The sequence below is a fragment of the Delphinus delphis genome, chromosome 2, assembly GCF_949987515.2.
Source record: "Delphinus delphis chromosome 2, mDelDel1.2, whole genome shotgun sequence".
Lineage (NCBI taxonomy): Eukaryota > Metazoa > Chordata > Mammalia > Artiodactyla > Delphinidae > Delphinus > Delphinus delphis.
This window is the reverse complement of record NC_082684.1, coordinates 32,135,319-32,207,407: the sequence shown is the minus strand read 5'-3', so window position 1 is coordinate 32,207,407 and position 72,089 is coordinate 32,135,319. Positions and strand designations below refer to the sequence as shown.

At 38.5% G+C, this 72,089-nt stretch overlaps 1 protein-coding gene across 3 annotated transcripts; it reads right to left on the bottom strand.

The window, feature by feature from the left end:
* Positions 1-14,395: 14,395 nt before the first annotated feature.
* Positions 14,396-62,127, bottom strand: SYNJ2BP (synaptojanin 2 binding protein). 3 transcript variants are annotated; one of them, XR_009518322.1, is made up of 5 exons: positions 61,878-62,127; positions 31,018-31,154; positions 22,232-22,327; positions 18,420-19,617; positions 14,396-17,570 (listed from the first exon to the last, which is right to left on the bottom strand). XR_009518322.1 is itself a non-coding variant. In XM_060004318.1 (4 exons), the coding sequence occupies exons 1-4, from the start codon at positions 61,939-61,941 to the stop codon at positions 19,477-19,479; spliced, it is 438 nt and encodes a 145-aa protein (XP_059860301.1). In that variant the 5' UTR covers positions 61,942-62,127; the 3' UTR covers positions 14,396-19,476. The 3 variants fall into 3 exon arrangements, 1 of the variants encoding a protein (XP_059860301.1); XR_009518323.1 differs by having other exon boundaries at positions 18,997-19,617; XM_060004318.1 differs by having other exon boundaries at positions 14,396-19,617.
* Between the last annotated feature and the right edge of the window lie 9,962 nt (positions 62,128-72,089).

The following is a 72,089-nucleotide window of genomic DNA, read 5'->3' as shown; positions in this document are numbered from 1 at the left end:
CAGGGACAACGGTTATCATGCTTTGGCAAATGGACTGCTCAATTCGAAACCAAAGTGCTCTACTTCTGGGAAGACACATTTAGTTTCAACAAGTCCCTTTGGATCAGCAAGAAATAACAGTGTTGGAGATTGGTTCAAGATGGTAGAGAAGGATGTGCACTCATTTCCTCTTGTGAGAGCAATGGAATCACAACTAACTGTTGAACGATCATCGACAGGAAGACACTGAAACTCACCAAAAAAGATACCCCACATCCAAAGACAAAGGAGAAGCCACAATGACACATTAGGAGGGGTGCAATCACAATAAAATCAAATCCCATAACTGCTGGATGGGTGACTCACAAACTGGAGAACACTTACACCACAGAAGTCCACCAACTGGAGTGAAGGTTCTGGGCCCCACGTTAGGCCTCCCAACCTGGGGGTCCGGCAACGGGAGGAGGAATTCCTAGAGAATCAGACGTTGAAGGCTAGTGGGATTTGATTACAGGACTTTGACAGGACTGGGGGAAACAGAGACTCCACTCGTGGAGGGCACACACAAAGTAGTGTGCACATCGGGACCCAGGGGAAGGAGCAGTGACCACATAGGAGACTGAACCAGACCTACCTGCTAGTGTTGGAGGGTCTCCTGCAGCGGTGTGTGGTGGCTGTGGCTCACTATGAGGACAAGGACACTGGCAGCAGAAGTTCTGGGAAGTACTCCTTGGCTTGAGCCCTACAAGAGTCCACCATTAGCCCCACCAAAGAGCCTGGTAGGCTCCAGTGTTGGGTCACCTCAAGCCAAACAACCAACAGGGAGGGAACCCAGCCCAACCCATCAGCAGACAAGCAGATTAAAGTTTTACTGAGCTCTGCCCACCAGAGCAACAGCTAGCTCTGCCCACCACCCGTCCCTCCCATCAGGAAACCTACACAAGCCTCTTAGATAGCCTCATCCACCAGAGGGCAGACAGCAGAAGCAAGAACTAGAATCCTGCAGCCTGCAGAACAAAAACCACATTTCACAGAAAGATAGACAAGATGAAAAGGCACAGGGCTATGTACCAGATGAAGGAACAAGATAAAACCCCAGAAAAAGAACTAAATGAAGTGGAGATAGGCAAAATTCCAGAAAAAGAATTCAGAATAATGATAGTGAAGGTGAGCCAGGTTCTCGGAAAAAGAATGGAGATAAAGATCGAGAAGATGCAAAAAATGTTTAACAAAGACCTAGAAGAATTAAAGAACAAACAAACTGATGAACAATACAATAACTGAAATGAAAAATACACCAGAAGGAATCAATAGCAGAATAACTGAGGTAGAAGAACGGATAAGTGACCTGGAAGACAGAATGCTGGAATTCTCTGCTGTGGAATAGAATAAAGAAAAAAGAATGAAAAGAAATGAAGACAGCCTAAGAGACTTCTGGGACAACAGTAAACACAACAATATTCGCATTATAGGGGTCCCAGAAGGAGAAGAGAGAGAGAAAGGACATGAGAAAATATTTGAAGAGATTATAGTGGAAAATTTCCCTAACATGGGAAAGGAAATAGCCACCCAAGTCCAGGAAGTGCAGAGTCCCAGGTAGGATAAACCCAAGGAGGAACACACTGAGACACATAGTAATCAAAGTGACAAAAATTAAAGACAAAGAAAAATTATTGAGAGCAACAAGGGAAAAAGGACAAATAACATACAAGGCAATTCCCATAAGGTTAACAGATGTTTTCTCAGCAGAAACTCTACAAGCCAGAAGGGAGTGGCATGACATATTTAAAGTGATGAAAGGGAAGAACCTACAACCAAGATTACTCTACCCCGCAAGGATCTCATTCAGATTTGATGGAGAAATCAAAAGCTTTACAGACAAGCAAAAGCTAAGAGAATTCAGCACCACCAAACCAGCTCTACAACAAATGCTAAAGGAACTTCTCTAAGTGGGAAACACAAGAGAAGAAAAGGACCTACAAAAACAAATGCATAACAATTAAGAAAATTGTAATAGAAACATACATATCGATAATCACCTTAAACATGAATAGATTAAATGCTCCAACCAAAAGACACAAGCCCACTGAATGGATACAAAAACAAGACCCATATATATACGCTGTCAACAAGAGACCCACTTCACACCTAGGGCCTCATACAGACCGAAGGTGAGGGGATGGAAAAAGATATTCCATGCAAATGGAAATCAAAAGAAAGCTGGAGTAGCAATACTCATATAAGATAGAGCTTAAAATAAAGAATGTTACAAGAGACAAGGAAGGACACTACATAATGATCAAGGGATCAATGCAAGAAGAAGATATAACAATAACAAATATATATGCACCCAACATAGAAGCACCTCAATATATAAAGCAACTGCTAACAGCTATGAAAGAGGAAATCGACAGTAACGTAATAATACTGGGGGACTTTAACACCTCATTTACAATTATGGACAGGTCATCCAAACAGAAAATTATATAGAAACACAAGCTTTAAATGACACAATACACCAGATAGATTTAATTGATATTTATAGGACAGTCCATCCAAAAACAGCAGATTACACTTTCTTCTCAAGTGCATACGGAACATTCTCCAGGATAGATCACATCTTAGGTCACAAATCAAACCTCAGTAAATTTAAGAAAATTGAAATCATCTCAAGCATCTTTTCTGACAACAATGCTATGAGATTAGAAATCAATTACAGAGAAAAAAAAGTAAAGAAAAAAAAAACACATGGAGCCTAAACAATACATTACTAAATAAGCAAGAGATCACTGAAATCAAAGAGGAAATAAAAAAATACCTAGAGACAAATGACAACGAAAACACAATGATCCAAAACCTATGGGATGCAGCAAAAACAATTCTAAGAGGGAAGTTTATAGCAACACAAGCCTACCTCAAGAAACAAGAAAAATCTCAAATAAAGAATTTAACCTTACACCTACAGGAACTAGAGAAAGAAGAACAAACAAAATCCAAAATTACTAGAAGGAAGGGAATCATAAAGATCAGAGCAGAAATAAATGAAATAGAAACAAAGAAAACAATAGCAAAGATCAATAAAACCAGAAGTTGGTTCTTTGAGAGGATAAAAAAAATTGATAAACCATTAGGCAGACTCATCAAGAAAAAGAGGGAGGTGCAGTGGTTCCCTATTGGTGGGGTGGTTGAGAGTTCGCCTGCTGATGCAGGGGACACGGGTTCGTGCCCCAGTCCGGGAAGATCCCACATGCCGTGGAGCGGCTGGGCCCGTGAGCCACGGTCGCTGAGCCTGCGCGTCCGGAGCCTGTGCTCCGCAACGGGAGAGGCCACAACAGTGAGAGGCCCGTGTACCGCAAAAACAAAAAAAAAAAGAGGGAGAGAGCACAAACTAATAAAATTAGAAATGAAAAAGGAGAAGTTACAACAGACATGGCAGAAATACAAATTATCCTAAGAGACTACTACAAGCAACTCTATGCCAATAAAATGGACAACCTGGAAGAAATGGACAAATTCTTAGAAAGATATAACCTACCAAGACTGAACCAGGAAGAAATAGAAAATATGAACACCCCAATCACAAGTAAGGAAATTGAAACTGTGATTAAAAATCTTCTGACAAACAAAAGTCCACAACCAGATGGCTTCACAGGTGAATTCTTTCAAACATTTAGAGAAGAGCTAACACCCATCCTTCTCAAACTCTTCCAAAAATTGCAGAGGAAGTAACACTCCCAAACTCATTCTACGATGCCAGCATCACCCTGATCCCAAAACCAGAAAAGGATACTAAAAAATAAAGAAAATTACAGACCAATATCAGTGATGAATGTAGATGCAAATATCCTCAACAAAATACTAGCAAACAGAATCCAACAACACATTAAAAGGATCATACACCATGATCAAGTGGGATTTATCCCAGGGATGCAAGGATTCTACAATATACGCAAATCAATCAATGTGATACATCATACTAAGAAACTGAAAAATAAAAACCATATGATTGTCTCAACAGATGCAGAAAAACATTTTGACAAAATTTAACACCTATTTATGCTAAATACTCTCCAGAAAGTGGGCATAGTGAGAACCTACCTCAACACAATAAAGACCATATATGACAAACCCACAGCAAACATCATTCTCAATGGTGAAAAACTGAATGCATTTACTCTAAGATCAGGAATAGGACAAGGATGTCCACTCTCACCACTATAATTCAACATAGTTTTGGAAGTCGTAGCCACAGCAATCAGAGAAGGAAAAGAAATAAAAGGAATTCAAATTGGAAAAGAAGAAGTAAAACTGTCACTATTTGCAGATGACATGATACTATACACAGAGAATCCTAAAGATGCCACCAGAAAACTACTAGACCTAATCAATGAATTTGGTAACGTTGTGGGATACAAAAGTAACGCACAGAAATCTCTTGCATTCCTATACACTAATGATGAAAATTCTGAAAGAGAAATTAAGGAAATACTCCCATTTACCATTGCAACAAAAAGAATAAAATACCTAGGAATAAACCTACCTAGGGAGACAGAAGACCTGTATGCAGAAAACTATAAACACTGATGAAAGAAATTAAAGATGATACCAACAGATGGAGAGATATACCATGTTCTTGGATTGGAAGAATCAATATTGTGAAAGTGACTATACCACCCAAAGCAATCTACAGATTCAGTGCAATCCCTATCAAATTATCAATGACATTTTTTACAGAACTAGAACAAAAAATCTTAAAATTTGTATGGAGACACAAAAGACCCCGAACAGCCAAAGCAGTCTTGAGGGAAAAAAATGGACCTGGAGGAATCAGACTCCCTGACTTCAGACTATACTACAAAGCTACAGTAATCAAGGCAATATGGTACTGGCACAAAGACAGAAATATAGATATAGAACAGGACAGAAAGCCCAAAGATAAATCCACACACCTATGGTCAACTAATCTATGACAAAGGAGGCAAGGATATACAATGAAGAAAAGACAGTCTCGTTAACAAGTGGTGCTGGGAAAACTGGACAGCTACATGTAAAATAATGAAATTAGAATACTCCCTAACACCATACACAAAAATAAACTCAAAATGGATTTGAGACCTAAATGTAAGAGTGGACACTATAAAACTCTTAGAGGAAAACATAGGAAGAACACTTGTTGACATAAATCACAGCAAGATCTTTTTTGATCCACCTCCTAGAGTAATGGAAATAAAAACAAAAATAAACAAATGGAACCTAATGAAACGTCAAAGCTTTTGTAAAGCTAAGGAAACCATAAACAAGATGAAAAGACAACCCTCAGAATGGGAGAAAATATTTGCAAATGAATCAACAAAGGATTAATCTCTAAAATATATAAACAGCTCATGCAGCTCAATGTTAAAAACACAAACAACCCAATCAAAAAATGGGCAGAAGACCTAAATAGACACTTCTCCAAAGAAGATATACAGATGGCCATGAAGCACATGAAAAGCTGCTCAACATCACTAATTATTAGAGAAATGCAAATCAAAACTACAATGAGGTATCACCTCACACCAGTTAGAATGGGCATCATCAGAAAATGTACAAACAACAAATGCTGGAGAAGGTGTGCAGAAAAGGGAATGCTCTTGCACTGTTGGTGGGAATGTAAATTGATACAGCCACTATGGAGAACACTATGGAGGTTCCTTAAAAAACTAAAAATAGAATTACCATATGACCCAGCAATCCCACTACTGGGCATATACTCAGAGAAAACCATAATTCAAAAAGACACATGCACCCCAATGTTCAGCGCAGCACTATTTACAATAGCCAGGACATAGAAGCAAGCTAAATGCCCATGGACAGATGAATGGATAAATAAGATGTGGTACATATATACAATGGAATATTACTCAGCCATAAAAAGGAATGAAATTGGGTCATTTGTAGAGACGTGGATGGATCTAGAGACTGTCATACAGAGTGAAGCAAGGCAGAAAGAGAAAAAGAAACACTGTATGCTAACATATATATATGGAACCTAGGAAGAAAAAAAAAATGTCATGAAGAACCTAGGGGTAAGACGGGAATAAAGACACAGACCTACTAGAGAATGAACTTGAGGATATGGGGAGGGGGAAGTGTAAGCTGTGACAAAGTGAGAGAGGGGCATGGACATATATACACTACCAAACATAAAATAGATAGCTAGTGGGAAGCAGCCACATAGCACAGGGAGATCAGCTAGGTGGTTTGTGACCACCTAGAGGGGTGGGATAGGAAGGGTGGGAGGGAGGAAGACGCAAGAGGGAAGAGATACAGGAACATATGTATATGTATAACTGATTCACTTTTTTATAAAGCAGAAACTAACACACCATTGTAAAGCAATTATACTCCAATGAAGATGTTAAAAAAAAAATCAGATGTTCATATTTGGAAGAAGCCTCCAGTGGTTTGATTTCGTAAGTGAAGTCATCCACCTGCAGCATGCCACGCAGACCCCCATAGCAGGTGTCCAGTGTGCCCATGGACCCAGGAACCCCTTCCAGGTAGCTAAAGTAGTAACAGTCTCGGGGGATAAAAGGGTAGTCCTCCTGCATGGCGCCTTGGTCGTTATCGGTGATTAACAGGAAAATGCCTGGGCAGCAAGCTCTTCTTGACTCTCATGTGAAGCACGTGTCTTTGGCCACTGAAGCGAACCATGTAGGAGAGCTGGCCTTGTGTTGTGGCTCCACGCACTCTGTGGGACACCTTCCTGGGGATCACAATTTCAGAGGAAGTGAAGCGCCAACCTGGGGGGTCATGGGAGCAGCAGGTCGGAAACAGGAGTAGCCAGAGCAGAGGCAGCCAGAGATCACCTGCCAGGTGGGCCTGGGCCCAGGCAGGCCCCATGAGTGAAGAAGCCTGTGACCAAAGAAATCCACTCCAGCGGGAGGCAGGCAAGACTATCCCTGCAACAGCAACTCCTAAAAAGCAGTCTAGTCCTGAGGAGAGCAGAGAGAGGCTGGAGGCTGGGCATCCCCAGAGAGGTGGAGGAGGGAGAGGGAAGCTCTTACATAACGATGGTGTATTCATGAGGGGGAGGGGCTGTGCTAAGTGATCCTGGGGATCCTGGCACAGGGCTCTTAGAGAGGAGGAAACATGGGAGAAATTAGGAAAAACGGAGTGTATAGCTTGGGCTGAGTGGTCCCGTGGCCTCTTGGAGAAGTCACAGGGGAAGAATCAGTGGGTGTCATGCAATTTTAAGACAGTGATTGACATTTTTTCCCTGAAACCAAAATGAGACAAGGCTTCAATTTGTAATTAAGAAATTACAAAATGGAGAGGAGAATGGAAGCTTCTTTGTGTAAGAATTTTGAGGAAAGAATCAGATTCTCTCATACTTTATAAAAATGGAATGTGTTGGGGGTGATTAACGGAATGAATGAATAAATAGTGTCACGAGTAGAAAAGGTAGGGTGGATAATAATAGTTTCTAATAAAGTTAAACTTATACTTGCCCTACATCTCAGTGATTCCAGCCATAGGACGTTCCCCACAGTGGTATGTGGATATTTATAGCAGCATTATTCACAAGTTTATTCCAGAGACTGGAAACAAACAACCAGTACTGAATAGATGAATGGCAAACTGGCATATTCATTTAGTATGATAATCCTCAGTAAATATGAACAAGTTTCCAACATGTGTAAGAACATGGATGTATCTATCTCATAGATATTATGATGATAAAGAAATCAGACCAAAGAAACTTCATACAGGACTTCATGTGTATGAAGTTCTGGAATAGTCCAAAAAATAATATAGGGGAACAGAAATAAAATCACTGTTTTCGTGATGTGAGGGAAGGGAGGGATGGAGGGAAGTTTCTGGAGTGATGGGAAACTTCTGAATCTTGACTGGGGTGTTCTCAAGATGTACGTTTTAAATCCTAACCCCCAAGGTGGTGGTATTAGCAGGTGGGGTCTTTGGAAGGTGATTAGTGCTTTTATAGAAGAGGACTCAGAGAGATCCTTCACCCCTTCTGCCCTGTGTGGTTACAGTGAGAAGGAGTCATCTATGAGCCAGGAAGTGGTTCTCACCAGACACTAAATCTGCTGGTGCCTTGATCTTGGACTTACTAGCCTTCAGAACTGTGAGAAATTAAGTATTCTTGTTTATAAGACACCGAGTCTAAGGTATTTTATTATAGCAGTCCAAACAGACTAAGACAGGATGGTGCTTACAAGTCAAAACTCATCAAGCCGCATCCTTAAATCTGTGCATTTTATTGTATGCTGAGTATACCTCAAAAGAATTGATTTATAAAAAAATTCTGACCTTAGCTTCTTTTTAGCTCTTTCCAGAAGAGTGCATCACTATCATGATCATCACTGTTTCATACTTCCTTTTCCTTGTCTTTTCAAAAATCATTTCTACATAGAACTGCTTGTAAATTGAATCAACTCAAAATAAGGAAGTTACCATGAACAGCTTATCTCACTTGACTAATCCTCTTGTGGATCATATTAACACGCACATTAATATTTAGAAAAGAAGAATGTACCACTGTGTAAATGTGTTGTATGCAATACTGGAGGATTTTTTTAAAAATCAGTGCACCCAGGAATATTCAAAAAGATACAAGTATGATTTAACTCAGCCTGAATTCACCACGAGAAAAAACGTAATTTCTTTTCTTATTTTTAAACTGAAGTATAGTTGATTTACAATATTATATTGTTTTCAGGTGTACAACACAGTGATTCAATATATTTACAGATTATACTCATTTAAGTTTACTACACTTTAAATATATGATGCCAGATGCCACTCTCTTCTGGCCTCTAGCATTTCCACAGAAACTTCAGCTGTTGGCCTTCTGAATTAGTGTTTTCCTTTTCTTCTTATATATACCCAGGTGTGGAATTGCTGGATCATATGGTAGTTTTACTTTTAGCTTTTGATAAATCTCCATACTATTTTCCATAGTGGCTGCACCAATTTACATTCCTACCAACAGTGCATGAGGGTTCCCTTTTCTCCACATCTTCGCTGACACTCATTGTTCCTTGTCTTTTTGATAATAACCATTCTGAAAGTTGTGAGGTCGTATCTCATTGTATCTTTGATTTGCATTTCTCTAATGATTAGTGATGTTGAGCATCTTTTCATGTGCCTGTTGGCCATCTATATGTCTTCTTTGGAAACTCTTCAGGTCCTCTGCCCATGTTTTAATCAGCTTATTGGTTTTTTTTCTTTTTTTTTTTCATGTTTAGTTGTATATTGCGGATATTAACCCCTCATCAGATATATCATTTGCAAATATCTGTTCCCATTCATTAGGCGGCCTTTTCACTTTGTCAATAGTTTCTGCCACTGTGCAAAACCTTTTTAGTTTGATTAGGTTCCATTTGTTTATGTTTTCTTTTGTTTCCTTTGCCAAAGGAGACATATCCAAAAATATATTGCTAAGAAGAATGTCAAAGAATGCACTCTCTCTGTTTCCTTCTAGATGTTTTATGATTTCAGGTCTTACATTTGAGTCTTTAATCCATTATGAGTTTATTTATACATAAGGGGTGAGAAAGTTGTCCTGTTTGATTCTTTTCTATGTTCCTGTCCAGTTTTCCCGACACAATTTACCAAAAAGGTTATCTGTTCCCCATTGTATTTTCTTGCCTCCTTTGTTGTAGGTTAATTTCTGTATAAATGTGGGTTTTCCACTACTGTAGTTTTGTAGTATAGTTTGAATTCAGGAAGTGTGATACTTCCAGCTTTGTTCTCTCTCAAGATTGCTTTGGATATTTAGGGTCTTTTGTATTTCCATGGAAATTTCAGAATTATTTGTTATAGTTCTGTGAAAAATGCTATTGGTATTTTCATAAGGATTGCACTGAATCTGTAGACTGCCCTGGGTAGTAAGTTCATTTTAACAATATTAATTTTTCCAATCCATGAGCATGGTATATCTTTCCATTTGTTTGTATTGTCTTCAATTTTTTTCATTAATTTCTTATAGTTTTCCGAGTACAGTCATTTTACCTCCTTAGTTAGATTTTATCCTAGGTATTTCATTCTTTGCATGTGATTGTAAATGGGATTGTTTTCTTATTTTCTCTGATAGTTTGTTGTTAGTGTATTGAAATGCAACAAATTTTTGTATATTAATTTTGTATTATACAACTTTACTGTATTCATTGATGAGTTCTAGTAGTTTTCCAGTGGTGTCTTTAGGATTTTCTATGTATGGTATCATGTCATCTGCAAACAATGACAGCTTTACTTCTTCAATTTGGATTCCTTTTGTTTCTATTTCTTGTCTCATTGCCGTGGCTAGGACTTCCAATACTATGTTGAATAAAAGTGGTGATAGTGGTCATCCTTGTCTTGTTCCTGATCTTCGAGCCTCTTTCACTTTAAGTCTGGGTGTGATTGGCTGATGGATGAGCTGAGCCCTGGTGCTCTTCTCAGTGCATGGGCCCTTTAAGAAATGTCTCCCAGATTACTACAGTCTTGTGGGTCCCGTTAGTTTTCAAAGATGTTGGGGGTCATCTCTCTGGTGCAGGTCCTAAAAGTTGAGGTTACTGATGTGGAAATAAAACCCTTTGCTCCTCAGGGAGAAGCTTCAGGTTTTGAGTTTTCTCTGGGTTGTGTGCCACTGTGCTGGGGATGGGGTTTATGGCAAGATTGTATCCCAGCCTCCCGCCCAGTTTGATGTGGTTTTCCTCTTGTTTGCCTGATGTGGTCATCACTTAGCCAGTCTTTAGGTTTTTTTAAGAGAAAATTGTTCTGTAGGTAGCTGTAGACTCAGTGTGTGAGAAGAAGTGAGATCAGGGTTTTCCTATGTTGTCATCTTGAACCAGAACCCTCTGTTGTTGTTTTGCTTCCTTCCTTGTTCTTGGCTATTTTCTAGATAGTTCTGATTACCTTTGGCTATCTCAGTCATTTCTGTAGGTTTGGGAGTAAAGGCAGAAATTAGAGGGACAGAGATCCCACTATAGTAGTAGTGGCAGTGTAACCAGTGTTTTTTATCTTCTGTATTTTGATGCTTTGACATCTGGGGCCTTCCTGACCCTGAATGGACTACTCCTCCCAGTGTTAGTCAATTTCTAGAGATAGTAAACAACTCTCCCATGAGCGCAGTTTTCAAATACAAACCAGACAATCCAGAGTCCACATTCCAACTACCTCCTTTCTCAGCTCTCACACTTAGGGCCATTATCCACATGCCCTAATCACCCCCAAGGCCAGGTACCAGATAGCTAGGGACAGCCCCTATGCCACAGAGACCATTGACATTATTCAAACTAGCCAATCCTAAGCCTGCTTACCTGGCCTTGTCTGTTCCTTCTCATGGAAATCACAATAAAGTCTCTTGCCCACAGTTCCTCCCTCTCCCTCTGCTTTGTGACCAGCATCAGTGCTTCCCTGTGTGGCCCCCATGGCACAGTGTGTCCTCTTTTCTTGGAAACTGTGAGTAACAAACTATCTTTTCAATGTCGGTTTTCTCCTGATCTTTTGGCCTTACTATACCTCAAGTATTCTATTAATGCACAATATTTAAAACAGGTAGGAGAAAACTACCAATCCTTTCTTATTCCCTATCTTTTTTCTGCATCTGAAGAGACACTATTTTGTGTGTGTGTGTGTGTGTGTGTGTGTGTGTGTGACTAGTACCAAATAATTTTTCCAGTAAGTTATTTTTCTACACAGATTACTTTCCTCCAAACTCAAAAGGCAAGGACAATGTGGTGGAGTATAAGGAGCCAGAAAATATTCTGGTTCTGGTTTCAAACCTTGACTGTTTAGGTTTTAACATTAATAATGATATTAACTAGAGACAGTTAACTTCACAACTCCAAAGTTCTATCTTTCCATCTTTATCATAGGGTAATAATTTCAATCTAATAACATTATTTAAGCATGGAATGAAATAACTTCCATAAAGTGCCTGGTGAGTTCTTAATATTGTTATAACTTTTATGTAAATCCTTGAATTTTGGATGGTATCCTGGCTATGATGGGTGCTTCATGAAGTCTGACAATGGTCACTCTTCAATTCATTTCCAAAATTACAGCAGGGGAAATTTTCATTGAACTTTCCCTGGCTTCTCTTTCTTGTAGGATAAGAGATTCTTAAAAAGAGCCTTTCCTAGGAAATGTGTCAATGCTCCTCAATTTGGGACTCCAAGGGATCAACATTTGGGAGCTTTCTTCTCGTTTTCACTCTTAGAAGTCTATCTCAACCTGCGATAGTCTTTGGCAGCAGTCCTCAAACTATAGTGTAGCAGGACCTCAGTTTTTGTAAATAAAGTTTTACTGGAAAACAGCCACACCCTTTTGCATATATATATTGTCTATGGTTGCTTTCATACCAAAACTGCAAAGACCCAAGGCCTGCAAGCCTAAAATATTTACTATCTTGTCCTTTGAGAAAAAATTTGCTGAACCCTGGTCTTCGCTGTTTGAAGTTGGGTTTCTTCCTCTGTGGATTAAAAATGACCACAAATTCTTTGCACTGCTTCCATCAAGAGGTGGCGTTTAGGTCCCATCCGATAATGACTCTAGGCTTGGCCATGGCCTGGTCTGGCCAATAAAACATCAGCAAGTGTGACAAGTACAAAGGCTTGACTAGCGCTTTCCACATTGGGACTTGCCTTCTTAGAACAATTCCCTGAGAACCCCCCCCTTCCACTGCTATGAAGAGCCCAATCTAGTCTATTGGAAAATGAGAGGCCATGTGGAGAAAAAGCAAGGCACCCTTGGCTATAGCTAGCACTAAGTACCAGACAGGAGGGAGAGGCCATCTTGGACTACTTACCGTTCTTCTGCCATCAGATGAATGCTGTTCCATGTGACTCTAGGTGGTAGCAGAAGAAACAGTCAATTCATAGAATCTCTTTGAAAAGAATTTTTAAAAATTTAAGCCATTAAGTTTTGCAGTGGTTTGTTATGTAATTGATAACTTACATACCTTCTTTGCCCATCAAGGGAGAAAATGGCCATTCTGTACACATTACAGTTAGACACTAGCACTTTGACTCCAGGTCTGGTGCTTGCTTAAGTCATATGATGCAGCAATAATGACTTTTCATATCAGAGTCAGCTATATACAAGGTAACTTGGGCAAAAGTCAATATTCAGTTCTGACAAGTCCTTTCACATCCTGTGGCACAAACCCCTTTCTGTATTCTATGTATCTTGTAAGGTTTTGGGGGATGGAGGGAAGACAAGTCAGATAGCAAATGTTGGTAATTGTTTTCAAACTTTGTATAATGGTACTACTACTGCTATTGTGGTAGAACATTTAACCTAATGCAGTCAATTCCCTATTATCCATAATGGAAGGCTATGCTAGCATGGTTGAACCAAATTCAGTATAATAAACTTTAATTTCCTGGAATGATGGAAGAGAAATGAGACCCCTCACTGGCTTGAAGGAAATTCCCACGTCTGGCGCTAATTAGCAATGTATCTTGAGCAAGTTATTAACTTCTTTAGGCCTTGAGTTACCCTATCTATAAAAATAGAATTATTGATACTGACTCGCATAGTTGTGAGAATTCACTGACATTTATAAGTTATGGAAAAGGATGGCCCAATGTAGTGCCTGGAACCATGGAGAGTAGAGACAGCATAGTGTAATGGTTATGTACGTAGGTTCTGGAGCTAAACCGCCTGAGTTTAAATCCCAGCTCTGGCACTGAATAGCTGTGTACTTCAGGCAAATTAATCTATGTCTGACGCTTATCTCATCTGTAAAATGGGGATAACAGCAGCAGTTATAGAGTTGTTGTGAGGCTTAAATAAACACATGTAAAGGGCTTAGCACAGTAGCTAAAATAAGATTAAGATAGAAATAAATTGATGAGAGCTTAATAATTGTTAGCCAATTATTATTAGCAGTACATGATAGAGCCCTTATCCTTATCTCCTAATCTTCTATGTCAAAGCTAAGCCTCAAACTGATCATTTAGATTTCTTTCTTTTCTCTTTCCATTGCTCTGTCAGAGTGTTACTCCAGGAAGTTAGTGGTTAAATAAGGAGATATTTATTCAACAATCCCCAAAATAAGGTGGAAAAGATTGTAAAGATTTACTGACAAATGCAACAAGTTTTTGTTGAATGTCAATACTAAGTTAGGCACAGTTAGATACACTATTATTTCATGTACTGTATCTGGTATCAAATAGAAAAGCTTAAGAGAGATTATTATCTGTTTTGATGGCATCATTAACATATTTAATTTATAATGGTATTCCTTAGAAAATACGGTTTTATCTCCATATGTCTTCCAAGTTGCTATAGGGCATCTATTTGATCTGAGAAACTGACTGCTCTTTAGATCCAGGCATGCAATATGACGTTAGGATCAAAGTAGAAAGGAAGCAAAATAAAATAAGGTTCATAAGGAAAATAATCTTAGAAAGACTAACATGTCTTGGGGGTAAAATGCGCATGTATTTCACACAATAAAAACAACGTTCAACGTCAAAAACAGTAATAAGAAACTCATTCAAATCAGCATTGCCGATACAGAATTAAAATGGGATTCAATTTTGTGATTCCATTCGCAAATCTGCAAAGTAGGAAGGATCACCCATTTTCCTGTGACTGGTCAAGCAATTTAATGATTACAGTAAATACAAAGTTCTTTTGTAAATGACTCTGTTAATGATTGACTTGCATTTGAAACCACATTTCAGCTCTCTCCCTTTCCCCCTTTCCCCTGCAAAAAGAAAGAGAATATGAACAGTAAGGAAAACATTTAGAAACAAGACCTAGTGGTTGCTATAATTTGATTCTTTAGACACAACAATGCTTTCTTATCATATAGGTTATTACAGTATCGTCAAGTATATCAGGTAAGCAGATCAAGTGCTTTGGAGTCTCTCTATAAATATCAACATCAGGCAAGAGACTATGGCTGTTAAGGACTTGGTTCTGATCAGAACAGAATTCCTTAAAATACTGTCTTCCTTTTGGTAGCAATTGCCCTTTTGGATGTGAGTGCTTGTCTCAAAAAGATTTGCAGATAAAAACAGAAACAGCAAAAGGGGCTTACCCCAGGATACCAACCAACTGTAAACCTATTATAAATGAGAGGTAAAGAGCTTCACAACTCAATCTACTATTTCTAGGTGATATCAGAAAAATACTTTAACATCAAGATCACCAACAAATACTCCCCCACTTTCAGATAATGAGCTATTTCAGCTTAGAGTGACCATATTTAATTTATATTATCAGCACCTAGCACATAGTAGGCACTCATTTGTTGAATGAGGAAAAAAACTCTCATCTGTCCAAAGATAAATTTCAACTAAAATAGTTATAATAAAATGTTTATTGTCTTCACATGAAATTACATGAACTCTACTCCCCCACATAGTTGAGAACCTTATGTTTCATTTTAAAAAATATTTTAAAAATTGCTTATCTACACAACAAAAACGATGTCCAATGTAAAAAAAATACTTTTCTAGTTTTGAACTATTGGAATTAGTCTCAGAAGAACTCATCTGATTGAATTTGATACAAGGTCTTTCTCAGATTACTCTGTGTAATCTCCCAATTCTGCATGATGCTTGCAATACCCTTCAGCTGTCAGTTCTTCTGATCTTTATTCAAGGCCCAAAGAAAGAAGATGGAAGTGGACTGAGATAAAAAGGATAGCTTTGTCTATGTTCATATAGTGGATACATTCAAGACATATATATGAGACAGAAAGGGCACCTCTGCCACAGACTAAGTCTTTGATCTGGGTTAAGTTAGTTCACATCTCTGAACCTTGATTTTCTCATCTTTAAGACAGATTCATCCTAGAATCTTTTAGCTCCAATGTTCTATGATTTGGTTTCAATTTAATAGAGGCACACACTGACACGCTAATACATTTTGCTGGAGTTTGGTCAGTGCTTAGCAAATCAGAAGCCAAATACTGCTCCACTTCTTATTCCACATCTATACTTGAGGCAGAAGCTAATGAGAGCTGGGCTCCAAAAAGGCCCAAGTGCAATTCTCATTTTTGGCTGGAGCAATGCCCGTATGTAATTCAATAATTTAAATAGTGTCTAGGTTTAAATGCCAGAGCGTTTTTGTTTTTCCTGACACTGCACACTGGAATTACATGAACTCTGTTCTACTGCTGCCCTATTCCCACCCCTAGAGATTCTGCTTAACTGATCTAGGTGCAGCCTGGGCAACAGAATTTTTATCAGCTCTCTGGGTGATTCTAACCTGAGAAAAAGGTGACTATTGGCATAGAGCAGTGATTCTCAAACTTTAATGTGCATCAGTCACCTGGAGGGAGTATTAAAACAGATTGCTGGGTGCCCTACTCCATTTCTGATTCAGTAGGTCTAGGGTAGAGCCCAAGAATTTGCTTTCCTATCAAGTTCCCAGGTAGTGCTGATGTTTTTGTCCAGAGACCTCTCTTTGAGAACCACTGCCAGTAAGGAAATATTGGTGGTGGCACCTGAAGTCCTGAGTTTAAATCCTGATTCTACTATTACCACCTATGTAATCTTAGTAGAACAATTTATTCTCTTTTCTTTAGTGTCTTTTTAACAATACTTAGACTTCAGAGTTGTGAGGCATGAAGAAACAGTGTTACCAATCAGGGTTTAGTTTAGTACCTGGCACAGAATGTAGTAACAGGTATTAATTTCCTTTTTCTATTATACATTCTAGATGGTGTGATTAAGTTAAATCAATAGCATTGGTTAAAACTTGGCAGGAAAAGAGAGACGACTGAAGCAAACAATGTCTTATTAGAATTGTATGTATAATATAGGATGATAAATGTAGCAAAGTGTTTTAAGTAAATGTCTTAAAAAAGATTTTCATTCAATTTTTAAAACTTTGAACATAGTAATTTAGGTGGGAAGAATATTACCTACAATCGATAAAGTGATAGAAATGTTAGTCAATCTATAAATAGGATGCATTTTTTAATGACCTACAATGGACTCCAATACTTCATCTATGATAATAATTTAATTTTCTAGAGAATCAGAAATAAGAATATAATTGAAGTAGCACACTTGCCTAAACCTTTACTATATTGATCTTTAAATGCTATTTAATTCCAGAGAAAACCTGAATTATTAAAGTGCATTGGAATCCCTATTATCAACCAAAGCAAAACCTCTACCAATGATGGGATAGGTGTTTTTATTTACATATACCAACAAACAAAAAACAAAATAGCTTTCCTTCCTGCTTGCCATTTGCTTCCTTTTGTATGTCTCAAGGTCCTCTCAGGAGTTAATGTCCAAACCCCGAAAGGAATCCTGGGAGGAAAGCAGGCCCACTGCAGAAGCTGCTGCACATTCCTCCAGATACAGGGAGGACACCCGAGGTTGTGCCTCCACAGAGGGGCTGGTTGAGGTGAGAACTGGAATACTGAATGCAGTTGTCTAAGTGAGTCTCAGAGGTACTGAACAGTTCAGGTCTGAAGGCAGAAATCCTCTTAGGATTGTTTACAGCAAGTTTCTTCTTATACCAATAGGTGACCCAGAGGCAAGGTCTTAACTGGGGTTTTTATTTTTAAAAGCCTTCCCTTTCCACTCTGGCCTGATGCCATTACGTGACAGCTTTCTTTTTCTGAATTCCTAAAAAAAAAAAAAAGAAAATGTGTCTGCACGTCTTTGTAGCTGCATCATACTCTGAAAAGTACCATTTCTTTTATTATTGTTCTCAACTATTACTTAACCTGATGATATACTTTTAACTTCTCATCTATTTATGAATTCTCTTGACTGTGAGCTCCTCAAGGGTCCTTAACTTGTTCCCTTCCTCCATGCAACTTTCTCAAGTGCCTCTATTCTCAGTAACCGTTCCCTTTGGTTTGCAATATAAATTTGACACTAACTTACATTGCCTTGCCTATGGAGGTAATTGTTTATTATTTTATGTGTAAAGGTGTTCTATTCCCAACTGGAACCAAAAAAAAAAAAAAAACCCTTTAGGAATGGAGGCTAAGTATTTTGCTTCTTTGTAAAAGTCATAACAAAGCTGATGTCCAATCAACATTTATAAAATTCTTACCAGATGGTCCATGCTAAAAATTGGACACAACTGACTGCCTGAGGGAAAGTCTTCATACTCTTGCTGTCAAGATTATATAAAGCCTATAGCCTGGCCAGTATATTTAGAGGATGGAAATGATTTTCTTTAAGCCAGAAAATTAGTCTTGGTTCAGCTCTCCTTAGTGCTTTAAAACCAACCTTCAATACCACACGAACAGGAGGGTTCCCACCTCATTTATCTCCTTGGTATTCCCTAACATCCATTCATCCGTAAGGCTTCTCCTTGAAACATCCACCAAACTTCCCTAGCCGCTAAAACAAACAAAACTCTTTTCTAAGCCTTCCCCGCAAAATGATTTATTCATTAAAAGCCATAACCAGCGTTCAGAACCTTTCAAAAAACAGTAGCAATCCAAATCCTTTCAACTTAACTGAATTGAAGCAGAGCTGATTTCATGCCCATCCTGCTGGCAGCAGTCCCTTTCTCAGATTTTGCCTGTTAGTCGAAACAAGACTGGTAGATAGCCTGAGTTTTTTCACTGGGTTGGTTTGGCCCCATCGTCATAGTTATAGCTCTGACCACAGTCATTCCAGCTGATCCTTTATCAGGTCTGTAAGGTACCAAAACAGTCACTAGGGTAGCCCAGAGATTAGTAAGGTTTATATTTACATCTCCCGAGTTTTTTAAACAGACTGACTTGCACAAAGCTGGATTATGTCATTTTACCTCAACTTCACCGCAGCTATTATGAGAAGAAATATTGTTCTAAGATTTTTAATTAGCTGCATCCTCTCTTAAGGCTCACTCTCTCACTCCTGCTATGTATCGAATTCTTCAATTAAGATTATCCCTTAATTCTTACATCAGAAACCCAGAAACCAGAGTTATTTCTCTTTAATTCTCCATAAGGCATCACTATTATACTATCATATATGAATATGTGTATGTATGTGTGTGTGTGTATTTTTTTTGCTTTCTTAAAAAAGTAGAAATTCTCTCTTCATTCACCTCTGTTTGATACAAAGTAGGTGCCCAAGTAGGTAGTTAGAAATTAAATAAAGGACACAAAAACTTCCCAATGAAGATCATTAAAGAGAAAAATCCTTTCTTCCTCTTATTACAGCTGATCTTTGACACATGCCAGGTAAGAAAAAAGGAATCACGCATGGTGATGGGAAGACTGGACCTCTCCCTCTCTGGGTTGCAGCTGAACTTCTATTGGTGGTCCTAGTAAAATATATAACTCTTCATTTGTTCTAAGCAAGTCCTTCTTTCAGCATTCCTTCAAACAATGCCTTTACTCTCCCACCAGAGTATGAGGATTTAGAGATTTTGAGCAGCAAGGTTCTGGTTGGGTAGCAGTCTCTTTAAATTGTGTGTTGGCTATGTAGAGAGAGGGAAAGTTATGGGAGAATGGCAGGGGAGGAGGGTGAGAGAAAGAGAGAAATGTATCTTCTTCTCCGGGAGCACTGGAAGAAAGCAAGCCTTTCAAAGTCGTTGCCGGTATCTCATGAAGGCCCAGGCTGCTACCATGATGAGGGCAAACACGGGCACCAGCACCACAGTTATGGGAATACCACTTGGCTCCCCTTCACCGTGATGTCCTAGAGGCCCATTCTGCACCTGTAACTGGAAGGGGAAGAAAAATGTTAACTGTAGTGACCAATGTGTGTTTACCACAACTGAAATGTCCAAGTTGACACATTACCTAGGTCTACAGTCTCTATACCACCCAAAGCTGCAAACCCCAAGCACTATCGAACAGGAGTCCTCTCTGTTTGTCCTGAGTTGATACAACAATCTCACCAATTCTTTGGAAACAAAATAAATCTGATGGGGAGGCATTTAACCTTGCTGTGCTACTGACCTAAAGGGACCCCTGAGATAACCTCTTTCTATTTCTGTACTGTCTCCACCAAGCTATATGTGTATCATACCAGGAAAATGAAGATATGAGGTGAAGCCTGTTGATCCTATAGGGAGCCTGGAAATTACTGGCCAGGGGCAGGGTGTGTCCATCTTTCTAGAAAGATTATCAGTCATCAGAGTGCAATAAGAGCAGATCTGAGCAATGTTAACACAGGTGCAATGCCATTATTTAGAAATACTTCCAATTCCCAAAAGGTACCCACTCCTTCCGAAGGTGGGGTCCTGTCCTTCATCCCCTATTCTGTAATACTAGGCAAAGATAAAGGTGAAACCTATATGGAACGGAAGTAAAAGACTCAAAGGTAAATAAGTAAAAATAAATCATATCCTAACAGTTATAATTTTTCATTGCCTAAGCATTCCATTTTGAGGCTGGTGGTCTTTCTTTATTTCAATCAATTTTGTAAAAGGTAGCCTTTCTTAACATTACCTTTTTTTTAAACCATTTTTTAAAACTGAAGTATAGTTAATTTACAATGTTGTGTTAGTTTCAGGTGTACAGCAAGGCGATTCACTTATATACATATTCTTTTTCAGATTCTTTTCCATTATAGTTATTACACGATATTGAATATAGTTCCCTGTGCTATACAGTAGGTTCTTGTTTATCTATTTTATACATAGTACTGTGTATATGTTAATCCCAAACTCCTAATTTATCTCTCCCCCCTCTGCCCCCACTATCCCCTCTGGTAACCATATGTTTGTTTTCTATGTCTATGAGTCTATTTCTGTTTCATAAATAAGTTCATTTGTATCACTTTTTAAGATTCCACATATAAGTGATATCATACAGTATTTGTCTTTGTCTGACTTACTTCACTTAATATGATAATCTCTAAGTCCATCCATGTTCCTGCAAATGGCAATATTTCATTCTTTTTTTACAGCTGAGTAATATTCCATTACACACACACACACACACACACACACACACACACCCATCTTCTTTATCCATTCATCTGGACACTTAGGTTGCTTCCATGTCCTGGCTATTGTAAATAGTGCTATGAACATTGGGGTACATGTATCTTTTCGAATTAGATTAACATTAACTTTTAATAGGTAAGTGGCAGCAACTGTGATGCCATCTTTAATTAGATTTAATCTCCTCATTACAATCCATGAAACTCTGACGCCCTCAATCTGAAAGACAAGACTGAACAAACTACCTTTTCTATCCTCTATCCCACCTCTACATCTTTCATTCATTTCCTGATGAGATGTCCTGAGAGAACACACTCAGTAGAAAGACATGGTTTTTAGGGCTAGGCCAATTCCTTGACCAGAAGAATCTGTTTTGTTTGGAGTTATTTATGGAAGTTTCCTAAAAAATGAACGTTGGAAATCACTTCTCACATGCCTTCAAAAAGAACTCTAATCGTATCTAAAGCGTATGCCTATATTTGCTTGCCTTTACCTATTGCATACATTCTCCCATGCTTTCGAAACAAAGAAGAGCCAAGGCAGAAGCAGCTGAATACCAATGTCTCCTATCAACCTGTTTTCTAATCCAGCACGCTGAGATTCTGCTTGCAACCCCAGCTGTTTTCTCAGATATCTTTCGTGCCTTGCCCTCTCCACTTTTTTTTAACTATCTCCTGTTGAACTTTGAAGCCTCACTCAGGAGTTAATGAAGCAAAGACAGCATCAGTTCAAGAGGGAGTAACTTTAAAGGTACAACTAAACTGTGTTGTAAATGCATTCCAAAGTCCTTCGTGCTATGGGAGGAATTATGTCCACTCAGGCTTCTCTTCTCATTATCCAAATTATAAAACACTAGGAACTAAGGAATGGATGTAGAATAGGTGCTAACTTGACTGAATTCTGAATCCCATTTCCTTTTTCCTGGAGCTCCCCTTTGAGCACTAGAACTTTGGTCAAGAGGATCCCCAAGTTGATAAGAAAAGGGTTCGTTGTGGTGATAGGGAAAAGCACATAGTGGGTATCAAAAAACCCACCATCGTTGCACTTAGAGTTTCATAAATAAGAATGTTCAAGGGCAGACATATATTTCCTTCCCTAGTAAGAAATAAAATTGATTCCGGTTGTATTTTTCCCCATTTATTTTAATTTGGTTGTCAAGCTTTATCTTTAGGGCACATTACCTTGAAGCCAGGACCTGGGTTGCAAACATACTGTTATAAATTTCCTTTAATGATAAGCAGAAGTCTCAGAAGACCCCTGCCTGTGCCAGACAGGTTTTTCAAAAGAATGACAGTGAAAGGAAAAAAGCCAAACACACCACTGAAAATTACACCACATGGTTTATTCACAACGTTACAAAAGCCTGGCGGCAGCAAATGACACCTACCCTGTGCTGCACTCTCAGGGACACAGCATAGCCTGCATTACGAAAGAGGTCTACAGCATCCTGGTGCAGCAGGTTCTTTAGGTCTTGGCCGTTTACCTGCCAAAAACAGCAAGGAAAAGTAGTAAGAGACGTAGAATGTGAACTCTCATAAGTCAAAGATTTACTTTCATGTGACCAAAGATTTAAAAAACAAACTCCTACAGAGCAAATTCCAAGGGCTAGAAGAAGGGGTAAAGTTACTTAGAACTCAGAGTAACTTTTTTCATTTTTGAAGCTATGTTTTCCTAGAACTGAGGTTACATGGGCCATCTGAAGAGTACCTAAGTTTACAACAACAACAACAACAACAAAAGGAATCTCTCCTTTTTCTGAGCTCCTACTGCCTGCCCTGTTTTGACACTTGGGATTCTGTTACTGTATATGTATGTCTTCCACGAGTATCAGCCTGCTTCCCTACAGCTAACATGGTCTCCCAGGTTATCACTCTATCCTTTATACGTCTAATCCCTGGCATGGCCAGCTTCAGCTCTAGAAATACAACTCTGAGAAGCTCTTCCACAGTTTAGTTTGATGTGGTACAAATCTACTAGCTCCTTCTATTGTTCTTGTTTTCTTTTGAACAATTTCCCTTGACTCCATGGATATCCCTATCCTCCTCAAATTTACTAAAAACCGTATTTCTGTGATGATACAAACTTCTAAAATGTCTCGGTGAAGGTGAGTCCTACTACTTAAAGGTGAGAGATGTGAAGGACTCTGGTATTAACACTGCTCAGTGTCAGGAGTGACACTGGCCACAAGTGGTATCTATTCCATGCTGCAATCAGTGACACAGCATAGCGTACTTTATGCAAAATCTACGTATCTTTTATACATGTCCATGTCAGCAACGGCAGCAAGAACATCTAATATATTTGGTAGGTTCTGTGCTATATGTTTTACATACATTATCTCACTGAGTAATCACAATAATCCTATGAGGTAGACACTATTTTTATCTTGTTTTCACAGATGAAAAAACTGAAGCTTAGCAAGGCTACGTAGTTTACCTAAAGTCATAGTAAGTGTAGAAGCTAGGGCTATAGGGGTTTTATATCCTGGAAGGAAGACTAAAGTGCCCTGGCCTTTTACTGCTCCTTCTGCACGATTATTCCTCCACCTTGACTCACCAGCTATTCTTTCCTCAGCTGAAGATCAAGTCACTGACTTATTCAACCTTCTCATCTTCCTTGTCACAGTTTTCCTTCTCCAAGAGGTTCAAAATTGTCCCTCCACGCTATTTCCTGCCAATATCCTTGTGAATTAATCTATCAACACTTTGGCCTTATAAACTGTCTACCTTTCCAAAGTGAAGAATTCCTGCTCTATTCCATTCTAATCGCCAATTGGCATAAGCCTTCAGCTTCAACATTAGGCATGCTACAGCTCCAATATCTCAAATTCTTAAAAAAAAACAATTTCTACTTTCTTCATACTTCCTATACCTCTGTGAATTCCCCCTTTATCCTCATCAAAGCATTTTACACATCTAGGAGTTCCTATTATTTCAAAAAAGCACTTGGAAAACTATTAGAATCCCTCATCCCCACGATCTTCTGCCAGCTTTCCAGTCCTGGGCAACACACTGCATTTACTTTCCTTGTCATCAGTGTGTTTAATATTCCTAGAGAAAGATACACAGTCACATTCTCTACCACAGATGCATACTAGCTGGCTCCTGCTGCATCCTTACAACCCTTCTCATCTGGTGAACTCCCTAATAAATATGCAGTGGTAGCTGTTCCAAGACCTTTCCTACCATCAAACTCCAACTCCAATCACATCTCTCTTCTCAGCAGATTCCTTTGCCTTATCTTTCTTGAGAATACTGAGAACTTCTGACAAACACTTCTCTCCACTTTCTTTCCTTTCCCCTCAGTTCCCTGATCTCTCTTAGTGCTGCTTCCCCCTTACTTCTGAATTAGAGTCCTTTATCTAGGCTAACCCATTTACTAGTGCTCTTGATCATGTTCCTTCCAGCCTCCTGACAGAACTTAAGCAGTCACTTACCCTCTTGACTCCTTAAGTATTATTGTTCTCTGCTCCTTCTTAACTAAAGTTACCCTCATCTATTAAAACACACACACACACAAGTATTCCTTGGAACCCACCATCACCCTCTTCCCATCTTCTTTCTCTCCTCTTTCTTTGCCAATCTTTTTGAAAGAACTGTTTCATGCACTGTCTCCACTTCCTCACCATCCGCTCCCTCTATTTCCTTGTGTTCTTAGTATATGAGGTGGGGGGGGGCGGGCAGGGAAGAACATGCTGCCCCTGCAGGTCAGCAGTAACTTCCAACCACCAAATCCTATAGCCCTTTTTCAGTGTTCAGACCACCTCCTCCCTTCTGCAGTTCTCTCTTGTCTTAGCTTATGAACACTTGGATCTCTTAGTTCTTGCACTGTTCTGTATCCCTTCCTTCCTTCTTAAGGTAAGTAAATATTCCTCAGTATCAATAGTCCTTTGTCCTCTTCTCTCCCATGGTGAATTTTCACAATTTCAACTATAATCTGCTAGACAACTCCCACATTTTCATCCCTACTTCTACTTCTGGATTTGCCGGTTTCCTGCTGGGTACCTATTCTGCCAGCTGGGGCATATTCTGTTAAGACCCCAACTCAACATATCCAAAGCCTCTTTTTTATTTCCCACAAAACCAAACTATCCTGACTTCTTTCTTATTGACACTACCATTCCTTCAGACTAAAATTTTGGTAATATTTAAAAACTCTCTGTCAATCTTTACATACAATATATTGGCAACTCCTGTAGTCTAACATAATAACATTACTCATATGTTATTTTCTTTCTATTGCCCCTCTCTTTAGGTTATGAATACTCTTAGTTGAACTACTGGGATCGCCTTCTCTCTAATTTACTTTCCTCTGGGTCCTTCCTCATTCTAACCTATTCAAACATTACGTCTCCAGATCAATCTTCCTGAAGTATAATTCTGTTCATGCCACTTTATTGCTCAAAAACAAACACAAAACCGGGAGCAGGGGAGGAAAGCGTGCATGCCTGATTTCTCATTCTGGTATGCAAAGTCCTCCAGGAAATGAAGGACTGGAAACCTACCTTTCCAGTTTAATCTTTCATTACCCTTTCATACATCCTATGCTTTAGCTAAATCACACAACTCACTGATCCTGGGACATAAAACATATATTCTTACCTTCATACCTGGGCTCAAGCTATACCCATCATCTGAATACCTTTCCCTTTTAAAAAATTCTATTTATCTCCCAAGACTGATCTTAAATACGATTAGTCATGCTACCTATATAGTGTAGAAATGAATACAGGGTTTTCTAGTTGATAGACTGTGATTTCATGCTACCAAGCCACCTTCTGATTATGTCTTGGTTTTCTGGCCGGTAGATTTGTCAAAGGGAAAGAACTGCAGAATTTCTAGAACCATCACAGTGAATTCTCAGACTCAGTTTTCTAGTTAATTCCTGGTAGAGAGAGAATAGGTATGAGATTGCTGATGGTAGTGGGAATACTCACGTAACTAAACTTGCCCATAGGGTAACTGCATTTCTCATTGTAAAGAAATAGGTATTTTCTCTCAGAGGCAGACAAATAAGTTAGTGATGCAGTCTTGTCAACAAATGCCAAAGATGTCATAGCTCCATAACAGAGCCAAGTTTCATAATGATATGAATCCAAGTGGGAAAACTGAGTCACTACATGACATTCAATGACAGGAATACTGAGCTCAAAATAATCTTTGCTGTAGCCGTCAGTTTTAATAGCCGGGAATCACTGTATATTTATTATCATGTCTGGAGCTGTCTATCCATTTTACATGTACTAACTTATTTAATCTTCACAATAGTCCTGTAAGTTTGGAACCCCATTTTATAAGTAATAAAACTAGAGAGGCTATGCAACCTTTCCATGGACATACAGAATGGAGGTAGCAAAGCTAGGATTCAAACTCAAGCAGCCCAGCCCCCAAACCTTCACTAACAACACTAAACTTTAGAAATTTACATCGTAAGCAAGAATTTTATTTCTGCAGCCTATCACTATCCATCACATTAATGTTGTAAATTAAATTTTTATTGGTTTTGGAGTTTCAGTTTTATGTGTTATACTATACGTTTAAAAAAATTTAGAGTTGTATGAAGACACATGGTGTTTATATGTTAGTATTTTTATTCATTTTATATATTGAAGTGGCATTCACATTAAAAAAGCAATTTAGTTAAGTGCCACTTCATTGACAAGGCCTTTCTAGACAACTGCACTAGATGTGAATGATTTACTTCCTGAATCTCCATACTATGTAACTATCTTAAAGCTCAAACTGAACTGTCTTGTAACACTTTACGTTGGACTGTAAATAACTTAGGCTGGATCTCAACTCATCATTATCACCCCTATAGTACCTGAATACTGCTCTGAACAACATTTGAGGATAATAAATGCCACACGATTTCCTGAGGTTTGGCTGCAGAGTATACTCTGCAAAAGCCATAACTACACAAAGCCTGGGTGACATTTATTGATATTACACAAAGCTGAAAGGCCTAGACTCTAATAGCAGCTCTAGCTGCCAATGACTCAGTGTGTAATCTTGGTCCTCATGTGAGTTTACTTTTGCTAGCAGGGAAGAAAGACATTGGGTGACATCAGGCAAAGGAGCACAGGCCAATTATACCTTTCAACCCTCCTAGTTAATTCTAAAGGTATCCTAATGTATGAGGTCAGTTACTCTAATTGCTTAAAAAAAAAAAAAAAGAGGCCTTTTAGAAATGCAAAGGGAGTTTCTTTTTTAAAGAACCATTTCTCGTCCTTTGTCCAAGTATGCTGGAGGTAAACCAGCTCTATAAAACAAATGATGATTCTTTTTCAATTGACAATATATCTCTCTACTCCAAAGCCAAATTTGCTTTCCAATATTTACCTCCTCTAACTGCTTTTACAGATTCCAGCTCATACTGACTAACCTCCAAGTTCTGTAGATTTTTACCCCTAAATATATGTGGAATCCACTTTCTCTTTATCACCATCCTTATTAATATAGACCAGAGGTTCTCAAAGTATGGTCCCAGGACCAGCAGCATTAACTTGGGAACTTGTTAAAAGTGCAAATTATTAGGTCCCATCCTAGCAATCTGGTGAAGTTTGAGTTAGCTTTAACCTAAACTGCCTGAGTCTTCTCCACACCCAGCCTACTTAATCCACAGATTCCATCAGTGATTTTCCATTTACTGAGTAGTGATTTTTCAAATATAAGTCTGTTGACCCATTCCAAAAGATAGTGAAGTCAATCCAGTGGGTCAAGACCAGTATTTAATTTTAAGTAAGTGAAATTAGAAGAAAACACAAAATATTAGAATGCATCATATATAGAAGAAATAGGTATTATTTTGTTAAACTTTGCTTCAGTTATGTGTGTGTGCATGTATTTCCTATTATGGGTCATAATTCAAAATGTCTGAAAGACACTTGCCTACAGCAGTGCTTCTCAAACTTTATTCATGGGCTTACCCAAGGATCTGTTATAATGCAGATTTTTATCTCAGTGGGTCTGGGTCTGAGGAGCTTCCTGAGACTCTGCATTTGTAATCAGCTCCCAGGCGAAGGCCAGATTCCTTGGACCTCACTTTTACTATCAAGAGCTATTCATTCAACTGAGAAATTTTAGAATACTGCTAAACTTGCTACTTCAGTTTCCTTAACTCATGATATTATAAGTTATATTAAACTTGAGATATGACAGATTTGCAACATGCTAGAAAATTTTGTTAACTGAATGTTCAGAGTGTTGGGATTGTGGTATTCTAGTTAACTGATGGGGAGTCATACAATTTTTTGCTTTAACTGTGGTTGTTATCAATCTGTGAGTTTCCTATTTCTTGCCTTAGGAAAGGAGTAAACTGAGTTAAAATATGTTTTCTTGGATGATAAATAATTTTGGATTGCCTTAGGATAATCTAACATTATCTTAGGATAATGTAAGAGTTACTGGAGCACTAACTATATAGGATAATACAAATACAGGTGTATAAAATATAGAAAGAATGGGCTCAATTTAATAAGCACTGACCTCAGATTATACTCTGGATATTTTCATTTTCCCCCAAAATCTTGAAGTGAATTACAATTTGGGGGGAGGGGTCCTCTCTTTCCATTAAAGTTGAAGGAAGAAAAAAAATAGATTATCTAGCTCCAATTAATCAAGCCAAACCAAAAAAGTTATAATTCATTCACAGAGCAAATAATTTACTAGATGCTTACTCTGTTCCAGCTACAGGCCTACATGCTGCAGATAGAGATGAGAAGACAAAGACTCTTCCTTAAAGGTACTTGGTCTAAAGGATTCTGTATATTTCAACGTCTCTGTAGCTGATTGGATGAGGGTTTCTGGTGGGTCTTCCCCATTGATCTAAGACCACAGACTGGTCTTTCATTTTCTTTTAATTTTCCATGGCACCTGGCAGTGCTCTGCAGGCCATCAAATACAATAGTTAATATATGTTGATGACTACTCAACTCTTTTATTCACCAAAGTAAGAATTCTGTTTGAAGAGAATAGGAAATGCAGCTGACTAATGGCCCAATCCATGCCATTCTGTTATATAACAGGTTTGGTCAAAATGGAACATTAATCTGTATCCTATAATCAGCTACATCACCCTGAAGTTATAAGTTTCATTAAACATGTAGAGTTCACTGAGAATTGACTATTCTTGACTATCTACCTCCCTTCATTTAGGTAGACACACAGGAGAAATGAGAAACCTACATAGTTTATTTTTTTACAAAAATGTAATTTTCCCAGGTTCTCTGATAGCCTATATAAATATTAAAGCATTCTCACCATCACACACACATACAAATGAACTTTGGGTAAGGACTCTCCAACCCTCATCTCAACTTCAGATCTTTTCTTCTATTGGTAATATCTGTTTTTGTTTCATCGTTGTCAGATACAACAGGGTCTTAAAAATCATTTACATTCATCCACAGTGATCACAAAAAATTAAATTTCACTTTTGATGAGAAAGGAGAAACTGCATGATAAATCATGCAGTTATTTAACTTTAGAACTTGAAATTAAGATAAAACATGGGCATTATTTAGGGAGAAATGGAAAGATTAAATTAATAGTCATTAATAACTCACCTGAAATCTAGACCACTTAATGATACTTCTATTAGTTACCCAAAATGGATATGCACTAAGGAAAGGACATATTATTAGTCTGATTATCTGGCAACAGTTAAAAGAAAGAGTTGGAGCAAATTTTACAACATGGAAAAATAACCATGTGAGGAAACTAGGGAATCCCGTAAAGAATAAATGAGAATATAGGCTAATAAATAATTTAGCATCATTTTACAGAGATTCCAAAGCCAATTATAAGTGAGTACTTAAGTACATCAAAGAGATAATTAAAGTGAGCTCAAGAATAGATGGAACAATTTAATGGTTAATACCTAACAAGTTCACTTAAGGATACAGTGGGAATAGGATGGTGAGGCAATATTTCTTAAGAAACAGGATCTAGAATTTGAATTTTGGAGCAAACTCTTGGCAGGGAAACTGGAGTCAGGGAATATAGCCCTAGATAGAATAGAGAATATGCTGGCCTTTTCCTCTTGCGTAAGCTCCATCTTTTTCTCTTTCTGTCGTCTTTTTTTTCTCTCCGTTACCTGTCTTATATTTTTGCCTTTTCTTTGCCTGGCATTTCTTCCTCTCTTCTTTCACATACTTTTTCCTTAATTGGCTAGAACATAACCTTGAATCAATGTCGTACATATATTTGTAGTGTTTTATATCTTGTAGAGATCTTTGTAATAATTCTTTTATTTTGATAGTCAAGTCCTCTTCGCTAAAAATTTTAAAGACAAATGAGCTCAGTTTCTTAGATATCTACTTTTCTTTTCATTAACATTTATCTCCTACCATACCTTTTTAAGAAACTTGAGTGGCCTTCAAATAATTTCTTTTCTCTCTGAGGTGATGGCTCACATAAGAAAGGCTCCTTATCTTGGCTTGTGTCTAATAAATTCTCTCACACTGAGGTTTATGTCTTTTTGTTCCCTAATTCTACCCTTAATAGAAAAGACTAATTTCAGTTTTTATACAGAACCATACATAAACTCTATTATTAAATAACCATGCAACTTTCTGTTTAGGATAACGAACCCTAGCTCCTCACTTATCTTTTAGGAGGCAATATAGTATATGGGTTAAGAGTAGAGGTTCCAAATTCACAGACCAAGTCCTCTGCCATACACTAGTTGAATGACCTTGAGCAAGCTGTTTGACCTCACCAAGCCTCAGCTTCCTTAGCTGCAAAACAGGCATAATAATTGTACCACTTCATAGGGTTGCTACAATATTAAATAAGTTTAAAGTTCTCAGCATACTGCTTGGCACAGAGTGCTCAAAACTTTCTAACCATTCTCATTTTTCAATAATTTACATTTAACCAAAACTTTTTGAGTAACATGGCTCTCTTCTTAACCCCTGTATTTTTCAAGTCCTTCTTCACCATGGAACCTAGTTCCCAGCGTTCTGGAGAGAATGCAGTTATCTGTCAAAATATTAAACTGCATAGTTTCTAACTACATACTATATTTTAATCTTAACCCATTCTCAAGTTTTCCTTACTGTATTTCCTGATCCAAAAGGGCAGGCAGGAATCTTCCCAAGGAAGGAGTTGGGGGTAGGGACTAGGGTCTAGGGAGCCAGGGACAGTGAAGGAGGTGGAAGCCAGTTCTCACCGAGAGGATCTTATCACCCTCCTGGAGCCGCCCATCCAGGGCTGCAGCCCCGTTCTCTTTGATGCGGCTGACGAAGATGCCACTGTCATTGGAGACATACTGCTGATCTGTGCCACCGACGATGTTGAAGCCCAGCCCTAAGAAAATCATGGAGGAGTTGTAAAGGAGATAGGGGTGAAGAAGAAGGAAAGGGATTAGAGAAGAGGAGAAGGAGAAAGGAAAGGCCATGTGGCAAGGGTGGGGGTTGGGGAGTGGGGGGGTAGGAGGCGGGGAAGTTAAGACTGTGATGTAGCTGGTGGCTAGTCATGGGCAAGGTAAATGATTAGTATCACCAACAGAGGTCAAGAGTACCGAGAGTTGCCCACTCAGACCAGGCAGGACTAAAAATACAAACACAATGATCAACATGGTTAGGTGAATATAAAAAGAAAGCTCTATACTGAGCTCAGTGAAAAAATAATGCTGATTCTTTTAAGATGTACTTCTGCTCACATTTGATTTTGATTCTGTTGGTGGCATTCAGAGGCCCCAAATCTTGACTTTCCTGCTTAGAAGAAGCTATGCTTTAAACTAATCGGCAAACGAACGGTTCCTTATTTAGTAGGAGAGAGATTCTTAAGCAAACCATCCCCTCAATACTTCTCCTAACGTCAGGAGAGTTTGTGGATGGTGGTGCTTTGGAAGAAATGACCTTGGGAGTTCATTTTTTTTTTTTTTCCTAGTTTGAATTGAGGGGGCAGTACTGTAGGCGTTGGCAGAAAACCTGGGAACTAAAAAGGTAACTTATGCTTCATGACAGGACTAAATCACCAAATTCACTCTTCTTTCCTTTTATACCTCAAGTACAAATAACCACATCCTTGGGTACAGTGATTGCCAAGTTTTATTCACTATAGATAACTGATAACCTATTGATTAGCAACTACCCATTTCCCCCTTTTCCTAGCCCCTGGCAATTACCATTCTATTCTTCACTTCAATGCGTGATTATTTTAAACAAGGATAAAATTTCAGTTATGCAAGATGGAAGTTATGGAAAGCTGATGTACAACATTGTGCCTTATAGATAACAACAGCCTTATTAGACACATAAGAATCTGTTGAGAGCAGATCTCATTTAAGTGTTCTTACCACAATAAAATAAAACTGAATTTAAAAAAGAACGAAAATTGACTACCAAGGTAATTTTTCCATGGACCAAACACTAAGTTGTGGGAAGGACTTCATTTTACAAAACCATTTATATAGGGATTTTATCTATGCAATAAAAAGAAATGAAAGAAAAGGGAACTTCCCTAGGGCTTTCTTTATGTCAGGTACTGTAGAATTCAAAGCCACAGTGCAAAGAGAAAGGAGATAGTTAGGAAACAATTGAAAAACAAATATCTGGTGGCACAACTGGAAAAAACAGCCATAATCAGTAGCCTCTTCTACTGATTTCAACAGAAAACAGATACTTAAAAAGGTGAGAGGAAAGCTTATAAGTGACCCTCACAATATTAACATAAGCAGTAGCGAATCGATCTATGATTTATGGAAACACATGGCCAAAGAAGGAAGCAGCAGGAAATGTCTAATTGAAATATCATACCTCGTGTACAGTGTACCTATAGCTAGAGAATGAAAAGAAGAATACATAATAGAAAGAACTTCCACTGGAAGATGACTATTTCAGTTTCTTTAAAGGGTAGGGTATGAAAATTTTATGTTACTAAATGGTTTCCCTCAGAAAACTCTTAATTTGAATCATAGTGGGTGGGAGGTATTGGAAAGGGGATGGGAGGTAGTTAATTTAGATCAGATGGAAAGGTAGGTGGACCTTGATTATAAAAGGCTTTGAAATAACTTTAAGACTGTGACAGGTTTGAGCAAGGTGGTTGAGGCCAACCAGCCTCTCTCACTACTGGAAGAAACTATCTGGAGAAAATCTTTCAATGAAATTCAATATCCTCACCAAACACTAGAGCTGCCTCTGGGGATCCTGGAAACAGGAAGTATGTGTTAAGCAGCTGAATGCAACATAGTAATTAGGGAGAAAAGGGACTCTGCTACTGCTTATTTAAAGCTACAGAACAGTGATTAAAAAAGGAGAGTGGGGCTTCCCTGGTGGCGCAGTGGTTGAGAGTCCGCCTGCCGAGTCGGGGGGCACGGTTTCGTGCGCCGGTCCAGGTGGATCCCACATGCCGCGGAGCGGCTGGGCCCGTGAGCCATGGCCGCTGAACCTGCGCGTCCGGAGCCTGTGCTCCGCAATGGGAGCGGCCACAGCAGTGAGAGGCCCGCGTACCACAAAAAAAAAAAAAAAAAAAAAAAAAAAAAAGGAGAGTGGATGGTGACCTAAATTGGAAGGAAATCCAAAACAGAGTATGTGTATAGCTGATTCATTTTGCTGTACAGTAGAAACTAACACAACATTGTAAAGCAACTATACTCCAATAAAAATTAAAAAGAAAAAAAAGGAGAGTGGAAAAAAATGTTACCAAAATTTTCTATAAACAAACAAGTGTAGTCTATTCCCCCCATCACATTATATAGGCATGTTTATAACCATGCTTATTGCTACTTCAATTGTAAATGAACCACACCAATTAATATGAGAATTTCTGGACTGACATGAAGTCCCTTTCTACGGTTACAACATTTACAAACTGAACTTATCTATAATTTGAAGCATCGCTGCAATAAACGGGAATCACCGAAGAACTGAGTACCAATACTACCAGTTTGAACCTGGGCCCCATGGATACCTACGTAATCCTCTATCCACTTACTCAGTAAAAATTATTGATCATTTACTGTGTGTCAGGCACTGCATTATATTCTGAGGAAAACATAAAGCTAAACTGGACAGTCCCTGCTTTAACAACAAATAGAAATTTATCCTTTTTCCTGTACCTTTTAGATTCTGCAGAAGTCAATTAAAGTCAGAAGACCTGGCCACAAATTCAACTCCATAACTTACTTGGTATGCGGACTAAAACAAGTGAGTGTATCTCTGATCCTCAGCTTCTTCTGTAATGTAAGGATTATAAATTCTGTCCTCTCTATCTCAAAAGATAGTTGTTAGCATCCAATAACATAAAATCTGAAAAACTCCTTTATAAACTATGTAGTGGTTGCTATATGGAGTAACTGCACTAAGAGTAGTTGTCAATAAACTAGTAGTGCCTGGAAGATGGCGGAAGAGTAAGACGCGGAGATCACCTTCCTCCCCACAGATACACCAGAAATACATCTACACGTAGAACAACTGCTACAGAACACCTACTGAACGCTGGCAGAAGATCTCAGACCTCCCAAAAGGCAAGAAACCCCCCACATACCTGGGTAGGGCAAAAGAAAAAAGAATAAACAGAGATAGAAGAATAGGGACGGGACCTGCACCAGCGGGAGGGAGCTGTGAAGGAGGAAAGGTTTCCACACACTAGGAAGCCCCCTCGCGGGCAGAGACTGCGGGTGGCGGAGGGGGAAAGCTTTAGAGCCGTGGAGGAGAGCGCAGCAACGGGTGAGGAGGGCAAAGCGAAGAGATTCCCGCACAGAGGATAGGTGCTGACCGGCACTCACCAGCCCGAGAGGCTTGCCTGCTCCCCGGCCGGGGCGGGCGGGGCTGGGAGCTGAGGCTCGTGCTTCAGTCGGAGCGCAGGGAGAGGACTGGTGCTGGCGGCGTGGACACAGCCTGCAGCGGGTTAGTGCGCCACGGCTAGCCAGGAGGGAGTCCGGGAAAAAGTCTGGACCTGCCTTAGAGGCAAGAGACTTTTTCTTCCCTCTTTGTTTCCTGGTGCGCGAGGAGAGGGGATTAAGAGCGCTGCTTAAAGGAGCTCCAGAGACGGGCGCGAGCCGCGGCTAAAAGCGTGGACCCCAGAGACGGGCATGAGACGCTAAGGCTGCTGCTGCCACCAAGAAGCCTGTGTGCGAGCACAGGTCACTCTCCACATCCCCCTTCCGGGGAGCCTGTGCAGCCCGCCACTGCCAGGGTCCCGGGATCCAGGGACAACTCCCCCGGGAGAACGCACGGCGCGCCTCAGGCTGGTGCAACGTCACTCCGGCCTCTGCCGCCGCAGGCTCACGCCGCACTCCGTGCCCCTCCCTCCCCCGCGGCCTGAGTGAGCCAGAGCCCCCGAGTCAGCGGCTTTAACCCCGTCCTGAGCGAAGAACAGACGCCCTCCAGCGACCTACATGCAGAGGCGGGGCCAAATCCAAAGCTGAGCCCCTGGGAGCTGTGAGAACAAAGAAGAGAAAGGGAAATCTCTCCCAGCAGCCTCAGAAGCAGCGGATTAAAGCTCCACAATCAACTTGATGTACCCTGCATCTGTGGAATACCTGAATAGACAACGAATCATCCCAAATTCAGGAGGTGGACTTTGAGAGCAAGATTTATGATTTTTCCCCCTTTTCCTCTTTTTGTGAGTGTGTATGTGTATGCTTCTGTGTGAGATTTTGTCTGTATAGCTTTGCTTCCACCATTTGTCTTAGGGTTCTATCCGTTTTTTTTTCTTTTTCTCTTAATAATTATTTTATTTTAATAACTTTATTATATTTTATCTTTATTTTATTTTACTTTATCTTTCTTCTTTCTTTTTTCCTCCCTTCCCTCCTTCCTCCCTCCTTTCTTTCTTTCTTCTACTAATTCTTTCTTTTTACTTTTTCTCCCTTTTATTCTGAGCCGTGTGGATAAAAGGCTCTTGGTGCTGCAGCCAGGAGTCAGTGCTGTGCCTCTGAGGTGGGAGAGCCAACTTCAGGACACTGGTCCACAAGAGACCTCCCAGCTCCACACAATATCAAACGGCGAAAATCTCCCAGAGATCTCCATCTCAACACCAACACCCAGCTTCACTCAACGACCAGCAAGCTACAGTGCTGGACATCCTATGCCAAACAACTAGCAAGACAGGAACAAAACCCCACCCATTAGCAGAGAAGCTGCCGAAAATCATAATAAGTCCACAGACACCCCAAAACACACCACCAGACGTGGACCTGCCCACCAGAAAGACAAGATCCAGCCTCATCCACCAGAACACAGGCACTAGTCCCCTCCACCAGGAAGCCTACACAACCCACTGAACCAACCTTAGCCACTGGAGACAGACACCAAAAACAACAGGAACTACGAACCTGCAGCCTGCAAAAAGGAGACCCCAAACACAGTAAGGTAAGCAAAATGAGAAGACAGAAAAACACACAGCAGATGAAGGAGCAAGATAAAGACCCACCAGACCTAACAAATGAAGAGGAAATAGGCAGTCTACCTGAAAAAGAATTCAGAATAATGATAGTAAAGATGATCCAAAATCTTGGAAATAGAATAGAGACAATGCAAGAAACATTTAACAAGGACCTAGAAGAAATAAAGACGAAACAAACAACGATGAACAACACAATAAATGAAATTAAAAATACTCTAGATGGGATCAATAGCAGAATAACTGAGGCAGAAGAACGGATAAGTGACCTGGAAGATAAAATAGTGGAAATAACTACTGCAGAGCAGAATAAAGAAAAAAGAATGAAAAGAACTGAGGACAGTCTCAGAGACCTCTGGGACAACATTAAACACACCAACATTCGAATTATAGGGGTTCCAGAAGAAGAAGAGAAAAAGAAAGGGACTGAGAAAATATTTGAAGAGATTATAGTTGAGAACTTCCCTAATATGGGAAAGGAAATAGTTAATCAAGTCCAGGAAGCACAGAGAGTCCCATACAGGATAAATCCAAGGAGAAACACGCCAAGACACATATTAATCAAACTGTCAAAAATTAAATACAAAGAAAACATATTAAAAGCAGCAAGGGAAAAACAACAAATAACACACAAGGGAATCCCCATAAGGTTAACAGCTGATCTTTCAGCAGAAACTCTGCAAGCCAGAAGGGACTGGCAGGACATATTTAAAGTGATGAAGACGAAAAACCTGCAACCAAGATTACTCTATGCAGCAAGGATCTCATTCAGATTTGATGGAGAAATTAAAACCTTTACAGACAAGCAAAAGCTGAGAGAGTTCAGCACCACCAAACCAGCTCTACAACAACTGCTAAAGGAACTACTCTAGGCAAGAAACACAAGAAAAGGAAAACACCTACAATAACGAACCCAAAACAATTTAGAAAATGGGAAGAGGAACATACATATCGATAATTACCTTAAATGTAAATGGACTAAATGCTCCCACCAAAAGACACAGATTGGCTGAATGGATACAAAAACAAGACCCATATATTTGCTGTCTACAAGAGACCCACTTCAGACCTAGAGACACATACAGACTGAAAGTAAGGGGATGGAAAAAGATATTTCATGCAAATGGAAACCAAAAGAAAGCTGGAGTAGCAATTCTCACATCAGACAAAATAGACTTAAAAATAAAGACTATTAGAAGAGACAAAGAAGGACACTACATAATGATCAAGGGATCAATCCAAGAAGAAGATATAACAATTGTAAATATTTATGCACCCAACATAGGAGCACCTCAATACATAAGGCAAATACTGACAGCCATAAAAGGGGAAATTGACAGTAACACATTCATAGTAGGGGACTTTAACACCTCACTTTCACCAATGGACAGATCATCCAAAATGAAAATAAATAAGGAAACAAGCTTTAAATGATACATTAAGCAAGATGGACTTAATTGATATTTATAGGACACTCCATCCAAAAACAACAGAATACACATTTTTCTCAAGTGCGCATGGAACATTCTCCAGGATACATCACATCTTGGGTCACAAATCAAGACTCGGAAAATTTAAGAAAATTGAAATTGTATCAAGTATCTTTTCTGACCACAACGCCATGAGACTAGATATCAATTACAGGAAAAGATCTGTAAAAAATACAAACACATGGAGGCTAAACAATACACTACTTAATAATGATGCAGCAAAACCAGTTCGAAGAGGGAAGTTTATAGCAATACAATCCTACCTTAAGAAACAGGAAACATCTCGAATAAACAACCTAACCTTGCACCTAAAGCAATTAGAGAAAGAAGAACAAAAAAACCCCAAAGTTAGCAGCAGGAAAGAAATCATAAAAATCAGATCAGAAATAAATGAAAAAGAAATGAAGGAAACGATAGCAATGATCAATAAAACTAAAAGCTGGTTCTTTGAGAAGATTGATAAACCATTAGCCAGACTCATCAAGAAAAAAAGGGAGAAGACTCAAATCAATAGAATTAGAAATGAAAAAGGAGCGGTAACAACTGACACTGCAGAAATACAGAAGTTCATAAGAGATTACTACAGGCAACTCTATGCCAATAAAATGGACAACCTGGAAGAAATGGACAAATTCTTAGAAATGCACAACCTGCCAAGGCTGAACCAGGAAGAAACAGAAAGTATGAAGAGACCAATCACAAGCACTGAAATTGACACTGTGATTAAAAATCTTCCAACAAACAAACGCCCAGGACCAGAAGGCTTCACAGGCGAATTCTATCAAACATCCAGAGAAGAGCTAACACCTATCCTTCTCAACTTCTTCCAAAATATAGCAGAGGGAGGAACATTCCCAAAATCATTCTACGAGGCCACCATCACCCTGATACCAAAACCAGACAAGGATGTCACAAAGAAAGAAAACTACAGGCCAATATCACTGATGAACATAGATGCAAAAATCCTCAACAAAATACTAGCAAACAGAATCCAACAGCACATTAAAAGGATCATACACCATGATCAAGTGGGATTTATTCCAGGAATGCAAGGATTCTTCAATATATGCAAATCAATCAATGTGATACACCATATTAACAAATTGAAGGAGAAAAACCATATGATCATCTCAATAGATGCAGAGAAAGCTTTCGACAAAATTCAACACCCATTTATGATAAAAACCCTGCAGAAAGTAGGCATAGAGAGAACTTTCCTCAACATAATAAAGGCCATATATGACAAACCCACAGCTAACATTGTCCTCAATGGTGAAAAACTGAAAGCATTTCCACTAAGATCAGGAACAAGACAAAGTTGCCCACTCTCACCACTATTATTCAACATAGTTTTGGAAGTTTTAGCCACAGCAATCAGAGAAGAGAAGGAAATAAAAGGAATCCAAATCGGAAAAGAAGAAGTAAAGCTGTCACTGTTTGCAGATGACATGATACTACACACAGAGAATCCTAAAGATGCTACCAGAAAACTACTAGAGCTAATCAATGAATTTGGTAAAGTTGCAGGATACAAAATTAATGCACAGAAATCTCTTGCATTCCTATACACTAATGATGAAAAATCTGAAAGTGAAATCAAGAAAACACTCTCATTTACCATTGGAACAAAAAGAATAAAATATCTAGGAATAAACCTACCTAAGGAGACAAAAGACCTGTATGCAGAAAATTTTAAGACACTGATGAAAGAAATTAAAGATGATACAAATAGATGGAGAGATATACCATGCTCCTGGATTGGAAGAATCAACATAGTGAAAATGACTCTACGACCCAAAGCAATCTACAGATTCAATGCAATCCCTATCAAACTACCACTGGCATTTTTCACAGAACTAGAACAAAAAATTCCACAATTTGTATGGAAACACAAAAGACCCCGAATAGTCAAAGCAATCTTGAGAATGAAAAACGGAGCTGGAGGAATCAGGCTCCCTGACTTCAGACTATACTACAAAGCTACAGTAATCAAGACAGTATGGTACTGGCACAAAAACAGAAAGATAGATCAATGGAACAGGATAGAAAGCCCAGAGATAAACCCACACACATATGGTCACCTTATCTTTGAAAAAGGAGGCAGGAATGTACAGTGGAGAAAGGACAGCGTCTTCAATAAGTGGTGCTGGGAAAACTGGACAGGCACATGTAAAAGTATGAGATTAGATCACTCCCTAACACCATACACAAAAATAAGCTCAAAATGGATTAAAGACCTAAATGTAAGGCCAGAAACTATCAAACTCTTAGAGGAAAATATAGGCAGGACACTCTATGACATAAATCACAGAACGACCCTTTTTGACCCACCTCCTAGAGAAATGGAAATAAAAACAAAAATAAACAAATGGAACCCAATGAAACTTCAAAGCTTTTGCACAAGCAAAGGAAACCATAAACAAAACCAAAAGACAACCCTCAGAATGGGAGAGAATATTTGCAAATGAAGCAACTGACAAAGGATTAATCTCCAAAATTTATAAGCAGCTCATGCAACTCAATAACAAAAAAACAAACAACCCAATCCAAAAATGGGCAGAAGACCTAAATAGACATTTCTCCAAAGAAGATATACAGACTGCCAACAAACACATGAAAGAATGCTCAACATCACTAATCATTAGAGAAATGCAAATCAAAACTACAATGAGATATCATCTCACACCAGTCAGAATGGCCATCATCAAAAAAACTAGAAACAATAAATGCTGGAGAGGGTGTGGAGAAAAGGAAACACTCTTGCACTGTTGGTGGGAATGTAAATTGATACAACCACTGTGGACAACAGTATGGAGGTTCCTTAAAAAACTACAAATAGAACTACCATATGACCCAGCAATCCCACTACTGGGCATATACCCTGAGAAAACCATAATTCAAAAAGAGTCATGTACCAAAATGTTCATTGCAGCTCTATTTACAATAGCCCGGAGATGGAAACAAGTGTCTAAGTGTCCGTTCATCCAATGATGGTGTAAGTGTCCATCATCGGATGAATGGATAAAGAAGATGTGGCACATATATATAATGGAATATTACTCAGCCATAAAAAGAAACAAAATTGAGCTATTTGTAATGAGGTGGATAGACCTAGAGTCTGTCATACAGAGTGAAGTTAGTCAGGAAGAGAGAGACAAATACCGTATGCTAACACATATATATGGAATTTAAGAAAGAAAAAATGTCACGAAGAACCTAGGGGTAAGACAGGAATAAAGACACAGACGTACTAGAGAACGGACTTGAGGATATGGGTAGGGGGAAGGGTAAGCTGTGACAAAGCGAGAGAGAGGCATGGATATATATACACTACCAAACGTAAGGTAGATAGCTAGTGGGAAGCAGCCGCATAGCACAGGGAGATCAGCTCGGTGCTTTGTGACCGCCTGGAGGGGTGGCATAGGTAGGGTGGGAGGGAGGGAGATGCAAGAGGGAAGAGATATGGGAACATATGTATATATATAACTGATTCATTTTGTTGTAAAGCAGAAACTAACACACCATTGTAAAGCAATTATACTCCAATAAAGATGTTAAACAAAACAAAAAAAAACTAGTAGTGCCTGCGACAACCCCAAACTAGACAGTCTGATGGAGAAAGGATGAATAAATATAAAGTACAAATGTGAAAAGTCTTGAAATACAGGAAGACAGAGAGATTAAAAAGTCCACCCATCTATTAATAAGACAAGAATGGATTGGAACTCAAACTTATTGAAATGAAGGATGTCTCTTACCTGTGACCTACACATCTCCCTCATGTGTAGTTTCTAGCAATGGTGGTATTTAAAATATGCAGTAACCAGGCCAGCACATGCACCAACCAGATGCCAGCTAGAAACAATCAGAAGGGGGAAGGGCTATCCCAGTATATAACTGCTGATTATTGGCTACGTCCTAGGAAAATCTTCTATAAATAGGGTGGATCACATATCTTGGTTTGTTTGGGAGTCTTGATATACGCCTGTTGTCTCTGTAATTAAAATAGTCCCCTTCAATGTCAAAAGCATCTGTTTGGACCAATGTGATCAACCTATCAAGGGTAATGTAAGAATATGTTAATTGCCGCCTGTTTTGTGGTATTGAGGAACTGATGGTAATTTAGGTGTTCATCCTTTGGGGCAGGGGTCCCCAACCCCCAGGCCGTGGACTGGTAGTGGTTCATGGTCTGTTAGGAAACGGGCCACACAGCAGGAGGTGAGCGGCGGGCAAATGAGCAAAGCTTCACCTGCCGCTCCCCATCACTTGCTTTACCACCTGAACCCCCCCCCCCAACCATCTGTGGAAAAACTGTCTTCCACGAAACCGGTCCCTGGTACCAAAAAGGTGGGGGATTGCTGCTTTGGGGAACAGGTAACTGAGAGATAATTAAAATTCAGAAGCACTGAATAATTATACACAAAGTAACAGAGTTTTAAAATGTAATGCTGGTATTAATAGTATAAAATCTTCTCAAAAACACATTCATGCAGAACAGTATTACCTATTTACAAAAATGCATGCATATTTAAGGACATGTAAAGACACATTATCTGTGAGGGAAGGATACAGGGTGAGGTTTAGGGATGAAAGGTAAAAATAAAACCAAAGAGGGACCTTGCACGTACTGATGAGGACAATGTATTATGGAGCTGAAGAGTATAATTAATTCAGTTCTTGGCATCTACTATCCAAAAGGGGTTGAAGGGAGAGGGAGAAAGAAAAAGACGGGGACTCAATAGACTTTTTAAAAAAGTGAGTGAATGAAAACGTACTCCATAGTGAACCCTGGTTATAACGTGCCAATAAATTTTTTAAATGTGGCAAGATTAAAATGGATTGCTTGGCCTCTAATTTGGAAGAGAAGTCTAACCACAAAAAAGTACAGATGGCGTAAGAATGACACCATCATAGGACTGGGAGAGAAAGAAAATGTGCCTAGTATAAGAGCCCTGTAAAATTAAACAAGACATGCCATCTTGTGGAGTCCTCCTGTCTCCAGGTCTGGATCTTGAGCTTGTTTCCAAATAAGAGCAGCAACAGCAGCAGCAACAACTAATATTTATTAAGAGTTTAATATGTACCAGGTACTATGCTAGGTACTCTATGTATATTATCTCATTTAGTCTTCTCAACAAACACATGAAGTGTTTATCACTCACATTTTACAGGTGAATTTAAAAAGTGAGGCAGGAAGAGATTAAGTAACTTTATAAAAGGTCACACAGTTAACTCTTTGCAAAGCCCAGACACTAAGTTAGGATGTTTGATTGCTAAGTGTAAGTTTTAAACCATCTTGCTATACTGTATCTTTGTAGAAAGTATGAACAACTGCTTTAGAAAAAAGTCTGTGAATTCAACTTGTTTGGGGGCTGGCTGGAATAAGCAATGCTGGGATAATGGTTGTAGAACAATCCTCAGGGATAATATATTCCAGAGGAAGAATTGGTCATTCTGTAGTTCTGCCACCATAGTCAGGGTCCCTATTTCTTACTATCATGATAGAGAACAAAAAATCCTTCATTTCCTTCAGATTCTTCTCTTTAAAATCTAAAGGTTATAAAGTAAAAAAGCAGTGTTTCACAATCTGTTATTCTGGAAAAAATAATTTATTAAAATGAAACAAAACAGTCGATTAACCCCAATGATGATAGCCACTGTTATGAACACTAGATTGACAAACACTCTACTTTCCCCCTATCTACCTGCAGGGTTTTTCTATCCCAAGATAATCTCACTAATTTTCCCTAGACACCAGTCAAGCTCTATTGGTCACACAACCCACTATTCATCTAATCATTTTGTGGTAAAATATATGTAACACAAAATCAAGCACCACTGGACAAACAACTTACTGTCTGTGTAGAGGTAAAATATATGCAACATAATATTTAACACTTTAACCATTTTAAAGTGTATGATTCAGTGGCATTAAGTACATTCACAATGTTGTGCAACCATCACCAGTATCCATATCCAGAACTTTTTCATCATACCAAACAGAAATTCTATATACATTAAACAATAACTCCTCGCTCCTCCCCCCCCCAGCCCCTGGTAACCTCTATTATACTTTCTGTCGCTACGAGTTTGCCTATTCTATATACCTCATATAAATGGAATTATAAAATATTTGTTCTTTGTGTCTTGCTTATTTCACTTAGCATAATGTCTTCCAGGTTCATCCATGTTGTAACAGGTATCAGAATTTCATTCCTTTTAAAGGCTGAATAATATTCCATTGCATGTACATACTACATTTTGTTTAGTCAACTGTCAATAGATATTTGGTTGTTTCAACATTTTTGCTATTGTGAATGCTGCTGCTACGAACACTGGTGTACAAGTGTCTGTTTGAGTTCCTGTTTTCAATTATTTTTGGTGTATATCTGGAATTGAATTGCTGGATCACATGGTAATTTTATGTTTAACAATTTGAGGAACTGCCCAACTGTTTTCTACAGCAGCTGTACCACGTTTTAAATTCCAAAAAGCATTGCCCAAGGTTCCAATTTCCCCACATCCTCATCAATGTTTGTCACCTTCATTTTTGGGGGGTTTTGGGATAGTAGTCATTCTGATGAATGTGAAGCGGTATCTCACTGTGGTTTTGATTTGGATTTCCCAAAGGCTAGTGATGTCAAACATCTTTACATGAGCTTATTGCCCATTTATATATTTCTTAAGAAATGTCTCTTCAAGTTCTTTGCTTATTTTTGAATCTGGTTGTTTTGTTGTTGTTGTTGTTGAGTTGTAAGAGTTCTTTATATATTTTGGGTGTTAATCCATTATCAGATATATGGTTTGCAAATATCTTCTCCCATTCTGTAGGTTATCTTTAACTCTCTTTATAGCATCTTTTGAGTCATAAAATTATTAATTTTGGTAAAACCCAATTAATCTTTTTTCTTTTGTGCCTGTGCATTTGGTGTCATATCGAAAAAATCATCACTGAATCCAATGTCATGAAAAAATTTCCCTATCTTTTCTTCTAAGAGTTTTAATCTTAGCTCTCATATTCAGGTGTTTGATGCATTTTTAGTTAATTTTTGTATATGATGTAGGGCAAGGATCCAAATGCATTCTTTTCCATGTGGATATCCAGTTTTCCCAACATCATTTGTTGAAAAGACTGTCTTTCCCCTCACTGAATGGTCTTGGTACCCTTTCAAAAATCATTTGGCCATATATGAGAGGGCTTATTTCTGGGCTCTCTATTCTGTTCCACAGCTCTATATATCTGTCCTTATGTCAGTACCACATTGTTTTGAATGCTGCAGTTTTGTACAAGTTTTGAAATCAGGATGTTGTGAGTCCCTCAACTTTGTTGTTTGTTTTCAAGATTACTCTGGCTAATAGGGAGTCCTTTGAGATTTCATATGAGTTCTAGGATGGGGTTTTCTATTTCTGCAAAAAGGCAGATGAGATTTTGATAAAGATTGCACTGAGTCTGCAGATCGCTTTGGATAGTACTGTCACCTTGATGATATTAACTCTTCTAATCCATGAATGCGGAATGTATTTCCACTTATTCATGCCTTTAATTTCTTTCAGCCAAATTTTGTAGTTTTCAATGTACAAGTTTTTGTCTCCTTGGTTATATTTATTTATGAGTATTTTATTACTTTTGATGCTATTGTAAATGGAAATGTTTACTTAACATCCTTTTCAGATTGCTCATGTATAGAAACTCAACTAATCTTATGTGCTGGTTTTGTATCTTGCAACTTTGCTAAGTTTATTATTAATTCTAAGTTTTTTTGGTGGAATCTTTAGAGTTTTCTACATATAAGATTGTATCATTTGTGAACAGAGACCATTTACTTCTTCCTTTCCTATTTGTACGCCTTTGATTTCTTTTTCTTGCCTAACTGTTCTGGATAGAATTTCCAACACTATGTTGAATAGAAGTGGTGAAAGCAAGCATACTTGTCTTGTTCCTGATCTTAGAAGAAAAGCTTTCAATCTTACATCATTGACTATGATGTACCCATATATGGATTCTTCATATATGACCTTTATCATGTTGAGGAAGTTCCTTCTATTCCTAGTTTACTGAATGTTTTTAATGTGGAAAGGTGTTGAATTTTCTCAGATCCTTTTTCTGTATATTGAGATGATCATGTGGGCTTTTTTGCCTTTATTCTATTAATATGTTGTATCACATCAACCAGTTTTCTTATATTGAACCATCTTCACATTCTTGGAATAAACTGCACTTTGTCACGGTATATAATCTTCTTAATAGGCTGCTGAATTAAAACCATGTACCTCTATGATCACCATAGCTTTCTGTGTGGAGACAATTTCTAAATCACCACCACAGGGAATAAGACCCAAATAGAATCTAGCAGCTTCACTGGTTGGAGGAAATGGGGATCAGAGTTTGGGGAGGGTGAGGTTGCTGGAAGTTGCAGGGCAAAGTTCTGGAAAGGAGGAAGTTAGACAAAAAAAGAAAAAAAAAAAGAAAAAGAGCTCCAGGTATTTGCATGAGTCTTTCCAAGAGGCCATGTACACATTGAGTGGAACTCCACAAGGCTAGACAAATAAAAACTAGTAAGTTATAGGCTGAACAATTCTCAGAGTTCAGCAAGGCAGGGAGACTTTCAACTTTTGACCAACCAGAATTGAAATCCTCAGCGATTCACTAGGAAATTCAGTGGAGACCCACTTAGAACATTTGGAGGGCTCAACTATCGCCGAAGTGAATGCTACTTTCGACTCACCCTAGGAAAGCTTACAAACAGGTCTAAAGACGTGAAACTGACCTGCAAGTTACTTAACTGCCTACCAAAACAAATTCAACAATGTAATATTAAAAATGTTAATGTAAGAAAACAAAATGCAGACACTGAACAATGTAACAATCACAACATCCAGAATCTAATTAAAAAAATTTAACATGCTAAGAAGCAAGAAAACATGACCTAGAATCAAGAAAAAAACTGGTCAATAGAAACAACCAGAAATAACAGAGGATGAAACTAGCAGACAAGGATGTTTAAAAGGCTATTATAACTATGTGGAAATAACTAAAGGAAGTCAAACATAATGTGAAAATGGAAGTTTTTCCCCCAGTCTTGAAGCAGCTTTTGACTTCATTTTGAGCTGATTTTTGTGCATGGTGTAAGACAGTAGGCCAGTTGCATTCTTTTGCATATGGCTGTCCAGTTTTTCCAACATCATTTACTGAAGATACTATCCTTCCTCCACTGTATATGCTTAGCTCCTTTGTCGTAAATTAATTGACCATATATGCATGGGTTTATTTCTGGGCTCTCTATCCTGTTCTACTGATGAAAATGGAAGATTTTTTTAGGAAAATGAAACTTATAGGTTTGAAAACTAGAATATCTGGAAGGAAAAATACACTAGATGTGAGTAACAACAGATTTGATACCACAGAATAAAAGGTAAGTGAGAAGACATAATAGGGAAACCACAGTAACACGTGGGATAACAGGACATGGTTTAATATATATGTAACTAGAGTTCCAGAAGCAGAGGAAAAAAGGGAGATAGAAAAAAATGTCTGAAGAAAACAATTAGCTCAAATGTGATGAAAATATAAACAAACAGATCCAAGAAGCTCAACAAACCCCAATCAGGATAAATACAAAAGAAAAAAACAGTAAGACATATCATAATCACATTGCTCAAAACCATGTATAAAGAGAAAATCTTAAAAGTAGTTCACAGGGAAAAAGGACACCTTAAGTACAAAGGAATAAAGATAAGAACGACAATAGACTTCTCCTCAGAAACTATGCAAGCCATAAGTCAATGAAGCATCATCTTTAAAATGCTAAAAGAAAAATACAAGTTAACTTATAATTCTATGTCCAGTGAATACAACCTTCAAAAAGTAAAGTAAAATAAACACTTTGTGAGCAGAACAAAAGCTGACAGAATGTGTCCTAAGCAGATTTACATTATGATAAATATTAAAGGAAATTCTTCAGGCAAAAACAAAATACTGAATGGAAACTTGGATCTCTATGAAGGAATGAATACCACCAGAAATCATAAATACACGGGTAAATGCAACTTAAAATAAAAAGAATGAACATAGATATACTAAGCAGCTGGATTGACCGTATTAGTAAGTAAACTTTGGAAAAAGGAATATTACAAGGGATAAAAAGGGGCATTTCCTAATAAAAAAGGAGTCAATTCATAAGAAGACGAAACACTAGATATGAATGTACCCAATAACAGAATTTGAGTATCAATGAAACAAAAACTGAAATGAGAAAAAGGCAAGTCAAAAAGGACTATTGTAGATTTCAACATTTCTCCCTCAGTAATTGATAGAACAAGTAAACAGAAAAGTCAGTAAAAATATAGAACACTTGAACAACACTAAGAATGAACTTGACCTAATTTACATTTACTGAACAACATACTCAGCAACTATAAACATTCTTTTGTAGTGCAAAGGGAATGTTCACAAGGATTGATGGTAGGTCAAGAAAGTCAGTCTCAATAAATTTCAAGACAGAAATGAATTAGAAATCAACAAAAATAACTGTATTAGTCTTCTTGGGCTGACATAACAAAATACCACAGAGTGACTTAACAGAAATTCTGTTCTGGAGGCTAAGGAAGTCCAAGATCAAAGTACCAGCAAGACAGATTTCATTCTAAGGTCTCTTCTCTTAACTTGTAGGTGGCCACCATCTTGCTCTCTGGTCCTATGACTGCTTTGTTACACACAAAGAGAGAGTGAGCTCTCTGGGTCTCTTTCTATAAGGACACTAATTCTATAGGATCGGGGCCCCATCATCATAACTTCATTTAACCTTAATTACTTCAGTAAAGGCCCTGTCTCCAAATGCAGTCACATTAGAGATTAGGGCTTCAACATGTGAATTTTGGAGGGACACAAACACTGTCCTCAAAAATAAGATATCTAAAAAATCCCTAAATGTTTGGAAAACAAATAACCTATGAGTTAAGGATGAAATTATAAGGGAAAATAGAAAACATTTTAGTTGAATGACAAATCAAAATATATTAAAAACTGTGGGAAACAATAAAAAACTAAATAAATGAAGATACACCATGTCCTGGACTAGATGTCTTAGTACTTTTAAGATACAATTCTCTCTAAATCAAAATGGATTTTTACTTATTTATATATTTTTATTGACGTATAGTTCATTTACAATGTTGTGTTAATTTCTGCTGTAAAGTGATTCAGTTATACACACATACATATATATATATATATATATATATATATATATATATATATATATATATATACACATTCTTTCTCATATTCTTTTCCATTAGGGTTTATCACAGGATATTGAATATAGTTCCCTGTGCTATACAGTGGGATATTGTTGTTCATCCATTCTATGTATAACAGTTTGGATCTGCTAATCGCAAACTCACAATCTATCCCTCCCCTCCCCTCCCTCCCCCTTGGCAACCACAAGTCTGTTCTCTATGTCTATGAGTCTGTTTCTGTTTCGTAGATAAGTTCATTTGTGTCATATTTTAGTTTACACATATAAGTGATAGCATATGGTATTTGTATCTTTCTGACTTACTTCACTTAGTATGATAATCTCTAGATCCATCCATGGTGCTGCAAATGGCATTATTTCATAAAATGGATAATTTTAATGCAATCCCAGTCAAAATCCAACAGAGATGTATTTGTAGAAACTGACAAGCTGGTTCTAAAATTTACATGGAAATTAATACTCTGGGGTGGGTTTTTTTTGAAACTTATATTATTAAAGTTCTAGAACAGTCAAAACATTTTTGAAAAGAAACAAAATTGGAAGACTCACACTTTATTTCAAGGTTTACTATAAAGCTACATTTGTCAACATACTATGGTATTTGTATAGAGAAAGACAGGCTAATGGAATCAAATTGAGATCAATATTGGGCCCACATATAAATGGTCAACTGATTTTTGATACAGATAATAATGTATTTCAATGGTGAAAGGATGTTTTCAATAAGTGTTGAGACAACTGCATATCTATACAAGATAGAGATAAAAATGAATTTTAATGATTAACTCAAACACATGCAAAATAAATTAATTTGAAATGTATCTTGGAACTAAATGTAAAAGCTAATCTATAACATTTCTATTAGAAAACATAGAAGAAGATGTTCTTTACCTTGGGGTACTTAAGATTTCTTAGACATTACACAAATAGCACAACCATAAAAGAAAAAAAAAAAAAAACTTGACAAACTGTTCTTCATAAAACTTAAAGCCTTCTACTCTTCAAAACACAAACCCTACTTCCCAAAAAGGAAAGGCAAGCCAAACTGAAAGAAAATATCTGCAACACATATACATGACAAAGGACTTGTGCCCAGAATATATAAAGAACTCTTACAATCCAATAATAAGAAAACAAACAATCCAATAAAAATGGGTAAATGACTTAAACAAATACTTCAGAATATATATGAATGGCCAATAAACATATAAAAATATGCTCATCATCATTAGTTATCTGGGAAATGCAAAGAAAAAACCACTCCACAACCCCTACGATGGCTAAAATAAAAAGGAATGATAATATCAAACGTTGGCAAATGTTGGATGTGAGATAACTGGAACTGTCATACACAGCTGATAGAATTGTAAAATGACACACATACTTTGAAAAAGTTTGGCAGTTTCTTTTAAAGCTAAACACACACTTACCCATAAAACCCACCAAACCCACTCCCAATTATTAGGTATTTAATCAAGGCAAATTAAAACACGTGTTTACACAAAGAGTTGCATATGAATACTCACAGCAGATTTATTTTTAATAATCAAAACCCAGAAACCCAAAAGTCCATTAATAGGTAAATGGATAATCATAATGTGGTATATTTACACAATGAAATACTACTCAGTAATAACAAATAAATGCATAGATGAGTGAAAGAAGCCTAAATACACTCTATATGATACCATTTCTATGACGTTCTATATTAGGCAAAACTCATCTACAGTGATAGAAATCAGATCAGTGGTTGCCTAGAGGATGGGGTGAAAGGGCCCACTGCAGGAACACACAGAGAATTTTCTAAAGTGATGAGTCATGATTACACATGTGTATATTATTCGCCAAACTCCTTAGAACTTTACACTTAAAATGAATGCACTTTATTACATGTCAATCATACTGCAATAAAATTGATTTAAAAATGAATCTGGTAATTCTTAAGTGTGAAAATGCAAGTATCCTAAGCAACTATCATTGACTCTTATTATTAATCAATAATAAAAGACAGTCTAAAGTTACTTGAAGCACCGATTATTTGGTGATAATTGGGCAAAAAATGTGATTACAGTACCCTACTTCTCACACAGTATCTTTTCAATGCAAATATGATAAAATGATTTTTTTTTAAATTCTAAGCACAGTCTCAAGATGTTAATGTGAATGAAAGTTAAAAAGAACTGAAAAATGCTGATATAGAAGATGAAGTTTAAACTCAAAATCCTTATAACCTACCTTTCTAGCCAGCTTTGGACCCTCCCTGCTCTACACTATACAGTAACAACAAAACTTAATAATTGCCCTCACCAAAGAAGATCTACAGATGTCAAATAAGCACATGAAAAGATGCTCCACATCGTATGCCATCAGGGAAATGCAAATGAAAACAACAATCGGATACCACTACTCACCTATCAGAATAGCCAAAATTCAGGACACTGATAACACCAAATGCTGGTGAGGATGTGGAGTTACAGGAACTTTCACTGACTGCTGGTGGGAATGCAAAATGGTACAGCCACTTTTGTTTCTTACAAAACTAAACATACTCGTACCATATGATCCAGCAATTGCGTTCCTTGGTATTTACCCAATGGAATCAAAAACTTATGTCCACACAAAAACCTATGCATGAATATTCACAGCAACTTTATTCATAATTACCCAAACTTAGAGGAACCAAAACTCCTTCAGTAGATGAATGGATAAAGTGTAGTACATCCAGAGAATGGAATATTATTTAGCACTAAAAATAAATGGACTATCAAGCCATGAAAAGATGTGGGGATCCTTAAATGCATATTACTCAGTGAAAAAAGCCTATCTGGAAAGGCTACATACTGTATGATTTCAACTATATGACACTCTGGAAAAGGCAAAGATCAGTGGTTACTAGGGTTAGGAGGGAAGAGAGGGATATATAGGTGAAGCACAGAGGATCTAAGGTAGTGAAAATACTCTGTATGATACCATAATGATGGACATAGGTCATTATACATTTGTACATTCCCATAGAATGTACAACACCAAGAGTGAACCCTAGTATGAACTATGGACTTTGGGTATTTACAATGGGTCAATCAATGTAGGTTCATCAATTGTAACAAATGTACCTCTCTGGTGGGGGATGTCAATAATGGGGGAGGCTATGCATATGTGGGGATGGGAGATATGGGAAACCTCTGTACCTTCTCAATTTTGCTGTGAAACAAAAACTGCTCTAAATAAATAAAGTCTTAATTAAAAAAAAATAATAATTACCACCTCCCTGCTTTTCACCCTTACACACACACAGCTGTTCCATGTCTCCAAGATTTTCGATGTCTTCTTCCTTTTGCCTAGAAACATATTTCACTGAAATTACTTGTTTAATTAGCTCTTTACACTATTGCAGTAATTATCAATAGTTCCAATGATGAATAAAGCTGCTATAAACATCCATGCACAGGGGATTGGCTTTTTTTCATTTTTGTATCTCCTGTGCCCACCCAGTACCTAGGACACATACAAACCTCAGTTGGTGGCAAGCGACTGTTAAAGCCATTGGAAGTAACACCTAAGCCAGGAATTCCTAACATTTCTAATTCTGGGGAAATGCAGCAACGTTAATAACGTCTCTGTGAGCCTCCAGTAGGCTTTTTCATAACCTGAAAAAGAAGGCACAAAAGGAAAGGAGGGAAATATAGAAGGGGAAACCCAATGTCCCTAAAATGCCTATGACATAGGTTACCCTGCCTTTCCTGGATGACTCAACTCTTGCTCCTCTGAAATCTATTTTCCACACAGCAGCAGTAATGACAGGCACCATTTAATTAATTAAATGAGTTATCTTTGGTAAACTGATTAGAAGAGTGCCTGATACAGAATCAACACTATAAAAGTATCTGTAAAACAAAACAAAACAAAACCCCCATTTAATTCTCACAACAAGTCTGAATAGGTGCTGTTAATACTCTCATTTTATAGCTAAGGAAATCAAAGTATATAGAAGTGAGGTAACTTGCCCAAGGCACATAGCTAGGAACACAGGTATTCTGGCTCTTAATCACTATGCTTTACTGCTCACTGCAATTATATTAAAATTCAGTTCTCTTTGTATCCACAGTGCCTGGCACAGCAACATGCGCTACAGTCATTGCTCAATAAATGTGTAGATTGAAAGAAAGAAAGAATGAATGATTCAAACAAGTGATTCAAGAGGTTAAATGACTAGGCATCTTTTCACCCAAAACTATTATATTCTCTGGAGACTCTCTGGTCCAAAGATGAAATATGTCAGTTGTTATTTGTTACTTCTCCCAAAAGAGAGTAACATGACAAAGAGAGAAAGAGGGAAAATCTTAAACCTCAAAGAAACAGAAAGACAGTGCAGCAACAAAAAATGTATTACGCCCATGGTCCATCTCTGTCCATCCTGGTGCCCCATCTGATGGAGGCGACAAAGAATATGGCCTGTGTGAATGAAAAAAATATTGCCTGCAACACTGTAAACAAAGGTTGTTGCAGCCATCGAGCCATCACATTATAGCTGCCCGTGACAGTGAGCCCTGAGGAAACTCAGGATGGAAGCAGCACGCCTGCCATCAAGCAGTCAGCCACCACAGCCACCTCCAGTGATGTACCCTGAGGAGACTCCGGGTGAGAAAGCCCAGGATACTGGCCCCAGATAGCTGAGGTGCATGTCAAAGGAATGATTTCAATGAGCCCAGACTTTTGCATCTTCCCATACACAGAAAAGCACTAAATTCCTTAACTTGAGATGTCTGGTTTTCTTTACTTAACAGTAACCTTTTGATGTTCTGACTACCTGGTCTTTGTTGCAAGAACTCCTATGTGTCCTGGCTCCTCCCTTACCCCTTCAGCGCAGACTCTCAGAGCTATCTGAGAGGCTGCGTCCCAGGCTTAAGTCCAATTTTGTCTGCTAAATAAAACTTAACTCTCGACTTTTAGGTTGTGCATTTTTTTTTTTTTTCAGTCAATACAGACCAAAGATGTTTCAGGCAGTACATGCCAGGACATACATCTGGGCCTCTTTTTATTGCTCCTAAGTTTCTCTTTCAAATATCTAGGTAGGCATTTGATCTACCTATTCCTGATCCCTCCAGAATTTGGCTTTTCCAGCTGGCTCTCCTGTGGACTTCATGGTTTATTGCAACCAGATTACAACTAGTTATACTAATTATCGTTTTAATTTGTTCTCTGTTTCCAAATTATTTGTGCTTTTTGTCTCTCTGCTGCAGTATGACTTTGTTAATGTTACTAGCCGTATTACTTATATCCTGTCTATTTTATAAGATTGTTGTCTCCTGCATTACCCCAGGCCCCCAACAAAATTAGTGATGTCTTGAGAGTTAAACCTATATAACTCTATACAGAATAATTGTAATAGTGCAACTCTAGGTATGGGAAGAAGCAACAAGGGAAAACATTTCCTGGATCATAATAAACTAGTAAGACGGCGGATCCAGAGAATTTTAAATTATCAACAGGGCCTAATCCAGAAATTGGCACCTTGAGTGGCATATCAACAGAATCTTTGCCTGATCTAGGAATGAGCCTTCCTAGCACTGTGGGACAAAAATCAGTCATGAAATGTCTCCCAAACGTTGGGAATTTATGACCAAGGGGAGGGACTGCGTGTGAAAAGTGTTGCCTGCCATTTTGGTAAACAAAGGATGTTGTAACCATCAAGCCATCAAATTACAGCTGCTCCTGACAATGAGCCCTGAGGGAACTCAGGATGGAGACAAAGGGGCTGACCCACCGCCAAGCCCTGAGCCACTGCAGACACGCCCAATGGTGCAGCCTGAGGGCACTCAGGATGGGAAAGAACAGGATACTGGCCCTAGATAGCTAAGGTGTGTATCAAAGGAACGCTTTCAATGAGCCCAGACTTGCATCTTTCCATACATAGAAAAGCCCTAAATTCCCTAACTTGGGATATCTGGTTTTCTATCATTAACGGTAATCTTTTGATGTTCTGACTACCTGGCCTTTGTCTCAAAACCCCTATATATTCTGGCTCCTCCCTTACCTCTTGGGAGCAGTCCCTCAGAGGTATCTGAGAGGCTGTCTTCTGGGCTTGAAGTCCTCAGAAAGAATGTCAAATAAAACATTTAGATTGTGCATATTTTCTCAACATTTAGATTGTGCATTTTCTTCAGTCGACAGCATCCTTATTCTCTCACTCCAGGATAAGCCCTTTTGCAAGCACTGAATTTGTATATCCGGTCTCTACTAGATCATGTCTCTACTTGCTCCCTTGCTTTCAAAATGTTTCGATCTCTTAATTTTTGCCTGATATTACAATTTATACCCTATCTGTTGCCCTCTTATCAATTTTCTCTTATTCTGCTGCTTCTTGCCCAATATATGGTAAGCTGTGCATAGCAACAGGCATGAAAACACCATAGTTTTGTACAAGGGGAGAAGGACATTATCTAATTCGTTTCTAAGACACTTCCTAAAGGCACTGAGTATTTCCTTTGGTCTTCTGTCTGAAATGTTCCACTGAGTCTGACTCTACTGGGAACGTATCTTATGAAGGTCCATAAGTCTCTGGATATTCTACCTCTTGAGGATAGTTAGCACATGCCTACCATAATTATCCTCCTACTGAACTGCAAAATTCTTAAAAATAGGGATCGTTTCTTATTCTTTATCCTAGTATCAATGATTCCTAATCATAGTGTACATAGTAAACACTAAATGAATATTTTTAAAAACAGCTTCCTTTTATTTCTGAGCCTCCTGAAACCAAGTTTGTTCTGATTCAATCAATCAAGTATAGATAGTTTTCCTCAATAAATAATTGTGCATTTACTCAAATACAATCATTGGCTACTTTGTTGCCTAGTCACATGGCTTTACAAAATGTTTCTATAGTTGAGCATCTATCAGCTTGCCTTTCTACTTCTATCTTGAAAAAATTCTCAGTAAGATTGATCCTTGAAGCAATCTTTAGAGACACATTCTTTGTATCATATACTTTTCTCAGTCTCTGTGTTTTTCCACTTATTCCATCTCCTTGTTTCTGGAATGTTAGTCAGTTTCCTACCGTTATATCACATTAGGACCAAACTGATTCTTCTTTCTCAAATTGTATTTAGTGGAGAACCTTGTTTATGACTTTTTGAAAGCTGAAATAGACCATGTTACTGGTTATCTTTATAGAACAACATCCTATTATACTTTTCTGATATTCATCAATTTGCCTAGTCCTTTCAAGAACATTTACTGACCACTTTGTGTCATGTACCAGGCAAGGCATTAGGAAAACAAGAGATGAAATATATATATCCTTTTAATCAGAAGAGCTCAGACTGAAGTAGAGGGAAGAGGAGACACAAGTAAGGAAGCAAATATAGAAATAACGCTATTTTTTTCTCTCTGTGTTCCCACAGGACTCTGTGATCTTTCTAGGATCGTTCAGAGCCTGGATTTTTAAGTCACATAGACCTGGATCCAATTCTTTTTTTTTTTTTTAACATCTTTATTGGCGTATAATTGCTTTACAGTGGTGTGTTAATTTCTGCTTTATAAAAGTGAATCAGCTATACATATACATATATCCCCACATCTCTTCCCTCTTGCATCTCCCTCCCTCCCACCCTCTCTATCCCACCCCTCTAGGTGGTCACAAAGCACCGAGCTGATCTCCCTGTGCTATGCAGCTGCTTCCCACTAGCTATCTATTTTACACTTGGTAGTGTATATATGTCCATGCCACTCTCTCACTTTGTCCCAGCTTACCCTTCCCCCTCCCCGTGTCCTCAAGTCCATTCTCTAGTAGGTCTGCACTGGATCCAATTCTTAACTCTGCCACTTAAAGAGTTGTGTGATGAGAGTCAAGGTTTTCTCCTTTGCAAAATGGGATAATAACCATTTATTCCTTGCTGGGAGTAGATGAGACAAAGTGCTTAGTTTGGCAATACATGACAGACAATAAATGGTGTCTGAGATTCATAATAAGGGGGCATCTAGCCTGGGTGAAGAAGGCTTCCTGGAGGAGGTGACTCTTGAATTGAATCTTAATCAATGAATGAATAGGAATCAATGAATAGGAAGGGGAAGGAATCAAGATGGAATCTTAGAGAAAGGTTAAGTTTTCACATCAGCATTGAGAACTTTTCATGATCCAGTCTCTACCTATCTTAGCAACCTCTTCTCCCTTAACTCTCCTAAATGAACCCTTCCTTCTATCCAGGCTGGTTTATTCACTCATCTCAGAATACGCTTACTTATTTTCTTTTCTCTATTTCTCCTTAAGCCATCCCTGGTTGTGGCACTAGCCTAAAGCTTGTCTATAAGAGCAACATAAGTTCCACCTTCTTGTAATTGATCAGTCTGGCCCCCACCAATGCCTCCATTCTTTCACCTTTTCTAGCACAGGGTTAGATTAACATACCTCTCTACACACTTCCTTTGTCCTTCTATTACATTCATGCTCATCACAGTCCTTAACCATCTGCACCTCTGCACTGAGATTTAACTTTTTACATGTGAATGTCATATCTCCATCGGAACATAAATTCAATGAGGGCTAGACGTCACATAATCAAAAGAGAAAATAGGGGGCTTCCCTGGTGGCGCAGTGGTTGACAGTCCGCCTGCCAATGCAGGGGACACGGGTTCGTGACCCGGTCCGGGAAGATCCCACATGCCACGGAGCGGCTGGGCCCGTGAGCCATGGCCACTGAGCCTGCGTCTGGAGCCTGTGCTCCTCAACGGGAGATGCCACAGCACTGAGAGGCCCGTGTACCGCAAAAAAAAAAAAAAAAAAAACCAAAAATAAAAAGAGAAAATAGGGCAAGGATACAGCACTTTATTCTCAGCTCTACTTGGCATATGAAGGGTCAGAAAACTGTTAGCACCAGTCTCGGGGTTAAACACAAAGCACACGGCAGGTCTGTAGAGGCTTAGATGCTTGGACTTTATGAGGTTTTTGTTTTTAGGTTCTCACCTTGATACGCTGTCAGCTCTGTCAATAGAAAACTATAAAAACTTTCCACTGCGGATTGTGTTAGTCATAGGATGCCTCAAATCATTCTGGAAATAAGGCATGATATAACAAAATAAAGGTCAGGAGAAAGGCTGGGAGCCAACTCCTTAGACATAGCTACTATAGTGGGAGGTAGTATATGGAACACTATAATCAACAGATCTGGGTTAAATTCCTGGCTTTTGAAACTTACTGGCTTTAGAACTTGGGCAAATCCTTAACCTCTCTGAGAGACAATTTCCTCAATTAATAATGTGGATTAATCACCATTCACGGTGGTTGTGAAGAAAAAAAATTTATATATATATAAAAAGTAACTAGCACACTGCCAGAAAGAGAATACTTCCTTAATTATTCATTATTAAAACATTGTACCAACCCATTACCCTCTGCAACTCCTTTAAAGAAAGTAGAAAAATAGAGATTCTGTTCCCTCTTTAAAGGTGGTAATCGGGAGCAACTTGCCGAAACTCACTGATAACTCAGTCCTGAACAAGGAATCCTAATATCCAACATGAAGTAGGGTTGTCTTTATGGCCAATATGTACCTGTTACAGTGAAAAAAAGCTAAATTAGATTCTTGTCATACTTCTTAGAGTAACTGAGTCTTTCCAACATTAAAAACTCTCAATTTGATAAAAGTGGGAGGCTTCGAGACTATAATCAAGCTGGATGCCCATAGAAAGAAGAGTGTTCCATAAAGGATAAAAAGTAAACTCTTCAAACCCTTGAGGGCATTTCATTTGAGATTGTGATTGATTCTTCAGACCACCTACTGCTGGTTCAAAATGGCAGGAACCATAAAACAACACATGGCCAAAGAATCATGAACTCTTGGAAGTGGAAGAAACTTACAAAGTCGTCCAGCCTAAGCCTCTCCTTACATGGCTGAGGAAGTAGGCATAGGATAGATGTCAAGCTATGTACCAAGCTTTCTTTTGCCTCACCAGATACTCACTTCATAGTCATAACTTCCCCAAGATTTTATTTCCCTTGCAGTAAGCAAGATCAGACAGAATAGGTTCATTTGCCTTGCAAAATGGGCCTAAACACTGGAATTACCCAAGACTCTTGCCCCTGACAGAACACTGACACAAAAAGGCAAAAGTATGTACATCCTTGAAGTTACCTGATTAAACTATCAGGTCCCTACAAAGGACGCTGTACTGAAACAAAGAGTGACAATGCTGACTACAAACAGAGATGCATACTTGGAACTATAGGCTTTTCATATTTCTTCTATAGAAAGAAAGAACACTATGGGACTACCAAAATTACTGGAAGCTTCTAGTGGTGATAACTGACTTCTTCCCTATGCATCTTCATGATGGCACAGTGAGGAAAAGCCGAGTTAGACTGTGAGACTTCTTAGGAATACCACATACCAGGTAACTAGCTTTGGGAGGTGATAAACAGAAACTTGGAACCTTGTTAAATGAACCAATCAAACTTCAAATGACTGTTTTTATCCAAGTTTGTGGCTCTACTCATCTAAACTTTTAAGTTTATCAACTTATATGAGTAAAACATGAAAATGCTTAGAAAAAATTAAAAGTCACTAGGTGAATAAATTCATTCATTTTTGAATAAATGCACATACAAAACAGAAATGAAACAACTCTGAGGTGAGACACATTAGCATATACAAGTATTCTTAATCAGTCCTTTAACGTTTGTCCTAATTCTAATAATGCAGAAAAATGGTAACACTAGGAACTTCAGGTCTGCAAGATCAATAGGATCAGAAATTTCAGTGAATAGTGAGCTGAACATTAATCAACACTGTTATGTAAATACCAAAAAAGGTGAAGTGATATTACACTAAACTTTTAAAATATTTAGTGACTGGAATATGCAAGAGAATATCAGAGTTCTGCTCTGCTCCAGTCAGGAGATCCTGAAAATACTGTGGATACTGCAGCAAAAGGACCATGTCAAAATACATTAAGTTCTTAAGCAAGAGACAAGAATCAAACTTCAAATCACATCACAAGAGAGCTAATGTAACAACTAGGGATATTTAGGCTGTAGAAGAGACAAAACAGGAGAACAACCAGATGCCTTTAAATACTTGCAGGGCAATCAGAAAATGAACTACCATTGTTTCAGTTGGCCCTAGGAGAAGAACAAGTACCAATGGATGAAAAGTACAGAAAAACATATTTTGGTTTAACAATAATTTTCCATGTTAGCCTCAAGTCAATAACCATTAACAGGGAGAGAAGGAGAAATTTACATAAAATAAGAAAAATGTACCTAAGAGACTTGGGCACACTGAATGAGCCTTTGACAAAAGTTTAGGAGATCGTATGAAGCATGACATTAAACCATGCAGATTAGTAATAAATTACACTCTCATAAGTAAAGCTGATTTCCAATTTTTTTATAACAAGAAAGAAGACAAAGCATGGATGATTCAGAAAGCCATATTTGGGCTTCCCTGGTGGCGCAGTGGTTGAGAGTCCGCCTGCCGATGCAGGGGACACGGGTTTGTGCCCCGGTCTGGTAAGATCCCACATGCCGCGGAGCGGCTGGGCCCGTGAGCCATGGCCGCTGAGGCTGCGCGTCCGGAGCCTGTGCTCCGCAACGGGAGAGGCCACAACAGTGAGAGGCCCGCGTTAAAAAAAAAAAAAGAAAGCCATATTTTATGAAAAATAATCTATGAGTGGTGGTCAAGCTACTGCAAAATTCCAGATGGGAAAAGATGGACTGGTCTAAGTAGTGACGATGGAAACAGAAAGGAGTGAAAGACTTAAAAAATTATTTCCGATAGAGTTCATGGTACTTGATGAGTTGTTGGAGACTCTTGAAATAACAGTATTTAGCAGTATTTACTGTGTTAACCTAACCATTTATCTACTAACAATAAAAACAACAATAGTAGTGAACACACAGTGCTTAGCACACAATGTTCTAAATATTTTACATAGATTAACTGATTTCATTCTCATAACCAGAGGAAGCGTACTCTATTATCATGCACATTTTACATATGAGAAATTAAGTCTTACATCAGTAAAGTTAGTTAATAAATATCAAAGAACTAGTAAGAGGTTAGATACCATTTTTGGACCTACATAAGCCCAAAGCTAAAGCTCTTAATTGATACACTAGACAGCTGTAAAGGAAAGGCAACAAAAGCCAAAGTGGGCAGCATGTAGTACTATTAAGAGCCTAGTGGAGTGAAATGCATCAGGAGATAAAAGCACTGTAGGTGAAAGTGAGGATTTGGTAGTATCGGAATCACATGACGGGCTTGTGGGAAGGAAGGAAGGGATGAAAAGGACCAAAGAAACATCTGTATTGAATCCAAATTCACAGAGGTGGGAATTAACCTTTTTTTAAAAAAAAAAAAAAGAAAAACCAAAAAAACCTTGGATAATTTTGAGGCGAAACCAGCTTTGGGAACATCTGTAGCAGATCTCTAAGGTCTCTTTCTGGTTTAACATTCCAGTTGACCGTCTAAATGAATTTCCCAGAAATGAAAGGAGGGAGGGAGGGATACTAGCACCAAGAAAACGGCTATGCATTTACAGTACACACCGTTTATGCTCCCATTTTTACTAAACTGTCTCTCATAGAAACAGGGATAGAGCAGGCAAACGGAAGGAAGGGTGTGGTGTTCATGGGTGCTGGCTAAAAAGCAGGCTTTCCCCCAGGATTTTCTAGTACCGTTAGCAGAAAGAAACTTCCTGACTATAAATATATGTGGTAACCCGACTGCAAAATGAGGTGGATCCCTCAGATCCGTCTCAGGCTAACGCTGGATGCCAATATAGCCTTCTATGTGCTCACAAGCGTTGCAGCAAATATCTCGGTTGGGGCCTGCCTTCTCCAAGGCCAAAAGAATCTGGCTCTGCAGAAGAGGTGTCCGCTCTGCAATTACAGCCTCAAGTACCCTACTCCCAGCGATGATCATTTCTGCACATACCTGAGGGTCCTCTAGTGAGATTGATCTCCTCCTCAGTAACCAAGCAATCTACTCTTCCGTTCATATTTTACTCTTGTCTGGCTTCCCAACCTGGGTCAGCGAGGGCTCGCGCAGGCGAAGGTGAAAATCACCCCGGCGGTGGCCACAGCATCGCACTTTCGGTTTCAGTAGCCCCTGAACCGGAAGAGGAAGCAAGGAGAGCGGCGAGCGCCAGGAATGCTGGGAGTCGTGGTTCTGGCTGCCGTTCTGAGGCGTTATCTCACCTGGTGGTCAAAACAAACTGTGAGGTGAGTAGGGAGCGCATTTCTATCCTGGGTAGGGATAGGGAAGGTAAGAAACATAAATGAATTGATATTGTCAAGGAAAAATGAAAACTAAGATCTCCTGCCATCTCAGAAAATCTTACTGAATGTAGAAAAAAAATTATATTATTCAGTAAGCCCTGAACCAGACTGGGATGGGTGTCACAGGCAATTGCTAATGCGTTTGCAAAGAAAGAATCTCACCCTTTTTTATAGACAAGCAGATACAATCCATTACGTGCATGTTCTCATGTAAGAGTACTACGTAACCACACCGGTTGCTATACCTTCTTTGGTAGGTCACGCTTGGGGTAGCCATTTGTGTTCGTTAATTGCCATTATCGAAGGGAAAAAGAAAACTTTTCTATTTCTGTGACAAGAAGGTACTTGTAGCTTGGAGCAACGAGCCTAGGCTAACTTCTATGGTGCGAGGATATGGGGCACTATCTTCCTGGATGTTTAGATTTCAAAGAGTTGGCTCCCAGGACCTTAAGAAAAACTTTACTGAGTTGTACCTGGTAAGAGGCTTGTTTAGCTTTTAAAAAGACTTATATACATATAAAAGAGACATAGGAAGGATTTATAATTACAAATTTGTTCAAGAAAATTCTCTATGAAAGGGGAGAGGGGTAAAGGTCTCTTCCTTTTGGTAACAGGGAAAACAGGGAAAATTCAATGTTTTTTTTTTTTTAAAGTCCCTGCAGTAAGACTGGTAAACACAGTAGCTTCTGGTTTGATTATTTAATCTGAATTGGAATGGCTTAATTGGAATTGAACTTTTCAATCTTCCATCAATCCCTGTGGTCTGACTCCAGGTGATTTCTCAAACCAGAAGCTACTGTGTTTATCAAACAAAACAAGAAAGAGGCAGATTCAGCAGGAAGGCCTCTTATTTGCCAATCCTGAGAGAAGTTAATATGCAATAGTGGAAAGAACACAGGAGGTGATGTTAGAAGACCTGATCTCAAGTTTCAGCTCCATCTTCCAGTTGTCTGGCTTTGATCGGGTAACCTAATATCTCCCAACTGTGTTTCCCCATCTTAAAAAGGGCATGATAATAGATCTTTAAAAATGTTTTTGAAATGAGTAAATGAGATGAAAATTTTAAAAATGACTTCTCAACTTCAAACTCAGATTCATGCCATCCTCAACTTCCAGCCCTCCTAACACGTGTTAATTGAATGAGTGAATAAAGTGAAAAACAAAGTATGATAAGTGAAAAAAAAAGTAAGTAGGTGATATTGGAATGCCAAGAGAGAAGACATCAGATAGAAATAGGAAAAGAAAATCAGGAAACTTATTAATGAAGAAATGTTGAAGAAAAATAAAAGTTTCTTGTAGACTATGTGGGGGTAGGGGAGTCACTAATCTGTACCTGGGAAGATTGCCCTTTTCACCTGAGCCCTCAGTTTCAAAAGAAACACAAAGAGCAGTAAAAGAAAAAAGGTCACCAAATAAGTTTAGGAAGTGCTGGTAATAAGTGGAGTGACAGATAAGGCATGTAAATTGTCTTTATACCTTAATGTAAGTATAGTTTTTAAGAATGAGGAAACTTTAATATGTAGGAAGGCAGATAACAGAGGAAATAGGAGTTTCCACTAAGAGAAAACAATTGAGAAAAGCTATGGAATCAGGGTAATCACGGTGTTAATGAACACAAGTGCATGTGCCTGATGACGCACAGTGAGGCCAAACAATACCAAAATGTCGGAGCTTGGAGCAGAGAATGGTTTATTGCAGGGCCATGCAAGGAGACGGGTGGATCATGCCTTAAAAAACCCAAACTCCTTGAACGCTTTCAGCACAGCCCCTTTATAGGAAAGGTGAGGGAGGGGCGTGGTTAGTTGTTGCAAACTTCTTGGTGTCAGATCCTTTGTTCTTGAGGTCAGGTCATGGTCAAGTGATGGTGTTCCTGTAAATCTCCACCAAACAAATGTTATTCTCTGTTCTGACAAGAAAGGGCAAGGTCCCAAGGCATAACTTTCACCTTTCACCCTCCGAGGTCCAGGTCCTAGCTAAGAGGAGGGGATCCCTGCGGGGGCCAGTTTCCCTGCCCAGGAGCGTTCGTCTAGCACCCAGTCTGGGTCCTCCCGCCAGTACCCAGGCCCAGCTAAATAGGCAGATCTCAGCTGGCAGTGCCCTCAGGGCCAGGTCCCCAGTCCCTGCCCAGCCATCATCACTGAGGGAGCCAGGTGCCCAGGACCCAATTGGTCCTCAGGTGCCTCAGGCTGCCTAAATGGGGGGTAGGGAGCCAGGTCCAATGGACCGCAACCCATGCAGACTGCCACTGCCATTAGGTTGCAGAGGTGGGGATGGGGGAGAGGTTCATCACCACCTCAAGGCCTGGGACCGGCCAGCGGATGACCTTGGTGAGGCCTATGGAGCCCTGCAGGACACAGCCCCCTGCCTGTTCCCTGGGCCTCCCAGCTCACCTGCCAGCCTGAGGCCAGGTGAGCTGTAGGGCCCAGGGGGAGAAGGCCAGGATCCGCCTCTTACCTAACTCTCTGCCTGGTGACCACCACACCCGAGGGTTGGCCTAATGGGCCCCCTAACCACCATGCTAGTGGTCTTGCAGTAATGGTTGCCTGGTAACTGCCACCTGCCAATGGCTGCACGCCCTACTCTATTACAATTCCCCCCTTTTCTTTGATATTCCTCAATCTTGAGGAGAACATGTAGGTATGTTTTGGATAGAGTGGTTAATCATGAACTTGGCAGAGGAACTCAGTTTTAGGGGGACTTGGTTTCAACCTCCAATTCTGTTTCATCCTTCCCCAAGTCTTTCAGGGAATGGGGTGATGACCACTCTAGCTACTTCCTGCTAAAATGGGACACAGTCCTACCTTGATTTGGGGCATGGATACCGAGTTGGAAATAATCCCAAGTTCCAAGTCCTGGATCCAAGTCTTGTATAAGAAAGATCTCATTCCCTGGGGAATTCAGGAGAATAAGCCTGAAAACCAGTATGGACCTGGCATTCTGGGGGAGACTTGTTGCCACAAAGCCAGACTCATAGAAGTATAATTTACCAAATTGCTTTAAGTCACGAGTAACTTGAGGGGAAGGGCTTCCCTATATCTAGAGAACACAGATCAAAATCAGTAATATTCCAGACAAAACGCATAACCATTATAACCATATATACCAGTTTACTCCGTAACCAATCCTTTTGTTATCTTTTTATGAAGCCATCAGGTCTTCCATTAGAATTTTAAATTTCTTACCCAGTTCAGTGGTATAATCTGAACTTTATTAGAGACCTGCACTTATCAAAAAAGTCCTCCCTATGAATCTTCTTGAAGATGAAGCACTTTTGCAAAGCATCAGCTTAACTGTCTATTAAAGACTTAAAAAGGCAAGGTTAAAAATCTGATCACAATGTGTTGACAAAACTGAATCAATTTGCTATGATATGACCAGAGTTATGGCTGATAGATTATACCAGGACATATCTACATTTCAGAAACTTTATATAATTTCTAGAATATCTATAGTAGTAACATTTATCTGTACAGTATAATAAAGGAAGGCTTATTACTCCTTTGACAATGCTTCCCATGTAATTCAATGTACCAAATAATACTAGTTAAATATTCCTCCTTGAGATGCCTTAGGGGCCCCCTAACAAATCCCAAAGTTAGCTGGAGGTCAAAAGAACTTTAATTAAAATTTGATATTTGGGAAGTTTGCCAAAAAGTTTCAAAACACTTGGTCAAATAAGATCATCAGTCACTGTAAGACAATACTTGTTTCTTATCCACAGTGAGAAGAGAACTTAAAAGCAAATACAGATCACTTAAAGGAAGGAAGTTTATATAACCTGTTATCAAAAGCAGCATTCTAGGTAAACTTGTTCTCTTAGCAGAGAGGAACCAAATCTAGTCTCGCACCAGCTTACTTTTAATATTGATAACAAAATCCATTTACCTAAATTTAATCTAATCTCAGCCTGACCATGCATAAAAGTCCTTTTTTACTCAAAACATATATCCTACTTTCCTACTGTAAACTGAAATGTTTTTAAAAATATTTTAGTAGCTTTAATTACATATTTAGATTAGAATCCTCAACTCTTAAGTACCTTAATTTTTAGTGAAAACTAAGAGGCAAGTAATTGTGAACTGTTTGTCATACCAGCATTTTCTGATTGGAAACTTATGCTTTGGTTTTCCTCTCCTAAGAAGGCAAAGGTAGGTAAACTTAGATTTGCCCAGCAACCAGTGTTCCAATATTTTATCCTATTTGAAATGACCTAGATGGTCAATGAATTCTTGCCATTTAACTTAGTTCAGTTTCAAGTTACCAGTTTGGAGAGGCTATTTTAGATAGACTTAAGGTTTCATTATATCAAGTTATTTTTCTTGCTGACAAATTTGCAACAGATATAAGGTCTTATTTGATCTCTAAATAACCTAGGTACAACAGAAGTATTATACTTAACAAGCTTAAGCTAGCTTCAGTGCCAGATATCAATTCAGTACTGAACATTTCCCAGGTCATGAGGACCTGAAATTCATTTTGGCCAACTTTCTAAATATTAAAAAGTATTTCATTTGTAAGCACTTACTTTTGAGTCAATTAAATAGAGCTCACTTAGGGGGCTTCCCTGGTGGCGCAGTGGTTGAGAGTCTGCCTGCCGATGCAGGGGACACGGGTTCGTGCCCCGGTCCGGGAAGATCCCACATGCCGCGGAACAGCTGGGCCCGTGAGCCATGGCCGCTGAGCCTGCGCGTCTGGAGCCTGTGCTCCGCAACGGGAGAGGCCACAACAGTGAGAGGCCCGCGTACTGCAAAAAAAAAAAAAAAAAAAAAAAAAAAAAAAATAGAGCTCACTTACAAGTTAACTTAGCTGTAATATAACTGAAAGTGGTCCAGTTCTGGAGAATGCATCTCAAGGGGCTGCATTCAGGAAACAAATTTGAGTTTCCCATAGCCAGCACAATTACACACAAGACAAATGCAAACATACACACAAGGAACAAAATCTAATTCCTGCAGGACGAAAACAAAAGGGTGAAGTTCAACAATTTCCTCAACTTTTTCAAGCAAAGATCCCTCTTTTTAACAACAAACAACATGCAAATGGAAAGATAGGGAATCATGGCTGCATATGTCGTGGCAATTGATCTGGCAAATGCAAAACCAAAAAGGAAAATAACACCAAAAAACAGTTGGAATAAGTTAAATTTACTTAGTTAACTCCAAGCTTTCTCCTAGAAATATTTTTATTTTCTCAGGGTCAGAATTCTGAAAAAAAAGTATTTCATCAAACCAGCTTTCTCTAACTACATATGCAAAAAGAACAAGTTTTGGAATTTCAAAAGGGTTTCATCTTAACCAAATTTCCTCCAGAGTCTAAAGAACATAGTGGCCACACAGTGGTAAAAAAGTCTTCTTTCTTACTAGGGGTGTAAGCTCTATAAGATGGAATAGAGCTCTGATTATCATGGCAGGTGTTATTAAATATCAAACAAACAAATGCAATGCAAAATGGTCTCTCAGGATCACAGTTCCCTAGCACCAAAAAGGAGATTCCCACCCACTGCAAAGGGAAAATCCCAACCAATGTTCCAACACAGGTGAAACCCAATGCAATAGGGAAGGATACCTGGTGTCATCACTTGTGAGCTACATTATTCACCAAAGACGTCTCAACTAGCCAATAGAAGTACTGATTCACACACGTACAACATAACAAATAACAAACATGGTCCCACAAACAAAAGCACAAACCAGAGTGGCTCACCCCAAGATGACACACACAAACAACAAATAAGCTACAGTCACACAGACAGAAAATCAGAGGAGGTGTAGTCTAAAATTCCACTTCCACTCACAGATTGAGGCCTACAAACAGAGTGGCCCAGCTCTCAAAAGTGAACAGACCTAAAGTGGCTCACTTCCTGCAAGGGAAGCAGCCCAAATGGAGTGGAGAGAAATCCCAGCCTGAACAAGGGGGAGCGACTTACCCCAAGTGACACCAAATGTGGACCATAGCTCTGGATGTTTGTCTGCTCCAAACAGCCTTGTGCTGTGGGGCGGCTGGCGCCTGTCAGGGAGAGTCCCTCCCAGTTCCCTGGAGCAAAATGAGCTCCAGCAGCTGCTGGGAGCTTGGGAAGGGGTTGCCCCTGGCCGGGGTCAACCTGCCATGGGAATAGACCTCCTGGCTGGCTCACGATAATGAGCATTTGGGGAAAAGAAAATAGAACATAATCTATGAGCGAAAAAGCAGAATGGGTTGGTAGGTGATGACACAAAAAATAGGCTACAAACAGATCATGAAAAAAACCCCACCAGTACAGAGATATACACTTAATTCTATATGCGATAGGCTAAGGAAGTTTATTTCTCTCACATTAAAGAACTCTGGAAATAGACAGTAGAGGACTGATGTTGAGGCTCCTCAGTCACTAGGCATCTTAAATTATCATGATGAAAATAGAATTCCTAATCCCCTATACCTCCTTTAGTCTTTCCTCTTCCTGGGTAACTGGATTTGCCCAATTCAAATAAAAATATTCAGAATAATTCTTTTATTTTCCCCAGCTTCTACTATTTATTTTTAATTGAAGTATAATTGACTTACAATATCATATTTGTTTCAGGTGTACAACATAGTGATTTGATATTTTTATATGTTATAAAATGATCACCACAATAAGTACAGTTACCGTCAACATACAAAATTATTACAATATTATTGACTATATTCCCTATGCTGTACATCCCCATGACTTATTTATTTTATAACTATAAGTTTGTACCTCTTAATCTCCTTCATCTATTTTACTCACCCCAAGGCCTTCCTCTCTGCAATCACCAGTTTGTTCTCTAAGGCTGTTTATATTATGTTTGTTCATTTGTTTTGTTCTTTTAGATTTCACATATAAATGAAATCTTATAGTATTTGTTGTTATCTTTCTGATTTATTTCACTTAGCATAATACCCTCTAGATTCATCCATATTGTTGAAAATGGCAGGATTTCGTTCTTTTTTATGGTTAATATTCCATTAAATGCACACATACCCATACATATATCTCACACATCTTTTTATCCTTTCATATATTGATGGACACTTAGGTTGTTTTCATATCTTGGCTATTGTAAATACTGCTGCAATGAACATAGGGGTGCCTATATCTTTTCAAATTAGTGTTTCTGTTTTCTTTGGAAAAATACCCAGAGGTGGAATTCCTGGACCGTATGGTATTAATTTTTTGAGGGACTTCTATACTGTTTTCCATAGTGGCTGCACCAATTTTGCACCACTGTTGTCCCACCAACAGTGCACAAACCTTCCCTTTTCTCCACGTCCTTGCCAATGCTTGTTATTCCTTCTTGTTCATTTGTTTTGTTTTGTTTTTTGCTTTTGTTTTTGTTTTTTGATGATAGCCATTCTGACAGGTGTGAGGTCATATCTCATTGTGGTTTTGATTTATATTTTCCTGATGATTAGTGATGTTGCACATCTTTTCATGTGTCTGTTGTCCATGTATATGACTTCTTTGGGAAAATATCTATTCAGGTTCACTGCCATTTTTAATCAACTGTTTGTTTTAATTTTTGATGTTAAATTGTATGAGTTCTTTGTATATTTTGGGTATTAACCCCTCACTGGATATATCATTTCCACATATCTTCTTCTAATAAGCAGGTGGCCTTTTGTTCTGTTGATAGTTTCCTTTTCTGTGCAAAAGCTTTTTAGTTTGATTAGGTCCTATGTGTTTATTTTTTCGTTTCCCTTATCTGAGGAGACATATCAAAAAATGTTGTTAAGACTGATATCAAAGAGCATGCTGCCTATGTTTTCTTCTACAAGTTTTATGGTTTCAGGTCTTACATAAGTCTTTAATTCATTTTGAGTTTATTTTTGTGTATGGGGTGAGATAGTCCACTTTGATTACATGTGCCTGTCCAGTTTTCCCAACACCATTTATTGAAGAAGCTGTCTTTTCTCCATTTATATACTTGCCTCTTTTGTTGTAGATTAGTTGCCCATTTAACCATGGATTCATTTCTGAGCTGTCTATTCTGTTCCATTGATCTATGTGTCTGTTTTTGTGCAAGTACCATACTGTTCTGATTACTGTAGCTTTGTAGTATAGTCTGAAGTCAGGGAGCCTGATTTTTCCACCTCTGTTCTTATTTCTGAAGATTGTTTTAGCTATTTGGGGTCTTTTGTGTTTCCATACAAATTTTAGAATTATTTGTTTTAGTTGTGTGAAAAATGCCATTAGTATTTTGATAGGGATTGCATTGAATCTGTGGATTGCCTTGGGTAGCATGATCATGTTAACAATATTAGTTCTTCCAATCCAAGAGTATGGTATATATTCCAATTTTTGTACGTCTTCAATTTCTTTCATCAGTGTCTTATAGTTTTCCTGAGTACAGGTCTTTTACCTCATTTGATAAATTTATTCCTAGATATTTTATTTTTTATGTGATTATAAATGGGATTGTTTTCTTAATTTCTCTGATAGTTTGTGTTAGTGTATAGAAATGCAACAGATTTCTGTGTATCAATTTTGTATCATGCAACTTTACTGAATTCATTGATGAGTTCTAGTAGTTTTATTAAATTTTTTTGGTGGTGTCTCTAGGATTTTCTATATATAGTATCATGACATCTGCAAACAGTGAGTTTTGCTTCTTCCTTTTCAATCTGAATCCTTTTATTTCTTTTTCTTGTGTGGTTTCTGTGGTTAGGACTTCCAATATTATGTTAAATAAAAGTTGCAAGAATGGGCATCCTTGTCTTGTTCCTGATCTTAGAGGAAATGCTTTCAGCTTTTGACCACTGAGTATGACATTGACTGTAGGTTTGTCATAAATGGACTTTATATATTGAGATATGTTCCCTCCACACTCAACTTTGTTGAGATTTTTATCATAAATTGTTGTTGAATTTTGTCAGAAGCCTTTTCTGCATCTTTTGAGATGATCATATGATTTTTATTCTTCAGTTTATTAATATGGTGTCTCACATGGAATGATCTGTGGATACTGAACCATCCTTACATTCCTGGCACAAATCCCCCTGGATCATGGTGTATGATCCTTTTAATGTATTGTTGAATTCACTTTGCTGATGTCTTGTTGAGGATTTTTACACGTATATACATCAGTGATACTGGCCTGTAATTTTCTTTTTGGTATGGTGTCTTTGTATGCTTTTGGTATCGGGGTTTTTCTGGCCTCAGAATGAATTTGGAAGTGTTCCTTCCTCTTCAGTTTTTGGAATAGTTTGAGAAGGATAGGTGTTAACTCTTAAGTATTTGGTAGAATTCCCGTGAAGCCAGCTGATCCTGGACTTTTGTTTCTTGGGAGGTTTTTTATTACTTATTCTATTTCATTACTGGTAATTGTTCTGCTCATATTTCGTATTTCTTCCTGATTCAGTCTTGGGAGATTGCTTCTAGGAATGTATCCGTTTCTTCTGGGTTGTCCATGTTATTGGCATGTAATTGTTCACAGTAATCTCTTATGATCTTTTGTATTTCTGTGATGTCAGTTATAATTTATCACTTTTCATTTCTGACATTATTTATTTGGATCCTCTATCTTTTTTCCTTGATGAATCTGGCTAAAGGTTTATCAATTTTCTTTATCTTCTCAAACAGTCAATTCTTACTTTTATTGATCTCTTCCATTGTTTTTGTTTGTTTTTACATCTCTATGTCATTTATTTCTGTTCTGATTTTAATCATTTCATTCCTTCTACGAACCTTGGGTGTTGTTTGTTCTTCTCTGTCTAGATCCCTTAGGTGTAAGGTTAGGTTGTCTATTTGAGATTCTTCTTGTGTTGCTACAAACTTCCCTCTTAGAACTACTTTTGCTGTGTTCCATAGATTTTGGATCATTGTGTTTCCATTTTGTCTCCAGGTATTTTCTGATTTCCTCTCTGA

What these genes read in the sequence shown, in the direction of transcription:
- SYNJ2BP (XM_060004318.1), bottom strand. Translation starts at nt 61,941, where the DNA reads ATGAACGGAAGAGTAGATTGCTTGGTTACTGAGGAGGAGATCAATCTC. An exon ending in TCTCACTAGAGGACCCTCAG is followed by an intron (nt 31,155 to 61,877) that starts GTATGTGCAGAA and finishes TGATTTTCTTAG; the next exon opens with GGCTGGGCTTCAACATCGTC. An exon ending in AGGGTGATAAGATCCTCTCG is followed by an intron (nt 22,328 to 31,017) that starts GTGAGAACTGGC and finishes TGTTTTTGGCAG; the next exon opens with GTAAACGGCCAAGACCTAAA.